Genomic DNA, 72,089 nt, shown 5'->3' with positions numbered 1-72,089 from the left:
AAGGGCAGCCACATTCATTAAAGACACTTTAGTAAAGCTCAAAGCACACATTGCACCTCACACAATAATAGTGGGAGACTTCAACACACCACTTTCATCAATGGACAAATCGTGGAAACAGAAACTTAATAGGGACACAGTGAAACTAACAGAAGTTATGAAACAAATGGATCTGACAGATATCTACACAACATTTTATCCTAAAACAAAAGGATATACCTTCTTCTCAGCACCTCACGGGACCTTCTCCAAAACTGACCATATAATTGGTCACAAAACAGGCCTCAACAGATACAAAAATATTGAAATTGTCCCATGTATCCTATCAGACCACTATGGCCTAAGGCTGATCTTCAATAACAACATAAATAATGGAAAGCCAACATTCACGTGGAAACTGAACAACACTCTTCTCAATGATACCTTGGTCAAGGAAGGAATAAAGAAAGAAATTAAAGACTTTTTAGAGTTTAATGAAAATGAAGACACAACATACCCAAACCTATGGGACACAATGAAAGCATTTCTAAGAGGGAAACTAATAGCTCTGAGTGCCTCCAAGAAGAAACGGGAGAGAGCACATACTAGCAGCTTGACAACACATCTAAAAGCTCTAGAAAAAAAGGAAGCAAATTCACCCAAGTGGAGTAGACGGCAGGAAATAATCAAACTCAGGGGTGAAATCAACCAAGTGGAAACAAGAAGAACTATTCAAAGAATTAACCAAACGAGGAGCTGGTTCTTTGAGAAAATCAACAAGATAGATAAACCCTTAGCTAGACTCACTAGAGGGCACTGGGACAACATCCTAATTAACAAAATCAGAAATGAAAAGGGAGACATAACAACAGATCCTGGAGAAATCCAAAACACCATCAGATCCTTCTACAAAAGGCTATACTCAACAAAACTGGAAAACCTGGATGAAATGGACAAATTTCTAGACAAATACCAGGTACCAAAGTTAAATCAGGATCAAGTTAACGATCTAAACAGTCCCATATCCCCTAAGGAAATAGAAGCAATCATTAATAGTCTCCCAACCAAAAAAAGCCCAGGACCAGATGGGTTTAGTGCAGAGTTCTACCAGACCTTCAAAGAAGATCTAATCCCAGTTCTGCACAAACTATTCCACAGAATAGAAGTAGAGGGAACTCTACCCAACTCATTCTATGAAGCCACAATTACTCTGATACCTAAACCACAGAAAGATCCAACAAAGAGAGAGAACTTCAGACCAATTTCCCTTATGAATAACGATGCAAAAATCCTCAATAAAATTCTTGCTACCCGAATCCAAGAACACATTAAAGCAATCATCCATCCTAACCAAGCAGGTTTTATTCCAGGGATGCAGGGATGGTTTAATATACGAAAATCCATCAATGTAATCCATTATATAAACAAACTCAAAGACAAAAACCACATGATCATCTCGTTAGATGCGGAAAAAGCATTCGACAAGATCCAACACCCATTCATGATAAAAGTCTTGGAAAGATCAGGAATTCAAGGCCCATACCTAAACATGATAAAAGCAATCTACAGCAAACCAGTAGCCAACATCAAAGTAAATGGTGAGAAGCTGGAAGCAATCCCACTAAAATCAGGGACTAGACAAGGCTGACCACTTTCTCCCTACCTCTTCAACATAGTACTTGAAGTCATAGCCAGAGTAATTAGACAACAAAAGGAGATCAAGGGGATACAAATTGGAAAAGAGGAAGTCAAAATATCACTTTTTGCAGATGATATGATAGTATATATAAGTGACCCTAAAAATTCCACCAGAGAACTCCTAAACCTGATAAACAGCTTCGGTGAAGTAGCTGGATATAAAATTAACTCAAACAAGTCAATGGCCTTTCTCTACACAAAGAATAAACAGGCTGAGAAAGAAATTAGGGAAACAACACCCTTCTCAATAGTCACAAATAATATAACATATCTTGGCGTGACTCTAACTAAGGAAGTGAAAAATCTGTATGATAAAAACTTCAAGTCCCTGAAGAAAGAAATTAAAGAAGATCTTAGAAGATGGAAAGATCTCCCATGCTCATGGATTGGCAGGATCAACGTTGTAAAAATGGCTATCTTTCCAAAAGCAATCTACAGATTCAATGCAATCCCCATCAAAATTCCAACTCAATTCTTCATCGAATTAGGAAGAGCAATCTGCAAATTCATCTGGAATAACAAAAAACCTAGGAAAGCAAAAGCTCTTCTAAAGGATAAAAGTACCTCTGGTGGAATCACCATGTCTGACCTAAAGCTTTACTACAGAGCAATTGTGATAAAAACTGCATGGTACTGGTATAGTGACAGACAAGTAGACCAATGGAATAGAATTGAAGACCCAGAAATGAACCCACACACCTATGGTCACTTGATCTTCGACAAGGGAGCTAAAACCATCCAGTGGAAAAAAGACAGCATTTTCAACAAATGGTGCTGGCACAACTGGTTGTTATGTAGAAGAATGCGAATCAACCCATTCCTCTCTCCTTGTACTAAGGTCAAATCTAAGTGGATCAAGGAACTCCACATAAAACCAGAGACACTGAAACTTAAAGAGGAGAAAGTGGGGAAAAGTCTCAAAGATATGGGCACAGGGAAAACATTCCTGAATAGAACAGCAATGGCTTGTGCTTTAAGATCGAGGATTGACAAATGGGACCTCATGAAACTGCAAAGCTTCTGCAAGGCAAAAGACACCGTCAATAAGACAAAAAGACCACCAACAGATTGGGAAAGGATCTTTACCTATCTTAAATCACATAGGGGACTAATATCCAATATATATAAAGAACCCAAGAGGGTGGACTCCAGAAAATCAAATAGCCCCCTTAAAAGATGGGGCTCAAAGCTGAACAAAGAATTCTCACCTGAGGAATACCGAAAGGCTGAGAAACACCTGAAAAAATGTTCAACATCCTTAATCATCAGAGAAATGCAAATCAAAACAACCCTGAGATTCCATCTCACACCAGTCAGAATGGCTAAGATCAAAAATTCAGGTGACAGCAGATGCTGGCGAGGATGTGGAGAAAGAGGAACACTCCTCCATTGTTGGTGGGATTGCAAGCTCGTACAACCACTCTGGAAATCAGTCTGGCGGTTCCCCCGAAAATTGGACATAGTACTACTGGAGGATCCCGCAATACCTCTCCTGGGCATATATCCAGAAGATGTCCCAACCGGTAAGGACACATGCTCCACTATGTTCATAGCAGCCTTATTTATAATAGCCAAAAGCTGGAAAGAACCCAGATGTCCCTCAACAGAGGAATAGATATAAAAAATGTGGTACATTTACACAATGGAGTACTACTCAGCTATTAAAAAGAATGAATTCACAAAATTCCTAGGCAAATGGTTCCAGGTAGCTGGAGGGCATCATCCTGAGTGAGGTAACCCAATCACAAAAGAACTCAAATGAAATGTACTCACTGATAAGTGGATATTAACCCAGAAACTTAGTATAGCGAGATATAAGGTACAATATGTAAAACATATGAAACTGAAGAAGAACGAAGACAAAAGTGTGGACACTTTGCTCATTCTTAGAATTGGAAACAATCACCCATGGAAGGAGTTACAGAGACAAAGTTTGGAGCTGAGACAAAAGGATGGTCCATTTAGAGACTGCCATATCCAGGGATCCATCCCATAATTAGCCTCCAAGCGATGACACCATTGCATACACTAGCAAGCCTTTGTTAAAAGGACAGTGATATAGCTGTCCCTTGTGAGACTAGGCCGGGGCCTAGCAAACACAGAAGTGGATGCTCACAGTCAACTATTGCATGGATCACAGGGCCCCCAATGGAGGAGCTAGAGAAAGTATCCAAGGAGCTAAAGAGATCTGCAACCCTATCGGAGGAACAATATTATGAACTAACCAGTACCCCAGAGCTCTTGAATCTAGCTGCATATGTATCAAAAGATGACCTAGTAGGCCATCCCTGGAAAGAGAGGCCCATTGGTCAGGAAAACGTTATATGCCCCAGTAAAGGGGAATGCCAGGGCCAAAAAATGGGAATGGGTGGGTAGGGGAGTGGGGGGACACTTTTGGGATAGCATTGGAAATGTAATTGAAGAAAATACGTAATTAAAAAAAGGAAAAAAATAGAGAAATTCAGACCAATTTACCTCATGAATATCAATGCAAAAATACTCCATAAAATGCTTGGTAACCGAATCCAAGAACACATCAAAAGGATCATCCATCATGACCAAGAGGGCTTCATCCCAGGGAATCAGGGATGGTTTAATATACGGAAATCCATCAACATAATCCACTATATAAACAAACTCAAAGACAAAACTCACATGATCATCTTGTTAGATGCTCAGAAAGCAGTTGACAAAATCTAACACTCATTCATGATAAAAGTCTTGGAAAGAGCAGGAATTCAAGGCCCATATCTAAACATAATAAAATCAATCTACATCAAACCAGTAGCCAACAACCAAGTAAATGGAGAGAAGCTGGAAGCAATCCCACTAAAATCAGGGACTACACAAGGCTGCCCACTTTCTCCCTTTCTATTCAATATAGTACTCAAAGTCCTAGCCAGAAGAATTAGACAACAAAAGGAGGTCAATGGGATAAAATTGGAAAGGAAGAAGTCAAAATATCACTATTTGCAAATGATATGATAGTATATATAAGTGATCCTAAAAATTCCACCAGAGAACTCCTAAACCTGATAAACAGCTTCAGTGAACTAGCTGCATATAAAATTAACTCAAACAAATCATTGGCCTTTCTCTACACAAAGGATACACAGGCTGAGAAAGAAATTAGGGAAAGAGTACCCTTCACAATAGTCACAAAAAATATAAAATACCTTGGAGTGACACTAAGGAAGTGAAAGCTCTGTATGATAAGAACCTCAAGTCTCTGAAGAAAGAAATCAAAGAAAATCTCAGAAGATGGAAAGATCTCTGATGCACATGGGTTGGCAGGATCAATATAGTGAAATTAGCTATCTTGCCAAAAGCAATCTACAGATCCAATGCAATCCCCATCAAAATTCCAACTCAATTCTTCATCGAATTAGAAAGGGCAATTTGCAAATTCATCTGTATTAACAAAAGACCTAGGATAGGAAAAATTCTTTTCAATGATAAAAGAATCTCTGGTGGAATCACCATGCCTGACCTAAAGCTGTACTACAGAGCAATTGTGATGAAAACTGCATGGTACTGGTATAGCGACAGTCAGGTAGACCAATGGAATAGAATTGAAGACCCAGAAATGAACCCACACACCTATAGTAACTTGATCTTTGACAAGGGAGCTAAAACCATTCAGTGGAAAAGAGACAGCATTTTCATCAAATGGTGTTGGCAAAATTGGCAGTTATCATGTAGAAGAATGCGAATTGATTCATTCTCATCTCCTTGTTCTAAGGTCAAACCTAAGTGGACCAAGGAACTCCACATAAAACCAGAGACACTGAAACTTATCTAGGAGAAAGTGGGGAAAAGCCTTGAAGATATGGAGAAAAGTTCCTGAATAGAACAGCCATGGCTTGTGCTGTAAGGTTGAGAATTTGCAAATGGGACCTCATAAAATTGCAAAGCTTCTGTAAGGCAAAGACACCGTAAAAAAGACAAAAAGGCCAACAACAGATTGGAAAAGAATCTTTACCAATCCTAAATCAGATAGGGGACTAATATCCAATATATATAAAGAACTCAAGAATGTAGACTTTGGTTACATTCATAGGGTTTCTCTCCTGTATTTCTTCGTTTATGTATTCGGAGATGACTGCTTATTACAAAGGCTTTACCACATTGGTTACAGTAATAGTCTTTCTCCCCATTATGTGTTCTTTCATGCCTTTGTCTAAGACTATGATATGCAAAGGCTTTACCACATTGAATAAATTCAGAGTGTTGCACTGCAATACAACTTCTTTCATGCCTGCAAATACAATTAGCACACGTGAAATCTTTCTCACATTGAGTGTACTGATGAGTCTTTTTATCTGTATGAATTCTTTTGTAATTTGGTTTCATTGAAAAGAGCTATCTAATGTTATCATAATATGACTTTTACATTCAAAGGTGTTCTCCTTCATTATGGATTGTTTTACATCTTTGAGGATACATGAAATGGGAACAGTACTGATTATCTGGCTCACATTTATAGCATACTTTTAAAAGGTTATTCACATATTTGAAAAAAACAGGAAGAACTCTGCATTCACAAATTTTTTTATAATGAGAGTAATACTACATTTGGAACATGAACAACTGCAAACAGAAGAAAATTTCTACTACCCTAATTCTTATTGTGATTTTCAGCAGTTTGAGTTGGTATTTGTCCCCAATAATGTTGGAAAACTAATTATTTATAAACTTATAGCACATTTAGAATGTCTACTCAAAGTGTGGTATACTGCATATCCTCTAATCGTTCTGGAAAAGTGAAAGGTGTGTGGCTTCTTTCAATGCCCCAATGCTCACAAGGCTTGTATCCATCCTAACCTATGACATCCATATCAAAAGAGAATAACAAGTGAATAAGTTCCATTTTATATTCACACAGCGGACTTTTTTCGCCACAGAGATGTGGTACAGAGCAAAGGCTTTACCACAAAACCATTCTTGAATCTTATAAACTGTCCATCTCACTAAATTTAGCAATGTTATTACAAGTATTTCATTAAGCTCAGATATACTATGGATTATTTGCTTATTACTAGATTTTAGACATATACGTGTCACCTAATCACTTTGTGTTCCTTTGCAATAGGTAAGTGATATGAGACTGTAGAGACACTTTTACAGCATGACTCTACTAGGCTTGATTTAAACACTAATATACATACATACATACATACATACATAGATAGATAGATAGATAGATAGATAGATAGATAGATAGATAGATAGGAGGCACTTCTTCTTCCTCCTAGAATCAAGCTGAATATCTTGCATAGCCCATCAGTCAGCTTACATTGGAGTTAACAATTTGTCCCACAAGTGGACAGTTGGCCAGGATATTAGCAATTAAAGAAATTAAAGAGCGATTTTAGGAAACAAGATTTTGTTCTGTGGCTTCCCACTGGGTTCAGGTCCACTGCATGTATGTTCCACGTGAAGGCTATGAGCAAGCTTCAGAACAGAGCAGGAAGCATATAACAGACACGGTGGCTTTGCTCGCTTTCCTTGTCTTCGTGTGTATAAGGCATGGATCGAGAACCAAAATACAGAGGCAGAATAACCATACAAATAAAATTCTTTGAGAGACAGAGAGAGGGAGAGAGAGAGAGAGAGAGAGCGGGAGGGAGGGAGAGGGAGGGAGAGGGGGGGAGGAAAAGAAGAAGGAGAATAAAGAGAGTAGAGGTAAGAGAGAAGATAAAGAGGAAAAGAAAAACAAAATGAATAATTAGATAATGAAAGCACTGAAGAATTGGGACAATACAATAATTCTTACAATCATTTCAGGTGTTTAGAATCAGTACCTTACAATCATGTTCAAAATGAATATTGCCAAGCATGGTAGTATGTGCTATCAATCCCAGAAGTTTGGAGGCAAATTCATATTCCTGAATTTCCAGCCACACTGGTTTCCATAGTCACTTCCATAATATAACCCATTTCAAAAAGGCCTAGTTTTTAAAAGGGTAGATATGTTTACACTGTCAAGAACCAGGAAGAAATGACCAAAATGATGTGAAGTAAAAATGTATTTTATTTCCAGGTCAATCTTGGATTCTCCTCTGAATTAGGAGAGATATTCAGCCTAGAGTACAAACAGAGAAACTTTTTGTAGTCAAATTCAAGGGTAAGATGCATACTAATTATCACAAACTGGAATTGCTTTGCAGTTAGTAATACAATTAAAATCTGAAGTTTTAAAAACATACCATGAACAGTCGAAGCAATTTATACTGTGTAAATCTCAAGATTATAGAGGAAAAACAAGTCAAAATGACAAGTTGGCCTTTAACTTGGGACATGATTAGAGAAAACACCATTATTAACAATATAGAATTAATCAAACTTTATCTTTAGGATTAATTTGGAACAGAAAATAAAAAATAGTTCTTTACAGGCCCTTAAAAATATAATTGTGATGTTTATCGTTGTTGTTGTTCTTGAGAGAGTGCCTTATTTAGAATGTCATCCCAACTTGATTCACTAAATATACCATAATTTACAACATTTATTGTATGTGTAATAAAGATTAGTATAATGCCCCAGTGTAAGTGAGTGCCAGGGCAGGGAGGCAGGAGTGAGTGGTTGGCGGAACACCCTCAAAGAAGCAGGGGTAGAGGTAGGGAATAGTGAATTGGGAGGAGAGAACTGAGAGAGGGGATAACATTTGAAATGTAAATAAAGAAAATATTCAATAAAAAATAAGAAACTGTCAGAAAAAGAAGGAGTAGTATGTATGTAATCCTATGCTTTTGGACCTCAATTCTTTACATGAATCTTCAACACAAGATGGAGTTGAGACGTTATTTGGTATTGGTTGAGTTATAAGTAAAGGAGAATGTCCTTAAAATGGTTGCTTTTTAAGAGAAATATATAATTGCCAATCTTGGAATCACTGATAATTTCAACGGCATGGAACAGATCATAGTGCCCTAGAGATAGTTGGAATAGTGTTCCTCCCTGTTTTCTGAAGTTAGAAGTGATTGTTTTCTGTGTTCTGATTTTCCATGCACTCTTTTGTATATTTATTTCTATTGATATCATAAAACACACCACAGAAAAAAGAAATTATAATTGAAGGCATCATTTTGGGCTTAGAGTTCCAAAGCATTAGAGTCACTAGTGGCAGCGTAAACACATGACATCCAGTAGAGCTGAGAGCTCATATTTTGAACCTGAGACAAGAGGTAGCTAGCAAAGTGAGCATGGTCAGAAGATATTAAAACCTGAATATGCACCCATATGACACATCTTTCCAAAAGGCCACACCTATGCTTCTTTGAAAACAGTCCCACCAACTAAAAAATAAGTATTGAAACATATAAGTCTATGGGAGCCATTCTCATTTAACTGTCACATGTTTTTTCAAAAGCCAAAACTACTTTTTTCTGTCCACACTGTACCATATGCTTAAGAGAGATTGTTATCTTTCATAAATCCAATGTCACAAAAGAAACAATCCTTAGCAGAAATAATCAGAACATAGGAAAAAATGAACTGACCAAATGAGACCAAAATTTAACAGTGAAAACAACAAAACTTATAACTTCCAGTTCAGCATCTTGGGATTATGGTGAAATTGCCTTAACCACAAGGTTTTAGGTACTCCCACTTCTCCAGCTCTGTCACTTGCAGCAAACATAGCTTCTTTTCAGCAAGCTCCATTAACCATTTGTAGCTTTCCTCAAAGCTGGTCCTTGAAGATCTAATATCTCGTGTTCAGTATTTTATTTTATTTTATTTTATTTTATTTTATTTTATTTTATTTTATTTTATTTTATTGAAAGTGGGTTACTTGGCACGCAGGGATCATTCAGTGGTTAAGAGCACTGTTCAAACCCATTACTTTTCCTAGGTCTCACACAGCTGATCAACATGGTCTTTAATTACACTTCCATAAGAACCATAAATCAAAATAGTTGGGTATAAGCTACTATTGGCATTGGAAAAGACCTTTAAAATCTTAGGTTCCAAATATGTAATTCCTCAAAAAACAATGATGCAAATTGAACTATGAGGGGCTTCACAAATCTAAAGGAAAGAAAGTAGGTGTGCTGTGAGCCAACTTATCAGACAGATACTAAGGAACATTTATGTTAACATAAATGAGACCTTTCCTATAAGTCCTGATATAGATTAAAAACTTAGTGGCATAAAAATATTCCTCTGTTGCCAAGTTCCAATCCTGGGCTAAAAGGAGTGTTCTGAGAGAAGGGGTATCTGGGAGCATCAAAAATAAAGGGAAGGCAGTTGAATCATCACTACAGGGTAACAACCTATGCTCTGCTGGAAACAGTCTTCTACCCTGCGTTCATTCTGTTCTGTGCTCATTTTGTCTGATCTGCCTCTCTGGAGATCTTCAAGCAGCTCTCCATGAGAATCTTCTACAAGAAATTCTCTTTTGCTATTCTAAAAAATTCTCTTAGTAGGTCATCTCTTGGAGATCAGAGTCCAGTCTTTTATTTTACATACCAATCCAGTCATTTACTCCAAGTTTCCGTTTGATTATCTTAAGAATGTGCATCCCTGAGCACACACCTGATTCTTAGCAGAAAGCAAGTACACATTTTCTTTTAATATTGCAGAAGAATTTAGAGGTCTTCATGCCTCTCTGTTAAGCACAGATACTAAACTAGTTGAGTGCAACCCAGTTCTGAAATTCCATTTCCAAAACACCTGGACTTAACCTTGATCTGTTCCAGACTGATATTGAACTCAGGAATCTATTTGGCTTTGTAAATATAAAAAACAGCTATAACAACAAAAACTTATCTTGGTTAAATCTCTTGTGATCACCACTCTCTAAGTCTCATTATCTTCTATATCCTTCCTTAGTATCTGTCTGATAAGTTGGCTCACAGCACACCTACTTTCTTTCCTTTAGATTTGTGAAGCCCCTCATAATTCAATTTGCATCATTGTTTTTTTGAGGAATTACATATTTGGAACCTAAGACTTTAAAGGTCTTTTCCACAGCCCTAAGGGCTGTCCTGAAGTTTGCAGCATTTACCATTTTACTGAGACATTAGCCACCCCTTTGCCTCCTGGTCTTGTAGCCATAATGGAATCATTAATATTAACAGGGAAGACATTCTTTAAAGCAATATTGTAATGGTCTGTATATTTTTGGACCACAGAGTGGCACCATTTGGAGGTGTGGCCTTGTTAAAATAGGTATGACCTGTTTGGAGTATGTGTGTCACGTTGGGTGTGGGCTTAATACTCTCAAGCTATGTGCCTGGAAGGCAGTCTTCCACTAGCAGCTGTTGGATGAAGACATAGAACTCTCAGCTCTGCCTGCACCATGACTGCCTGGATGCCACCATGCTCCCACCTTGATGATAATGGACTGAATCTCTTAACCCATAAGCTAGCCCCAATTAAATGTTGTTCTTTTGTTTGTTTGTTTGTTTGTTTTTTTATAAGACTTCCTTGGTCATGTTGTCTGTTCATAGCATTAAAACCCTGACTAAGACATCTTGTGTTCTCCTGAATGGAAGTATTTACAGAGACAAAGTTTGGAGCAGAGGCTGAAAGGATGACCATCCAAGACTGCCCAATCTAGGGATCCATCCCATAAACAACCACCAAAATCAGACACTGCTGTAGATGCCAACAAGAGTTTGCTGACAGGATCCTTCAGTCTCTGCTCCAAACTTTGTCTGTAAATCCTTCCACGGTTATTTTGTTCTCCCTTCTAAGAACAATTGAAGTATCCACACTTTGGTCTTCCTTCTTCTTGAGTTTTAAGTGTTTTGCAAATAGTATCTTAGGTACTCTGAGATTCTGGGCTAATATCCACTTATCATTGAGTGCATATCCTGTGTGTTCTTTTGTGATTGGGTTACCTCACTCAGGATGATATCCTCCAGACCCATCCATTTGCCTAAGAATTTCATAAAGTCACTGTTTTTAATAGCTGAGTAGTACTCAGTTGTGTAAATGCACCACATTTTCTGTATCCATTTCACTGTTGAGGAACATCTAGGTTCTTTCCAGCTCTGGTTACTATAAATAAGACTGCTATGAACATAGTGGAGTTTGTGTCCTTATTACAAATTGGAACATCTTCTGGATATATGCCCAGGAGTAGTATTATTGGATCTTATGGTAGTACTATGTCCACTTTTATGGGGAACCACCAAACTGATTTCCAGAGTGGTTGTAAATGCTTGATAGCCCACCAGCAATGGAGGAGTGTTCCTCTTTCTCAACACCCTCAAAAGCATATGCTATCTCCTGAATTTTTGATCTTAGCCATTCTGACCGGTGTGAGGTGGAATCTCAGGGTTGTTTTGATTTGCATTTCCCTGATGATTAAGGATGTTGAACACTTTTTCAGGTGCTTATCAGATATTCTGTATTCCTCAGTTGAGAATTCTTTGTTTAGCTTTGTACCCCATTTTTTAATAGGGTTATTTAGTTTTCTGGAGTCCACCTTCATGAGTTCTTTACATATACTGGATATTATTCCCCTATCTGATTTAATATTGGTAAATATCTTTTCTCAATCTGTTGTTAGCCTTTCTGTCTTATTGACAGTGTCCTTTGCCTTACAGAAGCTTTGCAATTTTATGAGGTCCCATTTGTTGATTTGCGATCTCACAGCACAAGCCATTGCTGATCTGTTCAGGAATTTTTCCCCTATGCCCATATCTTTGAGGCTCTTGCACATGTTCCTTTCTATAAGTGTCAGTGTCTCTGGTGTTATGTGGAGTTCCTTGATCCACTTACACCTGAGTTTTGTACAAGGAGATGAGAATGGATAAGTTTGCATTCTTCTACATTCTACCCACCACTTGAGGTAGCACCATTTGTTGAAAATGCTTTCCTTTTTCCACTGGATGGTTTTTGCTCCTTTGTCAAAGATCAAGTGACTTCCTCCTTTCCAGTATGAATCCCCTTAATCTCCTTTTGTTGCCTAATTGCTCTAGCTAGGATTTCACGTACTATGTTGAATAGATAGGGAGAGAGTGGGCAGCATTGTCTAGTCCCTGATTTCAGTGAGATTGCTTCAAGTTTCTCTCCATTTAGTTTGATGTTGGCTACTGGTTTGCTGTATATTGCTTTTATTATCTTTAGGTATGGGCCTTGAATTCTTGATCTTTCCAAGACTTTTATCATGAATGGATGTTGGATTTTGTCAATTGCTTTCTCAGCATCTAATGAGATGATAATGTGGTTTTTGTCTTTGAGTTTGTTTATATAGTGTATTTTGTTGATGAATTTCCATATATTAAACCATCCCTGCATCTCTGGTGTGAAGTCTACTTGATCATGAGGGATGATCATGTTGATGTTCTTGGATTCTGGCTAAGGGTTTATCTATATTGATGATTCCCTCAAAGAACCAGCTCCTGGTTTGGTTGATTCTTTGTATAGTTCTCTTCATTTCCACTTGGTTGATTTCAGCCCTGAGTTTGATTATTTCCTGCCATCTACTCCTCTTTGGTGAATTTGTTTCATTTTGTTCTAGAGCTTTTAGATGTGCAGTCAAGCTGCTAGGGTGTGCTCTCTCTAGTTTCTTTTTGTTGGCACTCAGAGCTGTGAGATTTCCTCTTAGGACTGCTTTCATTGTGCCTCATAAGTTTGGGTATGTTGTGGCTTCATTTTCATTAAACTCTAAAACGTCTTTAATTTCTTTAATTCTTCCTTGACCAAGTTATTGAGTAGAGTGTTGTTTAGGTTCCACATGAATGTTGGCTTTCTATTATTTATGTTGTTACTGAAGATCAGCCTTCATCTGTGGTGTTCTGATAGGATGCATGGAATTATTTCAATATTTTTGTTCTGTTGAGGCCTGTTTTGTGACCAGGCCAGTCAGTTTTGATAAGTTTATGGACAGTTTTGGAGAAGGTACCATGAGGTGCTGAGAAGAAGATAAATCCTTTTGTTTTAGGATGAAATGTTCTACAGACAATTGTTAAAATTGGTTCATAACGTCTGATAGTTTCACTGTTTCTCTGTTTAGTTTCCATTTCCAGGATCTGTTCATTGATGAGAGTCGGGTATTAAAGTCTCCCACTATTATTGTGTGAGGTGTGATGTGTGCTTTGAGTTTTAGCAAAGTTTCTTTAATGAATGTGGATGCTCCTGCATTTGGAGCATAGATGTTCATACTTGAGTGTTCATCTTGGTAAATTTTACCTTTGATGAGTTAGAAGTGTCCCTCCTTATCATTTTTGAGAACTATAAGTTAAAAGTCAATTTTATTCAAATGGTCCCAGCTTGTTTCTTGGGACCATTTGCTTGGAAAATTTTTTTGCAGCCTTTTACTCTAAGGTAGTGTCTGTCTTTGTCCTGGAGGTGGGTTTCCTGTATGCAGCAATACGTTGGGTCCTGTTTATGTAACCTGTCTGTTAGGTATTAAGAGATATTAAAGAAAAGTAATTGTTTTTTCCTGTTATTTTTGTTGTTAGAATTGGTATTCTGTCCTTGTGGCTATGTTCTTTTAGGTTTGTTGAAGGACTACTTTCTTGCTTTTTCTAGGGTGTAGTTTCTGTCCTTGTGTTGGAGTTTTCTCTTTATTATCCTTTGAAGGGCTGAATTTGTGGAGAGATATTGTGTGAATTTGGTTTTGTCATGGAATACTTTGATTTCTCCATCTATGGTAATTGAGAGTTTTGCTGGGTATAGTAGCCTGGGCTGGCACATGTTTTCTCTTATGGTCTGTATAACATCTGTCCAGGATCTTGTTGCTTTCATAGTCTCTGCTGAGAACTCTGGTGTAATTCTAATAGGTCTGTCTTTATGTTACTTGACACTTTTCCCTTACTGCTTTTAATATTCTGTCTCTATTTAGTGCATTTGTTCTGATTATTACGTGTAGGGAGGAATTTCTTTTCCGGTCCAGTGTATTATGAGTTCTGTAGGCTTCTTGTATGTTCATGGGCATCTCTTTCTTCAGGTTAGGGATGTTTTCTTCTATAATTTTGTTGAAGATGTTTACTGGCCCATTAAGTTGAAAATCTTCATTCGCATCTATACCTATTATCCTTAGGTTTGGTTTTTTAATTGTGTCCTGGATTTCCTGGATGTTTTGGGTTAGGATCTTTTTGCATTTTACACATCCTTTTATTTTTGTATCCATGTTTTCTAAGGAATCTTCTACACCTGAGATTCTCACTTCCATCACTTGTTTTCTGTTGGTGATGCTCAAATCTATGACTCATGATTTCTTTCCTATGATTTCTATCTCCAGAGCTGTCTCCCTTTGGGTTTTCTTTATTGTTTCTACTCCCATTTTTAGGTCTTGGATGGTTTTATTCAATTCCTTCTCCTGTTTATTTGCATTTTCCTGTATTTCCTTAAGGGATTTTTGTGTTTCTTATTTAAGTACTTCTTGCGGTTTAACTCTGTTGTCCTGTTTTTCTTTACGGGAATTATTAATGTCCTTCTTAAAATCCTTTACCAGCATCACGAGATATGTTTTTTTGGGTTATCCAGGGTTTGCTGTGGTGGGATTACAGGTTTCTGGTGATGCCAAGTGTTTTTGGTTTCTGTTGGTAAGATTCTTATGTTTGCCTTTTGCCATCTGGTAATCTCTGGTGTTAGATGTTCTAGCTGTCTCTGGCTGGAGCTTGTTCCTTCTGTGTGTCTGTTAGCCTCTGTCAGTACTCCTGGGAGACCAGCTCTCTCCTGAGTTCCTGGGTCAGAGCACTCCCTATAGGCCAACTCTCCTCTGTCAGGAAAGGTGCACAGAGGACTGAGGATCAGCTCCACCTCCTGGCTGAGGAAGAAGGACTGAAGGGATCCTGTCCAAGAATCTGTTCCTTCTGTAACCCACGTGCTCTCCTGTGTGGACCCGCCTCAAAGACACCCTGGATAGAAAATTAGCAATAGCATTTCTACAAACCAGGAGAAGATAGCCTAGTAAAAAGAGAGCCCAAAAATCAATGCAGGCATATATAGTCAACAAAATTTTGTCCCCAAAGTACTCTTTGAGTCATCTCTTTAACCACTCAGGGCCCGTTTTTTCATTTATTTTTAAAGGTTCTTAATGGTTAGACTTTCTTTTTAGTTCTTTGTACATTCTATCTATGATTCTCTTTCAGATGAGCATCTGGCAGAGAGGCCTCCCCTGTCTTGTGAGCCTCTCCTCTTCACTCACCTGACACTTCATTGTACAGCTGCATATGGTCCCCTTTGTCAGTAATTGCTCTCATCCTCGGCAGCACCAGGGTCCTGTTTAGAAATTCCTCTCTTGTACTTCTATGTTGATGCAGACTCGTTGATGTTTCTGGTGAGCCTTGGAGTACAAAGTCCTGTGTTGATGTCCTTGATCCAATTGGAATTAAGTTCTGTGCAGGATGAAAAGATTGGCTTCTTTTTCCTGAATATTGATTGTCAGATGTAGGGATACATGTAGGAATGTGTATGACTTTGGGGATGTTTTTGCATGTGTGTGGAGATGTATGTGGTCCTGTTTGTGTTTGAGCATGTAGGTAAGGTGCATGTGTATGTGTGAGCACAGGGTTTGCACATGCATATGCGTGTGTGTGTGTGTGTGTGTGTGTGTACATGTATGCATGTATGTGTGTCATCCAGTGTTCGTGGGGGTTTGTGCATGTGAGTGTGAGCAAATGTGCTTGGGTTACATGTGTGAATGTGTGTATGAGAATATGGGGCAGTGCATGTCTGAATGTCTGTCTGTAAAGTTGTTTTGGGGTTGCATTTGTGTTTGTGTGAGCATGTGGGGGAAAGAGTTTCTTGTGTGTATGTGTTTGTATGTGTGTGGAAGGGAGCATGTGTGCAAGTGAGGGTCAGGTATGTGGTGTGCATTTGTGTGTTAGCATGTTTATGTGGAAGTATGTGTGCATATGTGGGTGTGAGCTTGTGACCGAGAATGGGAGATGCAAGTGTGTATGTTTCTGCATGTGACAGGTGCATAAGCATGTGCTTGTATTTGTGTGTGTGAGCATGTGAGTGGGGTTCATGTATGGATGTGTGTGTGTGTGTTTGAGTGTGTGTGTGTCTTTGTCAGAGATAATGTGACCTTATGCAGTTATATCTGGATCTTCTATTCCAGTTGTTAAATCTGTGCCTGGTTATGTGTCAGTACCATTCTGACTTTTATTACTTCAGTTTTGTAGCATAATTTGAAATTAAGTATGGTGATGACCTGCAATATGTCCGAACACAGGGTATTTCAAACAAATAAAATCACTGGTAGATTTTCTTATTATTAAGGTAAATGAATTATTTGAAAACACAGAAACCTTTACAACAGTTTTATTTCACACCTTGTTTCTAGCTGGTACCACTTGCATGATGCAACCAAAAAACATTGAGCAATATTTGAGGTCGCCACAAGAGGGCCACCGAAACCTTCCTGACTTGTGGGATTCTCAGGGAATGGGAGAGTTGAGGGTGATGGGGGAATGGCAAGCTAGCTTTTTGAGAAGCCCCTGCTTTGTTTTTCTTTGAACAAACTCTGTCACTTTTGCCCTTGTCCTTCCTCCATCCACTTTTCATCTTAGACAGGCACATTCTTGAAGTCTGTACATTAGCACCAGCAATGATGTCCCAACACTGAGGTGGGTTCCTGGCTCCATGGCAGTGACAGTTCACAAGATGTCACAGGAGCTTCTCATGTGTCAACTACCCAAGGCACTGACCCTGGACAATGATTATAGCAAGTTCTTAATGGGGTGTTTGTTGTTAAATGTATCCTGGGGAGATGTGAAGGAACTTCCTTTCCTTCCAGATAGAGCATGTTGAGAGATAGGAGATGGCTCCACCCAAGTATTGTTTTGGAGCATCAGTGGGTTTTCTTGTTGCTGCAAATAAATACCCAACAAAAAAATTTTAGGATTATGGGAAGGAAAGGTTTATCTTGGCCCATGATTTTCCACCTTAGCTGGGCCAACATTTGGAGTCATTTCATTCTGGGTGGCTTTTTTTTTTGCTTCTCTCAAACTCCCCAAAACAACCAAAACTTTATCTCTGAAGTGATTTCAAGCCCAGTGAATGGGAGAGAAATTATTATTGAGCTTTTCGGATTATGGTTGATATAGTCAGCTAGCTGAGTCATTAACAAAGCAACCCAACATGGGTGATGCCTTGAAGGAGCTGAATCCCTGAAGTTTGCTATACTGCTTGCAGGCAGTGCTACCAGGGAGTCATCTCTCCCTCATGAACTGGTTCTTGCTTATACAACCCCATTGGGAACACTGTGAGTCCCATAACCTCCTTCTGAGTTAGTTTCAGATTGGAGGTAATATACAGCTGTAGGTCAAGCCAGGGATAGCATAGTAGGAATCTACTGTTTCCTGGCTGGAGAAATGAATGATGCCTGACAGAGAGTGAGACTGAGGGAGGCTGTCCATCAAGAGATAGACTAGTGAGATGTGTGCACTTGGCATTCTTTGGACAATGCCTTTCATGCCATATATACTTTATGTTTCATTTTTAAAAATCCTCAAAAGAGAAACAAAATGTTTAAATTTATTGGTACATCTCAATGCTATTCTTACAATAAAATACCCTAGGAAAAGCAAATGGGAAAGAAAGGGTCATTTTAGCTCATAGTTCCGTAGTATGGTTCATGGTGGTAAAATGTTGCAATGTCAAGAGCCTGCAGCAAGAGTGCACACCTATCGACAGTCAAGAGCAGGAGTCTCAGAGCATTTTTGCTAGTGCACAGTTCACTTTCTCCATTCTTTTACAACCAGGGTCCCTGCTTAGGAAATGGAGCAACTTAACCGTGCTAAGTCTCTTCATCTTAATTAATATAACTATGTCAGTATCCCACAGCTATTGTGAAAGGCTAACCTGATTCAGATGATGCCTCCTTGAGACTTTCCTACCATATGATTGAAGATTGTGCTAAATTGAGAATTGTTTTAAAGTTCCATGGGTGTGCTCCACAATACCTAGTCTTTGAGAATAATAAGGAATCCCAGTAATATGACAAATATTAAATTGTTAACAAAACATCACAAATGCCTGACTGTAATGGCCAGTAACTTTATGTCTTCCTGTCATTTTGAACATCAAGAATAGAAAAACAATGTAGGCAATGACTAGTTCCTTATTTAGTTGCTTATCCTGTTAAAGCAGTTGCAAATAGAAAGCATGAGAAGATATCAATAGTCATATGTACATTGTTTAACCTTTCTTAAATTCTGATATATAAGTAACATCCATTTGCCATACTTGATTAGGTATGTGTTCTCAAGGATTAACACCATTATGTAGTACAGGAAGAAATTGAGGACACTGAAGACAAGTTTTTATAAATTGACATGCACATTTTCTAGAAATACCAAATTGTTGTCTCAACCTATTAGTATTTTAATGATGTAAAGAATGAGAGTGTTTCTTTTAGTGCATCTGACTATGCCGGGGCCTAGCACACACAAAAGTGGATGCTCACAGTCAGCTATTAGATGGATCACAGGGCCCCCAATGGAGCAGCTAGAGAAAGCACCCAAGGAGCTAAAGGGAACTGCAACCCTATAGGTGGGACAACAATATGAATGAACCAGTACCCCGGAGCTCTTGTCTCTAGATGCATATGTATCAAAAGATGGCCTAGTCGGCCATCACTGGAAAGAGAGGTCCATTGGTCATGCAAATTTTATATGTCCCAGTACAGGGGAACGCCATGGCCAAAAAGTGGGAGTGGGTCGGTAGGGGAGTGGGGGGAGGGAATGGGGGACTTTTGGGATAGCATTGGAAATGTAAATGAGGAAAATACCCAATAAAAAATATTTTTAAAAAAGAGCACTGACTGGTCTTCCGGAGGTCCTGAGTTCAAATCCCAGCATCCACATGGTGGCTCACAACCATCTGTACTGAGATCTGATGCCCTCTTCTGGAGTGTCTGAAGACAGCTACAGTGTACTTACATACAATAAACAAACAAATAAATAAATAAATAGAATTTTAAAAATGAAAAAAACCAAACAAACAAAAAGAATGAGAGTGTGTGGCGGAACTATTCCTGTGTAATGCCTATACTCTGCCTGATATGCAAACCTGCTGTGGCATTGCCCTCATTAAGGGGTCTGGGTTCCTGTTCCCCCTAGGCCATTGTAAACACTTGTATATGGGTGTAACTCAGCTATCTATAGTTCTAAGTATCTACTCTGGTTCCTCCTTAGGTCACTAACTTCCCTCTTCCTAGATATTGGTAAATTCCTACATAGGGCAATGACTTAGCTATCCATGCCCAGGGTCGGATCAACGACTGCCTAGAATCTAACTTAGCTATATGTAAAAAAAAAAAAAATCAATACTTAGGAGCACTTATTTTTTTTTATAATTATGTGATTTAAAGATTTATTTATTATGTTTAAGTCCACTATAGCTGTCTTCAGATACACCAGAAGAGGGCATCAGATGTCATAATGGGTGGTTGTGAGCCACAATGTGGTTGCTGGGCTTTGAACTCAGGACCTTCAGAACAGCAGTCAATGTTCTTAACCACTGAGCCATCTCTCCAGCCCCCTTAGGAGGACTTATAATAAAGCAACATTAAGGGAAAGCCCAAGATCCGTTTACCAACTAAAGCAAGGACATTGGAGCATTCTTTATACGTGATGGCAAGATTCCAGGAGACTAAGTTTCCGTGAACTTCTCGCCTCAGGACAGCACACAGGTTTTCGGGGCCTGTCGCGCTTCTCACTACTGGATTGGATGTAGCACATATGTACATTGTTTAACATTTTTAAAATTCAGATATATAAGTAACGTCTATTTGCCATAACTGAGTAGGTACCAGTCCTAGAGGATTAACTCCTAGAGGATTAACACCTTTGTGTGATACAGGAAGAAATTGAGGACACTGATGAAAGTCTTTACAATTTGACATGCACATTCTCAAGAAATACCAAATTGTTGTCTCAACCTATTGTTTTTTAATGATGTAAAGAAAGTGAGTGTTTGGCTGAACTATTCCTGTGTAATGCCTATACTCTGCCTGATATGCAAACCTGCTGCAGCATTGCCCTCATTAAGGGGTCTGGGCAATCCACTATGAGCTTTTAAATGTAAGGTGTATGCCACCACTGCCAGGTTGATTATAGGTTGACTGCTCTATTTTGCCCCTGACAACCATATAAAAGCTCGCCGAACAGGCACGCGGGTCACCACCTCTCCTTAGGGTCTGGGATGACCCCAGTTTAGTGGAACAATAAATTCCTCTTGCTTTTTCCATTGATTCCAGCCCCACATGGTTCACTCACAGGTCCCCAGTAAGCTAAGGCTCCCGGGAGTCTTACAACCCAACAAGACCAACAGTCTCAAGAAACCTTGACCTTGGAAATCTCTCAGACTCTGAGCCAGCAACCAGGCAGCATACACTTGTTGGTCCAAAGTCCCCAACATATATACAGAGGAGGACTGCCTGGCCCGGACTCAGGGAGGGAAGACACACCTAATCCTTGAGAGACTTGAAGTCCCAAGGATTGGGGAGGCCTGGCAGGATGTTGTTGAATGGTTGTGGGTGTGAGGACACCCTCATGGAGATGTACAGAGGGGTCGGGATATGGGATGAGAAACTGTAAGTGGTTGGAATTGGGGGGTGATAATGACTGGAGTATAATTAAAGAATAAACATAATTAAAAAATCTCCATTCTGGTTGTTTGAAATATGTCTTAAATTCTAAGGGAAACTCTCCCTTAATCTTAACTACAGTCTTAATTGTCTATAATCCTATCCACTAAATATAATGTGACCTAGGTAACATAAAGAGAAAGTGCCAACAGAGAAGGTGCACAGAAGTCTGGAGTTCAGATCCACCTCCTGATTCCTGGGGTCAGAGCCCTCCCTGGAGGCCGACTCCCCTCTCGCAGGGAAAGTGTCTAGGGTTCTGGGTGTTAGGTCTGTCTTCTGGCTGAGGATGAAGGCCTGTAGGGACCTTGTTCAAGAAGCTTAGTTACTTCTGCTGCCCACTTACTCTCCTGCATAAACAGTTCTCAGTGATCCCAAGATTCTGGATGTGCTAGAGCCTGCCTTTGTTCTTTGACCCTGTTGCTGCTAGCACAAGACCCACTGGATTTTTTGGAAGTGATGTTGCATTCCACTCACCAGTGATCTCAAGGACCAGAGTGTGCTAGGGGGCCTTCAGCATAAAGAGTCCTCTGGGGACCTTTGGGCCCTCTGCTGAGATCTGGCCAAAGATTGCATGGGGGTGGGAGAGGGTGGCTCCAACCAGAAGTTAACCTCAGTCGCTGGTCATGCTGCTGTCCTTTGTCCCTGTTCCTACTATTACAAGACCCTCTGTATTTTTTGGAACTTATCTTGCATTCCACTTACCAGTGATCTCAAGGACCTGGGTGTGCTAGGGTGCCAGCCATGTGAAGAATCCTCTGCAGACATTAGGGCCCTTCACAGAGATTGCCTCAAACACTCTTACACAATCACCACCTGCTCATTTTTCCTTAAAAGAAGTTAAAACAAATCTCATCGATTTCTCTCTATTCTTTTTTTCTGATTATAGCTCTGGGCAGCCTCTACCATCTACCTCTGTTGTTGCTTTCTGAGCAGCCTGTCTCTTTGTACTGCACCTCCAAGCTTAAACTATTTGAGGCAGACAGAAATCTTTTAGAAGGGCTCATGGTGGAAGAGGGCTCATGGAAAATCCAGACCAACAAGGACGTCTGGATCAGCTTGGGACATTTTTCTGAGTCCCAGCTCATTCCACAAATCCAAGAATTATGCATACCATTTTAGCTCAACTTTTGTTTTAGTTGTGAACCTGCACAGCTAGTGAGGACTCAAATGGCTCAGCAAAACAAGCGAATCCACTAAGAAACCAATTTTCCTCATCCCTTAATTTCACATCTTAGCATTTGTTTTTCATTTGAGAATCCCCAATTAGTTTTTAATATTGCATTCCATCCTATAGGTGTGATGCCTTCTGTAGACTCAGTTGGTTACTCTGCTCTACTATAAAATGCCACTTGTTTAAGTTCTTAGCTCAGCATACAAGTACTTTGGAGTCTGAAATGAAAGACAAACAGCATTATGTAATATGCCAAATCAGCTCATTGGCTGGGACACTACCAAACATCCACATTGCTATTGGTTCCCCTGTGATACACCTAATTTCCTAAATCTAGAGGCCATCTTTGCTTCTCCAGAACCAATCAGAGGAGGGAACACTGGGGTCACTCTTTCCTAGCTTTTATGTGGCTGGTATTGAGTCTTTCCCAGCTCTGAAGCTGGCATCCAAATCCTTTACTGGCATGGAGATCCTCTTTGTTTCCCTTGCCATGAATCCAAAAGTTCTGCCTTTGTTGCCTGCCTAGCCATTGGCTGCTGGCACTTTTGTTACCCATTTATAATCAGCTTGGGGCAGGGAATCTCAGTGTCCCAGTACAGGATTATCATGAAATTTGGGAAGAATTTAACAGGAGTAGCATAAGAATCAATACACAATTGGGAATTAGCAGAAAAACAAATCAAATCCAAACACCAGGCCCTAAGTATTGCCTTTTTGTTATTATCCTGAATTTAATCATATGGTGAAACTAAGTTCGTTTCCAAGGATTAGGTATTGTGGAGATCCAACCTCACTTTACTCATATTTTCTTTTTAAAACATAATGACTGTCTCTAACAATGCTTTCTGCTTTTCATTGTGCCCCTCAAAACATAAGACCTGTACTTTACCACCAAAGAACAAATCCATATGATTAGTTAAGCTATAACACCCATAATATATAACAGATGACACTGTAAACTACATAAGCCCCTATCCCTAAATCCTGATTGGTGTGAAAATAAAGGTATAATTTGGAAGGAATGTTTCTGTCTGATCCTCCTTTTTTAAAAAAAAATTAATTTTATTTCTTCATTTCTTTATTGTCTAACCTTTTTTTTACAATCCATACCTTATACCCCTTGTCTTATTCATGGTTTCTATTCCTACACAAACATCATGACCAAGAAGCAAGTTGGGGAGGAAAGGGTTTATTTGGCTTACACTTTCATACTGCTTACTGTTCATCACCAAGGAAGTCGGGACTGGAACTCAAGCAGGTCAAGAAGCAGGAACTGATGCAGAGGCCACAGAAGGATGTTTCTTTACTAGCTTGCTTCACCTGGCTTGCTCAGACTGCTGTCTTAGAGAACCCAAGACTACCAGTGCAGAGAGATGGTCCCACCCACAAGGGGCCTTTCCCCTTGATCACTAATTGAGAAAATGTCTTACATCTGGATCTCATGGAGGCATTTCCCAACTGAAGCTCCTTTCTCTGTGATAACTTCAGCTTGTGTCAAGTTGACACAAAATTAGCCAGTATAATTGACACCTTGTCAATTTGACACGCAAACACATCACTAGTAATGCTCAACTCTTAGTTTCTTATTCATGCCCAAGATATACACAACTTTGAAAGCCCCACAGACTTTACATATTAAAAGTTCAATGCTTTTAAAATATCCAATATCCTTCAAAATCCAAAGCCTTTTACAATGGAATCCACTAAAATACTTGTTTCCTTCAAGAGGGAAAAACATCAGGGCACAGTCACAATCAAAAGTAAAAATTAAACTCCAACTGTCCAATGTCTGGGATCCAACTCACGATCTTTTGGACAACTCCAAAAGAACCAAGGGCTTGGGTCACTTTTCCAACCCTGTCCTTTGTAGCACACAACTTGTCCTCTATGCTCCAGATGCATGTACTTTACTGCTGCTGCTGTTCTTCGTGGTCAATCATGGACCTGTCAACTCCAACACACTGCATGATCTCTTCAGTACTGGGCCATCAATTTCACCTGAGTCTGCACCTTCACCAGTTGCCTTCCATGACCTCTCAAAGTGCTGGGCCTTAGCTGCTCTGCATTATCCCTTCATGCCTTCAAAACCAGTACCACGAGGTTAAGACTCACACACTACCAAGTCCAGCCACAGCACAAGGTACCACCTTGATTATCTCTAGAACACTTCCTCTGTGCTCTCAGAAAACACTTCACAGATGATGCCACTTCAATGATGCTGGTTTCTTCTTAATCACTGCTAATTTCTTAGCTCCTGCTAACCAGCATCAACAGTCCCAGTAATGCAAAGTTTTCACTCTAGTAGTTCTGGTATCTTGTTAATCACAGCTGATTCTTCAGCCCCAGTTAACCAGAACCACAGAATCTTCACAAAGTAACAATGGCCCTGAAAAGAGGCTTTCATTTTCCCTCTAAAATTTCACAAGCCAGGCTTCCATCTTCTGCACGGTTCTCAACATTATCTTCCAAGCTCCTACACAACATCCCACAGCGTTCTTAACACAGAATGGATCTTCTAACCCAAAGTTCCAAAGTCCTTCCACAGTCCTCCCAAAACATGGTCAGGTTGACACAGGAATACCCCACTCCAGATACCAATTTGTCTTAGTCAGGGTTTCTATTCCTGCATAAACATTATGACCAAGAAGCAGTTGGGGAGGAAAGGGCATCCACTCACAATTTCCACATTGATATTCATACCAAAGGATGTCAGGACTGTAACTCAAGCAAGACAATAAGAAACATTTCTTGTATCCCCTTGAACTTTGTATGATTATTTTCAGGATTATAAAGAATTAGAAATGTTTAAAGGCTTCCCCATATTGAATGCATTTATGGGTTTCCCATTCATAATGATGAAGATTTGGGAAATCTGAAAAGGTTTCACCATATTATATTCCTAAATTTATTTGCAGTATGAATTGTTTCATTGTGAAGACTCTAAAATATTCAAAAAGTTTCACCATATTAAACACACTCAGCCTTTTGTTACATTTTGTTTTCTTTTGTGTCTTTGAATATGACTGACAAGTGAAAGCAATACCACATGGCTTGTAGACATCGGATTTCTCACCTCTATGTCTTCTTTTATGTATTTGAAGATTTTAATGCACAAGGCTCTGTTCACTTGTTCATTTCATAGTGTTTTTCTCAACTGTGTCTCTTTTTATTTACTTAGAGACTACTGTGACTTATAAAATGTTTACCACATTGCCTATATTCATAGGGTTTATATCTAGTGTGTATACTTTTGTGTTGGGAGATGACTCTTTTGTACAATTGCTTTCCCTAATTGGTGTTATTCAGAGGATTTCTCAAAACCTCATGTTCCTTACAGATTTGAAGATGATTGTGATGTAGAAGTGTTTTAAAACATTGCCAATATTCATAGGGTTTCTCTCCTGTATGTGTTGCTTTATATATTTGGAGGCCACTGCTTTGTGAAAAAGCTATAAAAGCACCATTGCTAACATTCAAAAATCTCTCTCCTATACGTGCTCTTTCATGATTTTGTTGATGACTGCTTTTTGAAAAAGTTTAACCACATTGGTTAAAATCAAAGCATTTCTCTCAACTATATGTGCTTTTATGTGTGTAAAGACTATTGGTTTTCGAAAAAGCTTTACCACATTGGTTACGTTTAAAAGGTTCCTCTCTGGTATATGTTCATTTATGTACTTGGAGATCAATGCTTGCTGCAAAGGCTTTATAACATCAGATACCTACATAGAGTTTCTCTCCTGTATGGTCTTTTCTCTTTAAAGGTCACTCCTTCCTGCAAAGACTTTACCACATTGGTTACATTCCTGGGTTTTTCAGCTGTGTGTGTTCGATTATGATATTCAAGACCACTGCTTCCTTCAAAGGGTTTACCACCTTGGTTACATTCATATGGTGTCTCTCCTGTATTTATCTTTTATGGCATTGGAGAACACTGCTTCCTGCAAAGGCTTTACCATACTAGTTACATTCATAGGGTCTCTCTCCTGTATGTGTTTGCTTATGTATTCGGAGATGACTGCTTTGTGCAAAAGCTTTACCACATTGTTTACATTCATAGGGTTTCGCTCCTGAATGTGTTCGTTTATGTTTTTGGAGGTCACTACTGCTTGCGAAGGCTTTACCACATTGTTTACATTCATATGGTTTCTCTCCGGTATGTGTTCGCTTATGTATTTGGAGGACTCTCCTTGTTATAAAAGCTTTACCACATTGGTTACATTCATAGGGTTTCTCTCCTGTATGTGTTCGGTTATGGATTTGGAGAGTACTGCTTTCTGCAAAGGCTTTACCACATTGGTTACATTCATAGGGTTTGTCTCCTGTATGTGTTCGCTCATGTTTGTGGAGATGACTGCTATGTGCAAAGGCTTTACCACATTGTTTACATTCATAGGGTTTCTCTCCTGTATGTGTTCGTTTATGTTTTTGGAGGTCACCACTTCTTGCAAAGGCTTTTCCACATTGGTTACATTCATAGGGTTTCTCTCCTGTATGTGTTCGCTTATGTATTCGGAGATGACAGCTTCTTGTAAAGGCTTTACCACATTGTTTACATTTATAGGGTTTCTCTCCTGTATGTGTTTGCTTATGCCTTTGGAGAGTATAGATTACTGCAAAGGCTTTACCACATTGGTTACATTCATAGGGTTTGTCTCCTGTATGTGTTCGCTTATGCATTTGGAGAGTATAGATTACTGCAAAGGCTTTACCACATTGGTTACATTCATAGGGTTTGTCTCCTGTATGTGTTCGCTTATGCATTTGGAGAGTATAGATTACTGCAAAGGCTTTACCACATTGGTTACATTCATAGGGTTTGTCTCCTGTATGTGTTCGCTCATGTTTGTGGAGATGACTGCTATGTGCAAAGGCTTTACCACATTGTTTACATTCATAGGGTTTCTCTCCTGTATGTGTTCGCTTATGTATTCGGAGATGACTGCATTCTGAAAAGGCTTTACCACATTGTTTACATTCATAGGGTTTCTCTCCTGTATGTGTTCGTTTATGTTGTTGGAGGTCACCACTACTTGCAAAGGCTTTTCCACATTGGTTACATTCATAGGGTTTCTCTCCTGTATGTGTTCGCTTATGGATTTGGAGGTCACTCCTTCTTTTCAAAGCTTTACCACATTGGTTACATTCATACTGTTTCTCTCCTGCATGTGTTCGATTATGTATTTGGAGATGACAGCTTCTTGCAAAGACTTTACCACATTGTTTACAGTCATAGGGTTTCTCTCCTGTATGTGTTCGCTTATGTATTTGCAGGACATTCCATGTTCTAAAGTCCTTACCACATTGGTTACAGTCATGGTGTTTCTCTCCATTATGTTTAATTTGATGCCTTTGTCTACCACTCTCATATGCAAAGGCTTTACCACATTGAATAAACTCAGAGGGTTGCTCTGCAGAACAACTTCTTTCATGCCTGCAAATAAAATTTGCACACGTGAAATCTTTCTTACACTGATTATACTGATGAGTCTTTTTATCTGTATGAATTGTTTTAAATTTTGGTTTCATTGAACAGAGCAATCTAATGTTAACATAATATTACTTTGTTTATATTCAAAGGAGTTCTAATAAATTATGAATTGTTTTACATCTTCGAGGATATATGAAATGGGAACAGTATTGATTATCAGGCTCACATTTATAACATACTTTTTCTATAAAATGTTACTCACATATTTGAAAAAAAACAGGAAGAACTCACAGTGTTTGCACAATGATTGCATTCACAAATTTTGTTATCATGAGAGTAATACTACATTTGGAATATGAACAAATGCAAAAGAAAAAAAAATTTCTACTGCCTTAATTCTCATTACTATTTTCAGCAGTTAGAGTTGGTAAATGTCCCCAGGAATGTTCGGAAACAAATTTTTTATAAACTAATATAGCACATTTAGTATGTTGTTCAAAATATGTTATACTGCATATCCTCTAATTGTTCTGGAAAAGTGAAAGGTATGTGGCTTCTTTCAATGCCCCAGTGATCACAAGGCTTGTATCAATCGTAACCTATGACATCCACATCAAAAGAAGAATAACAAGTGAAAATTCCACATTACATTCACAGCTGACTTTTTTTTGTCACAGAGATGTGGTATAGAGATTAAGGTTTTTCCACAAAACCATTTTTGAATCTTATGAACTGTTCATCTCACTAAATTTAGCAATGTTATTACAAGTATATCATTGAGCTCAGATATACTATGGATTATTTGCTCATTACTAGGTTTTAGACATATACTTGTCACCTAATCACTGTGTGTTCCTTTTGCAATAGCTAAGTGATATGAGACTGAAGACACTCACACTTGTATAGCATGGCTGTACTAGGCTTGATTTAAACAGTAACATATGTGTTAAGCCATTATTTCTCTGTCTTTGACCTAATGGAATGTCTTGCAAACAACAGTTACATATCTGCCATAAACATATATGATTTTTATGAAAGTCAGTAAACATCCATCACTGAAAGCAGTGCTTATTGTACCCTATTGGTTTTCTTTACTACTTGTACCACAAGTTAAACTTTCTTCATAGGCATTTTCTCCTCAGCTTGCAGAGTAAAATTACCTTCCATGACTTCTAGAAGTTTGAAAATGGTCTTCAATCGTATGTTCTTCCCAAATGTAACCTAAACCCAGTACCAGAGAAAGTATGTTACATTATTGGCTATTAAACAGTATTTATTAACTCCATTGAACTTTAAAACCATGAGTGATTTATTCATCATATTCTTCCTCATTCTCAATTGAAATTATAAAAACAAATAACAATAACAAAGAAACAGTTGTGCATACATGTTATAAAGTAAATAAAAAAATCATAATATTACCTATAGCTGTGAGATTCCTATAGGTCTCTAGCATCACATCTTTGTAGAGACTCTTCTGAGAAGGATCCAGCAAAGCCCACTCATCCTGAGTGAAGTTCACCTGCACGTCATCATAGGTGACTAAATCCTAAAAGATTCGATACGTGTGTATATAAAAAAATATGATACAGACAACAGTGTAAAGGTGTACTTCAAAATGAGTATTCGCTGACTGCCCTGCCCACCCACATAGTACTTTTTATCCAGTCTTTCACAGTTGGACAACAAAAACTTAAGTAAATAAATGATCTCTGGGAACCTGATGCCTTAGTATTAAGATGTTAATACATGGAACCATGTAGAATGCTGCTAGACCTTCACCCATTTTTTGTTCCCTGAGACCCAATATGCAAGAGTGCCCTTAGGACTGCAGTTTCCTCTCACCTGTCCATGCTACCTGCAGATACAAAAGACCTTTTCCATCTCCCCTTCCTTTCTTGCCACATGTCTGTGTCTTAGCCCCCAAGTATGGGCAGACACACCCTTCTCAACCATAGCCAGTACTCCCGAAGAACAAGCAGTCTGTCTAAAGACCAAGACCACTATCTGTTATCCTAGACATAATTCTCACAGTAGCCCACAGAACTGCAACACAATATCAGGGAAAGCTTCCTCTGCCCATTTCCATGTGGCCAATTTTCAACTTTTCTTCAATAACTAATACAACTACACCAGGAACAATGTGAACTTGACCAATGTTACCTGTGCTAGTATGTGTATAGAAATAAAATCATATTTCCTGACTCCGATAAAAATAACATAAATAAGTGACCCTGAAACTGTTATAAATCTGACCCTCCAGATACTACTGATCTGTCTTCAAACAGAGAGGCCCCATGCTCTAGAGTTCTCATTGAAATTGTTGATGATGAGAAAGTTGGACTATGGCTCAATAGCTGTTTATGACCCTTAGTAATTTCATGTTAAACCAGCCCCACCGAAGTATACAAAACAATGCTGAATGATAATTTAATGTCTGCTTCCTGCCATATGCATTATGTTCCAATCTGTCCTATCCACCCACCCAGCACCATCAACACCTGAGAAACTTCTGCATGTCAGAAGCTTTTTTTGTAACCAAGAATTGAGGTTCTGTGAATCATGCCATTTTGACAATAGTTAACAGAAAGGTAAAACGAATCTAATCAAATATTTCTGAAGGATGATCGCTGACAGCTCTTTACTACTAACTTCTAAAGTATTTATAAAACTAGTCACACAAAACTGAATACAGAAGGGTCAGGAATTCTAGAAATCAAACCATTGCTTTTCCAATGTTGTCCTACTACACACCAAAGGCAATTCCTGTATATACACACTGCATAGTGACATTTAAGTTTCATACCTTGCCACTCCCAGGGCTACCGAGCCTCTGGGAGCCCTGTAAATCCACACTTAGGAAGAGTCAAAGGACGAGGAGCTCTGTTATGATCACCACATGGACCAACAGAACCACACTCTGACCCATAGTCCATTTAGAACCAGCAGATCAGACTCAAATAGCTCTGCAGACTTGCTCCTCCTGTATTCTCAGTGGAGATTACTATAATAACCAGGGGATGGCTTGTAGTCTTCCAGGCAGCTTGTAACACATGCATCTGAGGAGAATCCTGTAAAGAACCTGTAAGCTACCTTCCCCTAGTGTTCCTGATTGTTAGTCCTGCCCAAAGTCCCTCATTAGCTTGGAAAAGCCAGCGGGGCCTCAGGGCAACAGTGGCTCCTCTACTGTGGGATCACAGAGCAAAAGACTCAGACAGCTGAAACCTTCCAAGCTCAACTGTTACACCCTACAAGCAGACATAGCCCTAGTCTGGAAAATTTACATTGAAAAGAATATTCTAGTCCTGCAGACCAAGTATTTTCCATTTAAAAGGCCTAGGGTCCTTTCTTTGTATATTCAATTATGCATGCAGCCAACTCTTCTTCATAGTGGGGTGGTCCTGCAGACAACCTGGGATCAAATTCATACATTAACAATATTAAAAGTAAAAGTGGCTATGAATTTTAAAGATAGAAACTTTTAATGGGCAAAAAGAGGGAAGAAAATGAAGAAATAAAATGTAAAGACATCACTGCTTCTAGGTATGGTGGAGGAGAAAGTATATTATACACAAAAGAGTGAACACAGCCAGACCCAGTTATACCTGGGATAGTATAGAGTAGACATGACCTGGGACCTTGTGGAGAGAGGAAGGAGGGCAGAAGCAAGAGTCAGATCAGGATGATTAATGATAGATGAAAAGTCCAGTTCCTAAATGATTGAATTGCATAAGGAATGGCAGCTGGGAGATTGGCAGTCCTACTGCTGGGGTAGATGGTGAGGTATGCCAGCAATATGGTGTCACAACGAGGGCCTGTGATCTCATTTGACATTGCCCTAATCTGAAAAATGCCTGAAGATGACCAGTATGGAATTTTACTGATTGTGTAAAATTGATTACTTGACTCCTCACGGTGAATGTCAACCACTGCCAAAGCAGAAAGGCCTCACCTACCTTATTCCTCCTCCTTTTCTGTGCTGCAAGTAGACCAGCTTCAAAGTTGGTCAGTGAACTCAACCTTATACCTGTCCCTCTTTATTTGTAATCCCCTAATTTGTAACCCTGTAACCCAGGGAGGTTAGACAACACTCATTCCCTGGTGTCTTTTGTCTCACTGATCAGTCAGAACCCAGCCTGAAAGCAGTTGTAGGAATGTTTTCCAAGCCCTGGGCAGCAGAGGGAGGATTAGGAGTTCAAAGCAAGTCTTAACTGCATGGCATAAAGAAAGTAGGAGCTACAGGAGATGTTTCTCTAAACATACAGATGTGAAATCTCTTTAAAAATAGGAATGAAATTCTTAATTTGGGGAAAATATTGGAGAATAGAAACACGTAAGACGTCAAATCACCTATGCATAATGAAAATGAAATTCAGAAAAGTAATACCAAAATTTAATATTTAAAAAGATCAATATAATTGAAAAAATATATTCCTGTACTGATTTGAAAAAGATCAGGCCCTTCCTGGTAGAAGGAATGTCATTAATAAGATAGCATTTGACCTTGCCCCTATGTGCTTTGTTAACTACTGAGACCTATAATGTGACACACACAGTTACAAGTAATGGCATGTGTTTTACATTTTTGAGCTCACTTAAATATGTCACCCAAGGATTGCACATGTTTATCTAATACAGATCCTGAAATGGGAATTCATTACTAACTGGTTCTAGCTAACCTGCCCAAATTAAACACCCACCAATCAGATTTTACTAAACTATATCCATAAATTAATATAATCTGTGAAGTTATCAAATTATTCTCACTGCCCTAATCAGGTCCTTCTCCATAACAGTGACCCCTGCAGCATACTCCCCCTCTGGTCTGTGACCTAGCTCTTGTCAGCACTGTTTTATCTGACAGTGTACACAGTAAGCTGTTCCTCTGGTTCTCATCCTGCCAAGTGTATTTCCACACACAAGCCCCTGCCACAAAGGTTTTGTCCAGATGCAGGCTTATAATAAAGTTACTCAGAGGCCACAGCCTGGTCCAAAAGGAGAGACTAAGTCCACAAGGGACCTCACAGGTGGCCCCATCTGTCTGGCTGAGGCTTACCATCCTGCCTCTGGGAAGACCTATTACACAGGCATCCTTTGCTAAGATGCTTGCTCACCCCACTTCGTTGGAGATGAAGTTGCACTTACCATGTCTGAAGTTCTAAGCTTGCCTGAGCTAACCTCACAGCATTCAGTAAAAATAATAAGAACCGATTCCACAGAAAATCTGAGAGCAGCTGAGTTACACAGAGAAACTTGCAGGCTTAGTACCTGGAAGAGTCACCTCCTCTTCTGCCTGGCAACTCCATGTGGAGGTTTTGATTGGCCATTGAGTCTTGAGTGACATGAGGACCATGCTTAGGGTCAGAGTGTCTGTAGGGACACAGCACAATGGTTCGAGCCTGGGCCAATCCTTTTCCATATCTGCAGATTTCCAGTTCAGTAGCACTAGTGTGTCTCCTCCAATGGCCTACCTGTCTGATCCCCTGCCAAGCCCTTCTGAGGGGCTAAGATTCTTGATCCCTGCTGCTTACCTGCCTGCCTCTCCACCTTTCTGGTCAGTGACCCTGGGTTCACTGCTTTGAAAGGTTGGAGCTTGCCTGAGCTCCAAATCCAGCGCTCAGGAGGCATTTCCCCTTCTTCCTCCTGGAATCAAGCTGGGTAGCTTGCATACCCCATCAATCAGCTGACACTGGAGTTACCAAACTGTCCACAGGTGGTCAGTGCCAGAATATTAGCAACTGAAGAGGGATTTTAGGATATAAGATTTTGTTTTGTGGCTTCAGGCTGGGTTCAGGTAAATTGCAAGTACTTTCTACCTAATGGCTATGAGACAAGGCTCAGAGCAAAGCAGGACACATGTCACTGAGGAGCACTCAGTGCATTAATCAGAACAATTGTCCTCACTGGGTTGGTAAAACAAACATAACAACAACAAACCCACACCTATATTAGTAAAATATATCACTGTTCTGATTTGAAAAAGACCAGGCCCTTCTTGGTAGAAGGAATGGCATTAATAAGATAGTGTTTGACCTTGCCCCTAAGTGCTTTGTTAACTACTGATGTCTACAATGTGACACACACAGCTACAGATAATGTCATGTGTTTAATATTTGTGGGCTCACTTAAATATGTCACCCAAGGATTGCACATATCTCATAATACAGATCCTAAAATGGGAATTCATTACCCACTGGTTCAAGCTAACCTGCCCAAATTAAACACCCACGAATCTAGTTTTATATACGTCCATGCATAATTAATACAATCTGTGAAATTACAAAATCATTCTCACTGCCCTAATCAGGCCCTTCTACATAACAGTGGCCCCTGCAGCATACTCCCCTTTCCTTTGGTCTGTGACCTAGCTCTTGTCAGCACTGTTTTACCTGACAGTGTACACAGTAAGCTGTTCCTCTGGTTCTCACCTGCCAAGTGTATTTCCACACACAAGCCCCTGACACAAAGGTTTTTTCCAGTGCAGTCTTATAATAAAGTTACTCAGAGGCCACAGCCTGGTCCAAAAGGAGAGACTAGGTCCACAAAAGACCTCACAGGTGGCCCCATCTGTCTGGCTGATGCTTACCATCCTGGCTCTGGGAAGACCTAGTACACAGGCATCCTTTGCTAAGATGCTAGCTCCTCCTCTTTGTGGGACATGACACTGCACTTACCATGTGTGAAGTTCTGAGCTTGCTTGAGCTAAATTCACAGCATCCAGCGAAGACACTAAGAACAGATCACACAGAAACACTGAGATCAGCTGAGTTACACAGAGAAACTTGCAGGCTTGGTACCCGGAAGTCACCGCCTCTTCTAACTGGCAGCTCCATGTGGAGGTTCTGATTGGCTATTGAATCTTGAGTGACATGAGCAACACCCTTAGGGTTAGAGTTTGCTGAAGGGACACAATATAGTGTTTCCAGCCTGGGCCAATCCTTTTCCATATCTGCAGATTTCCAGTTCAGTAGCACCAATGTGTCTCCTCCAATAGCCTACCTGTCTGTTCTCCCGCCAAGCCCTTGGGAGGGGCTAAGATTCCTGATCCCTGCTGCTTACCTGCCTGCCTCTCCACCTTTCTGGTCAGTGACCCTGGGTTCACTGCTTTGGAGCTTGCCTGAGCTCCAATGACAGGACTCAGGAGGCAATTTCCCTTCTTCCTCCTGGAATCAAGCTGGATAGCTTGCATATCCCATTAATCAGCTGACACTGGAGTTACCAAACTGTCCACAGGTGGTCAGTGCCAGAATATTAGCAACTGAAGAGGGTTTTTTGGACACAAACTTTGTTTTGTGGCTTCAGGCTGGGTTCAGGTAAATTGCAAGTACTTTCCACCTAATGGCTATGAGACAAAGCTCAGAGCAAAGCAGGACACATGTCACTGAGGAGCACTCAGTGCATTAATCAGAACAATTGTCCTCACTGGGTTGGTAAAACAAACATAACAACAACAAACCCACACCTATATTGGGAAAAATATATCACTGTACTGATTTGAAAAAGATCAGGCCTTTCTTGGTAGAAGGAATGGCATTAATAAGATAGTGTTTGACCTTGTTCCTATGTGCTTTGTTAACTACTGAGATCTATAATCTGACACACACAGCTCCAGCTAATGGCATGTGTTTTACATTTCTGATACATTCTATCTATATAGTACAGATCCTAAAACAGAAATTCATTATCACTGGCTCAAGCTAACCTGCACAAACTAAGCACCCACCAATCTAATTTTATTTAATATCATGCATTATTTAATACATGCTGTTAAATTACAAAATTATTCACCCTGCCTGACTCTTATCCTTCTCTAGAATGGTGACACCTGGAGCAGATTCTCTTATGGTTTTATCTATGATCAAGCTATCTCCCGCCCTGTTTCACCTGACAGAGATAACAGTAAACCATTGCTCCCGTTCTTATCTAAAGGTGGAAGATATGGAGGGTTCATTATATGACTCAAATGAGCAATTATAAAACACTTTTTTGCTACATTCTTTTTTTTTTTTTTTTTTAAAGATTTTTTTATTTATTATATGTAAGTACACTGTAGCTGTCTTCAGACACTCCAGAAGAAGGAGTCTTGATCTTGTTTCAGATGGTTGTGAGCCACCATGTGGTTGCTGGGATTTGAACTCCGGACCTTCGGAAGAGCAGTCGGGTGCTCTTTTCCCACTGAGCCATCTCACCAGCCCGCTACATTCTTTAACTCAAGAATTTAGGAATTTATATCAAGAGGAAAGCAAGGCCATTGTCCTGGGTAGCAGCAGACCAGGATCAAGGCTACCTGAGTCAAAATAGCTTGTCTTAGAAACATCTCTATATGGGGAAGAAGAGACAGCTCTCCCAGAACTGACATGTCACCCCAGAAAAAATCTCTCCATATACAACTAAAATATTAATTAGGAAAAATGTCTTAATGACAGCATGGATTCAGCTGCGGCTAATGCTCAAAGACCAGGCAGCCAAAAACAGGTTTTGGATTCCACACATGCTCTCACCCATAAGTTTCTTTCCTGTTCAGTCCCCAGGTTATTTTGAACAATTTTAATATGGACTGGAGATTACAAATCCTACTTAAGACTGCTAGGAGATTTACACAGCAAAGACCCCCAGAATCACTGATTAAGTGTCTCAGAGCCCTGAAATAGCAAGCCATTTCTCAGAGATGGGTTCCTGAGTTGGAGGTCGCAGGAGATGAGAAAAATAGCAAAAGTAGAAGGTAGAATTTACAACAGCTGCAGTGGGGAGAGCTTACACAAGCTATGTCTTATGCCAAGTAAACTTTTTAAGAGTAGCATCACCCGGGCGTGGTGGGGCACGCCTTTAACCCCAGCACTTGGGAGGCAGAGGCAGGCGGATTTCTGAGATCGAGGCCAGCCTGGTCTACAGAGTGAGTTCCAGGACAGCCAGGGCTATACAGAGAAACCCTGTCTCAAAAATAAAATCAAAAAAAAAAAAAAAAAAGTAGCATCTTGTATCCTACTTACAGGGATAAGTGGAAAGAAATGGAGACCTCTATGAAGTTTGCAGAAGCTAGAATACACTGGGACAAATTCAGGAGAAGTCTAATAAAACAACCCTGCACAAGGGAACTGCCAAGTATCTAAAAAAAAACATTACTGACCAAGCCCCCAGTGCACTTGGGGACCCTACTCAGTGCAGGGTGGCACAGAATTACTGCATGGCACAGCAGAGACGGAGGTAGAGTTGACTGGCACTGCAGAAGTGGGTTTGCAACTTCCCCTCCCTGCCTGCATTCCTTTGTATTTGCTGGAACCCTCGCACCAAGGCTGGCAAGAGATCTCCGTGGAAAACCTTTGGTACCCAAGTCCACAAGCTACTAGGGCTACTGAGCTTCCCTCATCCCCATTAATCCACACTCAGGAAGGGTCAAAGGAAAAGGGCCTCTGCTATGATCACCACATGGACCAACAGAACCACAGTCCTTGGAAATAGCAGAACTGACTCAGATAACTCAGGAAACTTGCTCCTCCTGGCCTGGCAAAGGAGACAATTACAATCACCATGACATGGCTTTTGGCCTTCTTCACAGTTTGCAACAGATGGCTCTGAAGAGACTCCCATAAAGAACCCCAAGCTACCTTCCACTAGGGTTCCTGATAGAGAGGCATGGACAGAGTCCCTCATTAGCCTGGAAAACACAGCTGGGACTAGGACAACAGCAGCTCCTCCACTGTAAGATCACAGAGCAAATGATTCAGACAGCTGAAGCTTTCCTGGCTCAGCAATTCCGCCACAGTTGCAGACAGAGCTCTAGTCTGGGAAATTTGCATTCACTAGAATTTTCCAGACTCCACTTATTTTCCTTTTTAAAGGCACAGAGCCTTTCTTTGCAATTAAAGAGCATTATTAAATTATACAGGCAATGTCCAGTGCAGCCATCTCTGCTTCATACTTGGGAAGCCCTGCAGCCAAACTGCAATCAAATTCACACAGTAACAAAAATTAAAAAGAAAACCTCCCGCCAGAAGGCAATCCTGTACTCCAGTACTCCAGCCCCGGACCTGACCAAGGACGCTCGCTCGCGTGGGAACCATTCAGTGGCCCCTATCCCCCAACTTCTCCTCCCTTTGGCCCCGAAGCCAGTGCCACCCCTGGGACCCCATTCTGTCCTAAGCACTTCCGGGGTATCCAGCGTGGGATGCTGGAGGCTGGGAACCTGGTGCCTAGAGCTGCCCTTTTCCACCACCCACCGAGTTGGGTCCGTGCCTTCCCATGGCCAGACAGCCACCCGCGGCCATGTGGAAAGCGTCCTGCAGTCCTCCCGCTCCTGCCTGCCCAGGGCAATGGATCTCTGGCCAGAAGCGAGTTCTCTCCCACTCCCCTCTTTTCCCCACACCGACGGCACCGCAGGAGATGACCTGGCACTTACCATGTTTGGAGTTCTGAGCTTGACTAACCTTCTCTCACAACACCCAGTAGAGTCACGCAGAACACATCACACAGAAACTCCCATGACCGCTGAGTTACAGAAAGGAGCTTGCAAGCTTGACCTGGAAGAGCCGCCTCCTCTTCTGACTGGCTGGTCCATGTGGAGGCTCTGATTGGCTATTGAGTCTTGAGTGACATGAGCACCACCCTTAGGGTTAGAGTATGTTAAAGAGACAGGGCACAGAGGTTCCAGCTTTGGCCAAACCTTTTCCAGATCTGCAGATTTGAAGTTCATTAGCACAAGTGCCTCTCATCCAATTGCTTACCGGTCTGTCCTCCCATCAAGCCCCTGGGAGAATGTAAGACTTCACATCCCTGCTATTCAACTGCCTGCTTCTACCCCCTTATGGGCAGTAACTCTATGCTTCCCTGCTTTGCAAATTTGGAGCTTGCTTAAGCTCCAATCACAGCACTCAGAAGATATTTCCACTTCTTCCTCCTGGATTCAAGTTGGATGGCTCTCACAGTCAATAAATCAGATTACAATGGAGTTAAAGCTGTCCCAGATGTGGAAATGTGCCCAGAATATTAACAATTAAGAAAGATTTTAGAAAGCAATATTTGTTTGGTGCCTTCAGGCTGGGTTCAGCTACACTGCAAGGACTGTTCAACTGGTGTTTCTGAGACAAGCCTCAGAGCAAAGCAGGAAACAACAACCACAAACCCCACAGCTGTGCTATCAAAGATTCTCCTGATGAACAGAGCTGATAGAATGAATCTCTATTATATAGTTAATGCATTTATTAGAATGACTCACAGGATGCCATTCAACCAGTCCAAAAATGGCTGTCTACACATTTAAAATTTCCAATAGTGGTTCAGTTCATGTGGCTTGACGTCTCAACTAGTCTTCATTATATACCTTAATTTTCAAAATTATGCACTACTGCCAAAAATAAAACAAAAAAAACAAACAAACACACACAATAACAACAACAACAACAACAAAAAGTTGTTAGAAAGAGGTAGGGCATTAAGGCAAAGAGATAGAGCTACCATCTTCAATGTCCTTTATATATGTAGGCTGTCACCATAAACTGTTGCCTAGATCCAAGGTGGATCTTATCACCCCAAAAGACCCAGATTAAAAATACTTTTCCCAGATTGAAAACTACAATTAAGAAAAATCCCTCACAGTACCCAACTCTTTCTGTTTCAGCTAATTCCAGATGTGTTCAATTTGACTGACAAGAATACCTAGCACAGCAGACAAGACAGAACAGCTTCAAAAGATTTTTCCGGTGATGGGTAAGGAGAGCACAGGAGCCATTTCCAAAGCAACGCCTTTCTTCAAGTGTGGGAGCATTGAGATTTTACTCAGGGAATCTAGACACATTTACACATAGATCTGCCTACTCCTATGAATGTTAAGTTAAATTCTTTTCTGAAGATGATCAAATGTAAAAGCTGAGATATTGAAGGGCATTCTTACCTCATAGTCATCCAGAATCATCCATAAATTATAAAAATGTTGGACATAAATGCATCTGGAAAGTTCCTCTTGGATTACAAGGTCTTAGCTGTAAATCAAGGGAAAGGTGAGAACTCATTTTGAACTCCACCAAAGTGGGAGCTTGCAATATGGGTGTGGTCAGAAGAGATTAAAGCCTGAAAATGCACCCAAGTGTCACACCTCTTCCAAAAAGGCAGACCAGTGTTCCTTCCCAAACAGTTCCACAAACTAGGAAGTCTATGGGAGCCATATTAATTTAACCTATGAGTCTATGGGAGCCATGTTAATTTAACTACCATCTGTCTCCTCAAACTAAAAAACACCTGTTTATCTAACATCACTGTACCATATCCTAAAGAGAGCCTATTATGCTTTCCACACACAATGTCACAAAGGAAGCCTTACCAGAAAGAATCAGAGCATTATAAACAATAAACAGAACAAACAAGACCAAAATTCAACAGGGAATCCATCAAAACTTACAGTTTCTTGTTCAGCAACTTGAGATTATGATGAAATTGCCTTAGCCACAAGGTCTTAGGAATTCCCACTCTTCTAGCTCTGTCACCTGAAGCACACACAGCTTTGTTTCCTCAAAGTCACTATCTTCTTTCAGCTTTCCTCAAAGCTGGTGTTTGTATCTCAAATCTATAATGTATAGCACTCTCTCTTATTTTATTGAAAGTAGGTTAGTGGGCTACAGGGATCATTCAGTTGTTGTTAAGAGCACTGCCCAAACCCATTTCACTTCCTAGCACTCAAATGGGAGTTCGGTCATCTGTAGCTACACTTCTATGAAAATACTTGAGTATAAGCTGGTACCTGTCATTGACTTGGATGGTTACATAAGTGATACATTTGCTCTAAGTCCTGACATCTAGATGTAAGATTAATGATATCAAAGTATACCTCTGTTGCCAAGGACCAAGCCTGGGCTTGGAGACTGGTAGAGAGAGAAGGGGTGTCTGGGAGCATGAAAACAAAGGACTGGTAGTCAAGTCCTGTGTCCAAGCTGTCAGTCTATGCTCTGCAGGAGACAGCTTCCCATCCTCCTTTCGCTGTATTCTGTTTTCTTTCTGATCTGCTTGCTCTGCAGGTCTCCAGACAGCTCTCTGTCTATGTTCTGCTGGAGACTGTTCACCAAGCAGCTATCTCCTGCTATTCTAAAAAATTCACTCAATAGTTCATCTCCTGCATACCATAACCAGAATCTATTATTATATCTCTCAAACCTGCCATTTACTCCAGTTTTCCTTTTGATTGTCTTAAGAAATAGATCCTGTATCCACAGGAACTTAATTCTTATGAGACAGGAAGCATACATTTTCTTTTAACCTTACAAAAGCAGATATTTGCCTGCCTCTGTGAAGCATAAAGGCTAAGCTCAAACTGGCTGGGTGGGACCCAGGCCTGAAATTACCATTTCTAACACACATGAGACTAAATTTGCTCTTTCCCAGGCTGATCCTGAAATCAGTAAACTGTCAGCCTTTCTAAGCATCATCATCATCAACAACAACAAAAACATTAGCTGGGTGAGATCTTCTGTTATCACCACTTTCCAAATCTCTTTATCTCCTTCCTTAGTATCTTTCTGAGAAGTTGGCTTTCATTCCTTTAGATTCTTGACGTCCCTCATAATTTATATACATTATTATTTATTGAGAAATAATATATTTTTAATCGATGTTTTAGGGGTCTGTTCCACAGTCTTAAGGGCTGTCTTGAAAGTCCCAGCATTTACCATTTGGCTGAGACATGAGCCACACCTTTGCTTTTGGACTTGTGCTGTTTCTGATCATCATGCACTCATTAATGTTAACAGGGAGAACATTCCTTAAAGGAGGATTGTAAAATATGTACATTATTCTGTAAACAAGCCTTAAGCTCATGGTAGTCATTAGCACTTTCAGAGGCCCACATCCACTGGTCCTGTGGGAGGGGCAGAAACCATGCCATTCTGTAGTAACCAAGTTTTTATATGGTTTCCAGGGCAGAATAGAGCATCAGCAACTAGGCAAAATATGATTGGTGGAACAGTGCACCCTTTAAACTGGTCTTTAGGGAATGAGGTGACCAGGAACTTCCCTTGTCTGAAAGGGGGCAATGGTCCATCCTGTGGAATGTGTCCCCACCCACAGGTTGTCCTGCCCTGTGGTCTGAGAAATGTTAATTACCCTCTCCCTTATGGAGGGGCAAGTGTTTCATGACCTTCGCAAAGTTCCTGAGTTGACCTTTTCAAGAGACCTTATTGCGAAGCTGTGGATAAAGTAAGACTCTGGCAAGCATCACCTTACAGGGAAACCCCTGAGTGAACAATGCAGAGCAGAAAATCAATGCAAAAAGCAAGAGGAATTTATTGTTTGAATGTTTTGGGATTATACTACACCTGAAGGAGAGGTGGTGACCTCGTGCAGCCCATTCATTAATTTTTTTATACAGTTTTCAGAGCAGCAGCAAGTAGACACAATATGACTAGTGGAAGAGTGTACCCTTTAAAGAGTTTGGTCTTTATGAGCTGAGGTAGCAAGGGCTTTTCTTGGCTGTGGGGGCAGGGGGAGTTCAGAGGAGAGGTGGTGGGGGTATGCGACCTGTCTCTTCACCTTGAGGAGTGTGTCTATGTGCTCTGGGTTTCCCTTATCTGCATGTGGTCAGCAGTAGGTCCCCCCTATGGTCTGCAGAATTTAATTAAATTAGCTTCTCCCTTCTGGAGCACAGGGGTGCCTACATGTTCTATGACCATTGTCTTTCAGGAGGGGAGGGGTCTGGTGGAATTTCCCAAAGTTGCTGAGCTCACCTTTTCAGTAGCATGCAATGCATTTCTTCAGTCCAGGCACTCAGAACTCAGAGGAGATCCCTGAGATTTTGGATAGCCATTATTACATATCAACACAAACACACACACACACACACACACACACACACACTCACACACTCACAGGAAAAGAAAAACAAAATTAATAACATGATAAAAAGAGCATTGGGGAATTGGGACAGTACTATAACCCTTAAAGTTATTTAAGATGTTTGGATCCAATGCCATACAATCATTTTCAAAAATGAATATAGCCAAACATAATAGCATGTGCTATCAATTCCAGCAGTTTGGAGGCAAATTCACATCCATGAATTTGAGGACACAATGTTCTACATAGTCACGTCCATATTTTTAAAAAATAGTTATGGTTGCACTGTCAAGAACAAAGGAGCAATGACCTAAATGATGTGAAGTAAAAAGTTATTTTATTGCCAGACCAATCCTGCAGTCTCCTCTGAATTAGGAAAGAATAGCAGCCCTGAGTAAAAACACAGGAAATTTTCTATTTAAACTCAAGGCCAAGGTTCATAGTAGGTGATTACAAAACTAGAATTGCTTTGCAGTCAGTAATTTAGTGAAAAACCTGGCAGCTCTAAAACCATACCACGAACACTGGAAACAATTTACACCATGTAAATCTTAAGATTATTGGGGAAAAACAAGTCAAAATGAAAAGTTGTCCTTTAACATAGAACATGAGTAGAGAAAATACCGTACTAAACAATATAGAAATTACTGTATTTTTTTCTTTAGGATTAATTTGGAACAGGAAAAAGAATAGTCTTTAACTGGCCCTTAAAAATATAGTTTAGATTGTTTAATCATCCTTTTTTTTTGAGACAGGTTCTCATTTATAATGCAGCTGACCTTTACTCACTAAATAAACTACAATTTACAACACTTATTGGATCTGTAATAAGGAGTAGTGTTTATTTAATCCTGTGTTTTGGGCCACCATTACTTAAATGAGAGTCTTCAATACAAGATGGACCTGATTCATGATTTGGTATTGGTTGAGTTAGAAGTAAAGGAGAATGTTCATAAAGGGGTTGCTTCTTCAGGGAAGTATATAATTGTCAATCTTGGGATCATGCCTAACTTCAAAGACACAGGACAGATTATAACTGCTCTAGAGATAAAGTTTGAACAGTATTCCATCCTGGTTCCTATAGTTGGAAGGGGGCAAAAAAGTCAGAAGATAGGAAAGAATGAACAGACCAAACAAGACCAAAATTCTGCAGGGAAAACACCAAAACTTATAGCTTCTTGTTCAGCAATTTAAGATTATGATAAAATTGCCCTGACTCTAAGGTCTTAGGTATTCCCACTCCTCTAGCTGTGTCACCTCCTGCATACATAGCTTCCTTTCTAAAAAACATAAATAAAAAAGATTTATTTATTACTTATATGTAAGTACACTGTAGCTGTCTTCAGACACACCAGGAGAGGATGTCAGATGTCATTATAGAAGGTTCTAAGCTACCATGTGGTTGTTGAGATTTGAACTCAAGATCTTCAAAAGAAGAGTCAGTGTTCTTAACTGCTGAGCTATCTCTCCAGCCCCTACATAGCTTCTTTCCTACAAACACCACTATCTTCTTTCTGCAGCTGTCCTCAAAACTGGTCCTTGTATTGAATCTTTTGTGTATAGTATTCTCGTTTATTCTATTGAAAGTGGGTTAGTGGACTGCTCAGATCATTCAGTTCTTTTTTTTTGTCATTTTGAAAATTTTTATTTAATTATTTTATGTAAATGAGTACACGATAGTGGTCTTTGGACACAGGAAAAGAGAGCATTGGATCCCATTACAGATGGTTGGGAGCCACCATGTGGTTGCTGGGAATTGAATTCAGGATGTCTGTAAGATCAGCTAATGCTCTTAAGCACTGGGCCATCTCACGAGCCCAAAAATGCCATTTTAACATTTAAAATCTATATTAAAAAAAAAGAAACAGATTCATTAGGTCATTATCTAGGCTCATGTACCTCAAATTCCTGCTTGTTAATTTTCTGTATTTTTCTTGAGCATTGGTCATAGTACACAATAATTAGCATTTCAATCTGATGCATGCTTACCATAGAAACACCAGCTTTCTGACAGTATGAAGTCACTGGGAAACTGGGTAATGACTAAGCAAAAATGTTAAATAAAGTAATGCTCACACCTACATTAAGAACTATTTGTTGTCAGACATTATCAAATGGATATACAGAAAATACTCATAGTGAAGAAAACGAAGTCTTCTGTGTAACAACATAACATATAAAACTGAGAGACAGTCCCTAAAAACAGAAAAGCTAAACATATCCATGTAATATTAGAACTCATTTAGGCACAATTGTTTCAACAAAGAGAAAAAAACTAGACATAGAATCATTGTCATATGGCAACAAAGAACAAAAAATTAGGACGGTGCCTCCATAAGAGACAGAGAACAGCACTTGCCGTTGACAGCAAAAATTGAAGGTAAAATAGCCAACCTCTCCAATATGTTCAACAGTCAATCCATGGTGAAAGACTTTTTTTTTCTTCCAATTTTTTATTAGGTATTTACTTTATTTACATTTCAAAGGCAATCCTGGAAGTTCCCTATACATTGCCTCCTCCATGCTCCCCTACCCACCAACTCCCATGTCTTGGCCCTGGTGTTTCCCCTGTATTGGGGCATATAAAGTTTGCAAGACCAAAGGGCCTCTCTTCCCAATGATGGCCGAATAGGCAATCTTCTGCTACATGTGCAGCTAGAGATACTAGCTCAGGGGTATTGGTTAGTTCATATTGTTGTTCCACCTATAGAGTTGCAGACCCCTTCAGCTCCTTGGGTACTTTCACTAGCTCCCCACTGGGGGCCCTGTGTTCCATCCAATAGTTGACTGTGAGCATCCACTTCTGTGTTTGCCTGGCACTGGCATAGACTCACAAGAGACAGCTATATCAGAGTCCTTTCAGCAAATTCTTACTGGCATATGCAATAGTGTCTGTGTTTGGAGGCTGATTATGGGATGGACCTCAGTGTGGGGCAGTCTCTAGATGGTCCATCCTTTTGTCTCAGCTCCAAACTTTGTCTCTGTAACTCCTTCCATGGGTGTTTTGTTCCCAATTCTAAGAAGGGGTGAAGTGTCCACACTTTGGTCTTCCTTCTTCTTGAGTTTCATGTGTTTTGCAAATTGTATCTTAGGTATTCTAAGTTTCTGGGCTACTATCTAATTATCCCTGAATGCATATCATATGAGTTCTCTTGTCATTGGGTCAACTCACTCAGGATGATATTCTCCAGATCCATCCATTTGCCTAGGAATTTAATAAATTCATAGCTTTTAATAGCTGAATAGTACTCCATTGTGTAAATGTACCACATTTTTTGTATACATTCCTCTGTTGAGGGACATCTGGGTTCTCTCCAGCTTCTGGCTATTATAAATAAGACTGCTAGGAACATAGAGGAGCATGTGTTCTTATTACCAGTTGGAATATCTGGGTATATGCCCAGGAGACATATTACTGGATCCTCCAGTAGTACTATGTCCAATTTTCTGAGGAACCATCAGACTGATTTCCAGAGTGGTTGTACAAGCTTGCAATCCCACCAACAATGAAGGAGTGTCCCTCTTTCTCCACATCCTCACCAGCATCTGCTGTTACCTGAATTTTTGATCTTATTCATACTGACTGGTGTGAGATGGAATCTCAGGGTTGTTTTGATTTGAATTTCCCTGATGATTAAGGATACTGAACATTTTTTCAGGTGCTTCTCAACCATTTGGTATTCCTCAGTTGAGAATTCTTTGTTTAGCTCTGAGCTCCATTTTTTTAATGGGGTTATTTGATTTTCTGAAGTCCACATTCTTGAGTTCTTTATATATATTGGATATTAGTCCCCTATCTGATTTAGGATTGGTAAAGATTCTTTCCCAATCTGTTGGTGGCCTTTTTGTCTTATTGACAGTGTCTTTTGCCTTACAGAAGTTTTGCAATTTTATGAGGTCCCATTTGCCAATTCTCAACCTTACAGCACAAGCCATGGCTGTTCTATTCAGGAACTTTTCTCCATATCTTCAAGGCTTTTCCCCACTTTCTCCTAGACAAGTTTCAGTGTCTCTCGTTTTATGTGGAGTTCCTTGGTGCACTTAGGTTTGACCTTAGAACAAGGAGATGAGAATGAATCAATTCACGTTCTTCTACATGATAACTGCCAATTGTGCCAACACCATTTAATGAAAATGCTGTCTCTTTTCCACTGAATGGTTTTAGCTCCCTTGTCAAAGATCAAGTTACTATAGGTGTGTGGGTTCATTTCTGGGTCTTCAATTCTATTCCATTGGTCTATTTGACTGTCGCTATACCAGTACCATGCAGTTTTCATCACAATTGCTCTGTAGTACAGCTTTAGGTCAGGCATAGTGATTCCACCAGAGATTCTTTTATCATTGAGAAGAATTTTTCCTATCCTAGGTCTTTTGTTAATACAGATGAATTTGCAAATTGCCCTTTCTAATTCGATGAAGAATTGACTTGGAATTTTGATGGTGATTGCATTGGATCTGTAGATTGCTTTTGGCAAGATAGCTAATTTCACTATATTGATCCTGCCAACCCATGTGCATCAGAGATCTTTCCATCTTCTGAGATTTTCTTTGATTTCTTTCTTCAGAGACTTGAGGTTCTTATCATACAGATCTTTTACTTCCTTAGTGTCACACCAAGGTATTTTATATTTTTTGTGACTATTGTGAAGGGTACTGTTTCCCTAATTTCTTTCTCAGCCTGTTTATCCTTTGTGTAGAGAAAGGCCAATGATTTGTTTGAGCTAATTTTATATGCAGCTAGTTCACTGAAGCTGTTTATCAGGTTTAGGAGTTCTCTGCTGGAATTTTTAGGGTCACTTATATATACTATCATATCATCTGCAAATAGTGATATTTTGACTTCTTCTTTTCCAATTTGTATCCCATTGACCTCCTTTTGTTGTCTAATTGTTCTGGCTAGGACTTTGAGTACTATATTGAATAGAAAGGGAGAAAGTGGGCAGCCTTGTCTAGTCCCTGATTTTAGTGGGATTGCTTCCAGCTTCTCTCCATTTACTTGGATGTTGGCTACTGGTTTGATGTAGATTGATTTTATTATGTTTAGATATGGGCCTTGAATTCCTGCTCTTTCCAAGACTTTTATCATGAATGAGTGTTAGATTTTGTCAACTGCTTTCTGAGCATCTAACAAGATGATCATGTGAGTTTTGTCTTTGAGTTTGTTTATATAGTGGATTATGTTGATGGATTTCCGCATATTAAACCATCCCTGCTTCCCTGGGATGAAGCCCTCTTGGTCATGATGGATGATCCTTTTGATGTGTTCTTGGATTCGGTTAGCAAGAATTTTATTGAGTATTTTTGCATTGATATTCATAAGGTAAATTGGTCTGAAGTTCTCTATTTTTTTTCCTTTTTTTTATTACGTATTTTCTTCAATTACATTTCCAATGCTATCCCAAAAGTGCCCCCCCACCCACCCATTCCCATTTTTTGGCCCTGGCATTCCCCTGTACTGGGGCATATAACGTTTGCCTGACCAATGGGCCTCTCTTTCCAGTGATGGCCGACTAGGTCATCTTTTGATACATATGCAGGTAGAGTCAAGAGCTCTGGGGTACTGGTTAGTTCATAATGTTGTTCCTCTGATAGGGTTGCAGATCTCTTTAGCTCCTTGGATACTTTCTCTAGCTCCTCCATTGGGGGCCCTGTGATCCATCCAATAGTTGACTGTGAGCATCCACTTCTGTGTTTGCTAGGCCCCGGCCTAGTCTCACAAGGGACAGCTATATCACTGTCCTTTTAACAAAGGCTTGCTAGTGTATGCAATGGTGTCATCGCTTGGAGGCTAATTATGGGATGGATCCCTGGATATGGCAGTCTCTAGATGGACCATCCTTTTGTCTCAGCTCCAAACTTTGTCTCTGTAACTCCTTCCATGGGTGATTGTTTCCAATTCTAAGAATGAGCAAAGTGTCCACACTTTTGTCTTCGTTCTTCTTCAGTTTCATATGTTTTACATATTGTACCTTATATCTCGCTATACTAAGTTTCTGGGTTAATATCCACTTATCAGTGAGTACATTTCATTTGAGTTCTTTTGTGATTGGGTTGCCTCACTCACGATGATGCCCTCCAGGTCCAACCATTTGCCTAGGAATTTCGTGAATTCATTCTTTTTAATAGCTGAGTAGTACTCCATTGTGTAAATGTACCACATTTTTTATATCCATTCCTCTGTTGAGGGACATCTGGGTTCTTTCCAGCTTCTGGCTATTATAAATAAGGCTTCTATGAACATAGTGGAGCATGTGTCCTTCTTACCAGTTGGAACATCTTCTGGATATATGCCCAGGAGAGGTATTGGGGGATCCTCCAGTAATACTATGTCCAATTTTCGGGGGAACCGCCAGACTGATTTCCAGAGTGGTTGTACGAGCTTGCAATCCCACCAACAATGGAGGAGTGTTCCTCTTTCTCCACATCCTCGCCAGCATCTGCTGTCACCTGAATTTTTGATCTTAGCCATTCTGACTGGTGTGAGATGGAATCTCAGGGTTGCTTTGATTTGCATTTCTCTGATGATTAAGGATGTTGAACATTTTTTTCAGGTGTTTCTCAGCCTTTCGGTATTCCTCGGGTGAGAATTCTTTGTTCAGCTCTGAGCCCCATCTTTTAAGGGGGCTATTTGATTTTCTGGAGTCCACCCTCTTGAGTTCTTTATATATATTGGATATTAGTCCCCTATCTGATTTAAGATAGTTAAAGATCCTTTCCCAATCTGTTGGTGGTCTTTTTGTCTTATTGACAGTGTCTTTTGCCTTGCAGAATCTTTGCAGTTTCATGAGGTCCCATTTGTCAATCCTCGATCTTAAAGCACAAGCCATTGCTGTTCTATTCAAGAATTTTTTTCCCTGTGCCCATATCTTGAAGACTTTTCCCTACTTTCTCCTCTATAAGTTTCAGCATCTCTGGTTTTATGTGGAGTTCCTTGATCCACTTAGTTTAGACCTTAGTACAAGGAGAGAGGAATGGGTCGATTCACATTCTTCTACATGATAACAATCAGTTGTGCCAGCACCATTTGTTGAAAATGCTGTCTTTTTTTCCACTGGATGGTTTTAGCTCCCTTGTCGAAGATCAAGTGACCATAGGTGTGTGGGTTCATTTCTGGGTCTTCAATTCTATTCCATTGGTCTACTTGTCTGTCACTATACCAGTACCATGCAGTTTTTATCACAATTGCTCTGTAGTAAAGCTTTAGGTCAGGCATGGTGATTCCACCAGAGGTACTTTTATCCTTTAGAAGAGCTTTTGCTATCCTAGGTTTTTTGTTATTCCAGATGAATTTGCAGATTGCTCTTCCTAATTCGTTGAAGAATTGAGTTGGAATTTTGATGGGGATTGCATTGAATCTGTAGATTGCTTTTGGAAAGATAGCCATTTTTACAATGTTGATCCTGCCAATCCATGAGCATGGGAGATCTTTTCATCTTCTGAGATCTTCTTTCATTTCTTTCTTCAGGGACTTGAAGTTTTTATCATACAGATCTTTCACTTCCTTAGTTAGAGTCACGCCAAGATATGTTATATTATTTGTGACTATTGAGAAGGGTGTTGTTTCCCTAATTTCTTTCTCAGCCTGTTTATTCTTTGTGTAGAGAAAGGCCATTGACTTGTTTGAGTTAATTTTATATCCAGCTACTTCACCGAAGCTGTTTCTCAGGTTTAGGAGTTCTCTGGTGGAATTTTTAGGGTCACTTATATATACTATCATATCATCTGCAAAAAGTGATATTTTGACTTCCTCTTTTCCAATTTGTGTCACCTTGTTTTCCTTTTGTTGTCTAATTGCTCTGGCTAGGACTTCAAGTACTATGTTGAAGAGGTAGGGAGAAAGTGGTCAGCCTTGTCTAGTCCCTGATTTTAGTGGGATTGCTTCCAGCTTCTCACCATTTACTTTGATGTTGGCTACTGGTTTGCTGTAGATTGCTTTTATCATGTTTAGGTATGGGCCTTGAATTCCTGATCTTTCCAAGACTTTTATCATGAATGGGTGTTGGATCTTGTCGAATGCTTTTTCTGCATCTAACGAGATGATCATGTGGTTTTTGTCTTTGGGTTTGTTTATATAATGGATTACATTGATGGATTTTCGTATATTAAACCATCCCTACATCCCTGGAATAAAACCTGCTTGGTTAGGATGGATGATTGCTTTAATGTGTTCTTGGATTCTGTTAGCAAGAATTTTATTGAGGATTTTTGCATCGTTATTCATAAAGGAAATTGGTCTGAAGTTCTCTATCTTTGTCGGATCTTTCTGTGGTTTAGGTATCAGAGTAATAGTGGCTTCATAGAATGAGTTGGCTAGAGTTCCCTCTACTTCTATTTTGTGGAATAGTTTGTGAAGAACTGGGATTAGATCTTCTTTGAAGGTCTGGTAGAACTCTGCACTAAACCCATCTGGTCCTGGGCTTTTTTTGGTTGGGAGACTATTAATGACTGCTTCTATTTCCTTAGGGGATATGGGACTGTTTAGATCGTTAACTTGATCCTGATTTAACTTTGGTACCTGTTATCTGTCTAGAAATTTGTCCATTTCATCCAGGTTTTCCAGTTTTGTTGAGTATAGCCTTTTGTAGAAGGATCTGATGGTGTTTTGGATTTCTCCAGGATCTTTGTTATGTCTCCCTTTTCCTTTCTGATTGTGTTAATTAAGATGCTGTCCCTGTGCCCTCTAGTGAGTCTGGCTAAGGGTTTATCTATCTTGTTGATTTTTTTCAAAGAACCAGCTCCTCGTTGTTTGATTCTTTGAATAGTTCTTCTTGTTTCTACTTGGTTGATTTCACCCCTGAGTTTGATTATTTCCTGCTGTCTACTCCTCTTGGGTGAATTTGCTTCCTTTTTTTCTAGAGCTTTTAGATGTGTTGTCAAGCTGCTAGTATGTGCTCTCTCCTGTTTCTTCTTGGAGGCACTCAGAGCTATGAGTTTCCCTATTAGAAATGCTTTCATTGTGTCCCAAAGGTTTGGGTATGTTGTGGCTTCATTTTCATTAAACTCTAAAAAGTCTTTAATTTCTTTCTTTATTCCTTCCTTGACCAAGGTATCATTGAGAAGAGTGTTGTTCAGTTTCCACGTGAATGTTGGCTTTCCATTATTTATGTTGTTATTGAAGATCAGCCTTAGGCCATGGTGGTCTGATATGATACATGGGACAATTTCAATATTTTTGTATCTGTTGAGGCCTGTTTTGTGGCCAATTATATGGTCAGTTTTGGAGAAGGTCCCGTGAGGTGCTGAGAAGAAGGTATATCCTTTTGTTTTAGGATAAAATGTTCTGTAGATATCTGTCAGATCCCTTTGTTTCATAACTTCTGTTAGTTTCACTGTGTCCCTGTTTAGTTTTTGTTTCCAGGATCTGTCCATTGATGAAAGTGGTGTGTTGAAGTCTCCCACTATTATTGTGTGAGGTGCAATGTGTGCTTTGAACTTTACTAAAGTGTCTTTAATGAATGTGGCTGCCCTTGCATTTGGAGCGTATATATTCAGAATCGAGAGTTCCTCTTGGAGGATTGTATCTTTGATGAGTATGAAGTGTCCCTCCTTGTCTTTTTTGATAACTTTGGGTTGGAAGTCGATTTTATTAGATATTAGAATGGCTACTCCAGCTTGTTTCTTCAGACCATTCGCTTGGAAAATTGTTTTCTAGCCTTTCACTCTGAAGTAGTGTCTGTCTTTTTCCCTGATGAAGTTCTCTATCTTTGTTGGGTCTTTTTGTGGTTTAGGTATCAGAGTAATTGTGACTTCATAGAATGAATTGGGTAAGGTACCTTCTGTTTCTATTTTGTGGAATAGTTTGAAAAGAACTGTAGTTAGGTCTTCTTTGAAGATCTGATAGAACTCTGCACTAAACCCATCTGGTACTGGGCTTTTTTTTTTTTTTTGGTTGGGAGACTATTAATGACTGCTTCCTTTTCTTTAGGAGATATAGGACTGTTTAGGTTATTATTCTGATCCTGATTAAACTTTGGTACCTTGTATCTATCTAGAATTTGTTCGTTCCATCCAGGTTTCCAGTTTTGTAGTACGATCTGATGGTGTTTTTTATTTCCTCGGGATCTGTTGTTATGTCTCCCTTTTCATTTCTGATTTTGTTAATTAGGATGCTGTCCTTGTTCCCTCTAGTGAGTTTGACTAAGGGTTCATCTATCTTGTTGATTTCCTCAAAGAACCAGCTCTTTGATGGGTTGATTCTTTGTATAGTTCTCTTCATTTCCACTTGGTTGATTTCAGCAGTGAGTTTGATTATTTCCTGCCATCTACTCCTCATGGGTGATTTTACTTCCTTTTGTTCTGGAGGTTTTAGTTGTGCTTCAAGCTGCTAGTGTGTGCTCTCTCTGCTTTCTTTTTGGAGGCACTCAGAGCTTTGAGTTTTCCTCTTAGGACTGCTTTCATTGTGTCTCATACGTTTGGGTATGTTGTGGTTTCATTTTCATTAAACTCTAAAAAGTCTTTAATTTCTTTCTTTATTTCTCCCTTGACCAAGGTATCATTGGGGAGAGCGTTGTTCAGTTCCCAGGTGAATGTTGGCTTTCTATTATTTATGTTGTTATTGAAGACCAGCCTTATAGTCCATAGTGATCTGATAGGATGCATGGGACAATTTCAATATTTTTGTATCTGTTGAGGCCTGTTTTGTGGCCAATTACATGGTCGATTTTGGAGAAGGTACCATGAGGTGCTGAGATGTATTATCCTTTTGTTTTAGGATAAAATGTTCTGTAGATATCTGTTAAATCCATTTGTTTCATAACTTCTGTTAGTTTCACTGGGTCCCTGTTTAGTTTCTGTTTCCACGATCTGCTCATAGATGAAAGTGGGGTGTTGAAGTCTCCCACTATTATTGTGTGAGGTGCAATGTGTGCTTTAAGCTGTACTAAAGTTTCTTTAATGAATGTGGCTTCCCTTGCATTTGGAGCATAGATATTCAAAATTGAGAGTTCCTCTTGAAAGATTTTACCTTTGATGACTATAAAGTACCCCTCCTTGTCTTTTTTGATAACTTTGGGTTGGAAGTCGATTTTATTCGATATTCGAATGGCTATTCCAGCTTGTTTCTTCGGACAGTTTGCTTGGAAAATTGTTTTCCAGCCTTTCACTCTGGGGTAGTATCTTTTTCCCTGAGGTGGGTTTCCTGTAAGCAGCAAAATGTTGGGTCCTGTTTGTGTAGCCAGTCTGTTAGTCTATGTCTTTTTATTGGGGAATTGAGTCCATTGATATTAAGAGATATTAAGGAAAAGTAATTGTTGCTTCCTATTATTTTTGTTGTTAGAGTTGGCATTCTCTTCTTGTGGCTGTCTTCTTTTAGGTTTGTTGTAAGGTTACTTTCTTGCTTTTTCTAGGGCATAGATTCCATCCTTGTATTGGTTTTCTTCTGTTATTATTTTTTGAGTGCTAAATTCGTGCAAAACATTTTGTGAATCTGGTTTTGTTATGGAATACTTTGGTTTCTCCATCTATGGTAAGTGAGAGTTTGGCTGGTTATAGTAACCCGGTCTGGCAGTTGTCTTCTCTTAGTGTCTGTATAACATATGTCCAGGATCTTCTAGCTTTCATAGTCTCTGGTGAAAAGTCTGCAGTAATTCTAATGGACCTGCCTTTATATGTTACTTGATCTTTTTCCATTGCTGCTTTTAATATTTTGTCTTTATTTAGTGCATTTGTTATTTTGATTATTATGTGTCAGGAGGAATTTCTTTTCTGGTTCAGTCTATTTGGAGTTCTGTAGGCTTCTTGTATGTTCATGGGCATCTCTTTTTTAGGTATGGAAAGTTTTCTTCTATAATTTTGTTGAAGATATTTGCTCGCCTTTAAGTTGAAAATCTTCATTTTCATCTACTCCTATTATCCATAGGTTTGGTCTTCTCATTGTATCCTGCATTTCCTAGATGTTTTGAGTTAGGATCTTTTTGCATTTTGCATTTCCTTTGTTGTTTTGACCATGTTCCCTAAGGAATCTTCTGCAACTGAGATTCTCTCTTCCATATCCACTATTCTGTTGTTCTACAGTTCCTGCTTTCTTTCCTAGGGTTTCTATCTCCAGATTTGTCTCCCTTTAGGTTTCCTTTTTGTTTCTATTACCTTTTTAGATCCTGGATGGTTTTGTTCAATTCCATCTCCTGTTTGGTATTGTTTTCCTGTAACTCTCTAAGGCATTTTTGTGTTTCCTCCTTAAGGGTTTCTAGCTGTTTACCTGTGTTTTCCTGTATTTCCTAATTAAAGTCCTCCATCATCATCATAAGAAGTGACTTTAGATCCATGTCTTGCTTTTCTGGTGTGATGGTGTATCCAGGACTTGCTATGGTGGGAGAGTTTGGTTCCGATGATGCCAAGTAACCTTGGTTTCTGTTCCTTCTGTTCTTAAGCTTGCGTCCTGCCATCTGATCATCTCAAGTATTTGCTGCCCTCAATATATCTGATCGTAGCCTGTCGTTCCTACAATCCCAGTTGATTCAGGACTGGTAAGAGTCCAGCTTTCTCTGTGATCCTTTGCTTGTGGGCTCCTGTGAATCTGAGATTCTGGGTGTGTCAGACTTTTTGGCAGTCAAGCTTCCTCTGAGACCCTGAAATACTGGTGTGAACAAGCTCTTTTTATTCTAGGATCCTGTTGTCAAAGATCCTGGGCATGTTACAGTGCCTGGAGGTGGTGTTTCCTTTGAGGAGCGTGGAGCTGTCTGGTCAGTAGTCCTAAGTTAGTGTGGACAGTCCTCTAGGGACCATGGGGGTGTCCGCCAACTCTGCACACAAGGTGACCAGGTACTGGCGCCAACAGGGACTTGTAACTCTGGTCAAGCGGGTTTTCTGCGTCCCTAATGCTGTCTCAGGTTCCGTACTCGATGGATTGGAACAGAAGTTGTGTTCCACTTACCGATGGTCCTAAGATCACGAGAAGAGTCCTCTAGGGACCTTAGAGATGTCCGTCGACTCTGAGCCCAAGGTGACCCTGTGCTGGCACCGACTGGAAGGGACCATCTGGTGTAATTCTAATAGCCCTGCCTATATATGCTACTTGACCTTTGTCCCTTACTGCTTTCAATATTGTATCTTTATCTAGTGCATTTGTTGTCCTGATTATTATGTGTCAGGAGATACTTTTCTGGTCCTGTCTATTTGGAGTTCTATAAGTCCCTTGTAAGTTCATGGGCATCTCTTTTTGGTTGGGGAAATTTTCTTGTATAATTTTGTTGAAGATATTTACTAGTGCTTTGAGTTGAAATTCTCCATTCTCATCTATACCTATTATCTGTAGTTTGGTCTTCTCTTTGAGTCCTGGATTTCCTGCATGTTTTGGGTTAGGATCATTTTGCATTTTGCATTTTCTTTGATTGCCGTGTCCATGTTCTCTATGGAATCTTCTGCACCTGGGTCTCTCCCTTCCATCTCTTGTATTCTGTTCCTGATGCTTGCATCTAAGGTTCCTGATTTCTTTCCTAGGGTTTCTATCTACAGAGTTGTCTCCCTTTGGGTTTCCTTTATTATTTCTACTTCCATTTTTAGATCTTGGATGGATTTATTCAATTCTATCACCTCTTTGGTTGTGTTTCCTTGTAATTCTTTATGGGATTTTTGTCTTTCCTCTTTAAGGTCTTCTACCTGTGTAGCAGTGATTTCCTATAATTCCTTGAGGGATTATTGTGCTTCCTATTTAAGGGCTTCTACCTGTTTAGCAGTGTTCTCCTGAATTTCTTTAAGTGAGTTAATAATGCACTTCTGAACATCCTATACCAGCATCATGAGATAAGATTTGAATATTGCTTTTCAGGTGTGTTGTCGTATTCAGGACTCACTGTGAGGGGCATACTGGGTTCTGATGATGCCCAGTGGTCCTGGTTTCTGTTAGTAAGATTCTTTCGTTTGCCTTTCACCATCTGGTAGTCTCTGGTGCTAGATGTTCTAGCTGTCCTGCCTGTGTCTCCTGCCTAGCCATTGGCTGCTGGCCCTTTTGTTCCCAGTTACAATCAGCTTGGGGGGGGGAATCTCAGTGTATCAAATGCAATATTATCATGCAATTTGGGAACAATTTAACATGAGTAGCATGACAACCAATACACAATTGGGAATGAGCAGAAAAACCAAACCAAACCGAACACCAGGCCCTAAGTATTGCCGTTTTGTTATTACCCTGCATTTACTCATATGGTGAAACTAAGTTCAAGTTTCCAGGCATGGAGTATTGTGGAGATCCAACCTAATTTTACCCATATTTTGTTCTTGAAAACATAAAGACAGAAAACAATGCTTTCTGCTTTTCATCGTGTTTGTGCTCCTCAAAACATAACACATGTTCTTTACCACCAAAGAACAAATCCATATGATTGGTTAAACTATAACACCCATATTCTATAACAGGTGACACTGTAAACTACATAAGCCCCTATCCCTAAATCCTGATTGCTGTGAAAATGAAGCTATAATTTGGAAGGAATGTTTCTGTTTGTCCCTCCTTTTTTTTTAATACTTTTTTTCTTTATTTCTTTATTTTTTCCCATTTTTATTAGGTATTTAGGTCATTTACATTTCCAATGCTATACCAAAAGTCCCCCATACCCGCCCCCCCCCACTCTCCTACCCACCCACTCCCCCTTTTTGGCCCTGGCATTCCCCTGTACTGTGGCATATAAAGTTTGCAAGTCCAATGGGCCTCTCTTTCAAGTGATGGCCTATTAGGCCATCTTTTGATACATATGCAGCTAGAGACAAGAGCTCCGGGGTACTGGTTAGTTCATATTGTTGTTGCACCTATAGGGTTGCAGTTCCCTTTAGTTCCTTGGATTCTTTATTTCTTTATTGTCTAACCTATTTTTACAATCCACTCCTTATACCCATTGTCTTATTCAGGGTTTCTATTCCTGCACAAACATCATGACCAAGAAGCAAGTTTTGGAGGAAAAGGTTTATTGGGCTTATGATTACATACTGCTCTACATCTCCAAGGAAGTCAGGACTGGAATTCAAGCAGGTCAGGAAGCAGGAGCTGATGCAGAGGCCATGAATGGATGTGTCTTAACTGGCTTGCTTCCCCTGGCTTGCTCAGCCTGCTCTCTTATAGAACCCAAGTCTACCAGCCCAGAGAGATGGTCCCACCCACAAGGGGTCTTTCCTGCTTGATCACTAATTGAGAAAATGCCTTACAGCTGGATCTGGTGGAGGCATTTCTGAAGCTCTTTTCTCTGTGATAACTCCAGCTTGTGTCAAGTTGACACAAAACTTACCAGTACAATTGACACCTTGTCAACTTGACACACAAACACATCACTAGTAACCCTCAACCCTTAGTTTCTTCTTCATCCCCAAGATATACACAACTTTGAAAGTCCCACAATCTTTACATATTAAAAGTTCAATCCTTTAAAAATATCCAATAGCCTTTAAAATCCAAAGCCTTTTCCAACTAAAAGTCCCTTACCTATGGAATCCACTAAAATATTTTCTCCCTTCAAGAGGGAAAAATATTAGGGCACAGTCACAATCAAAAGCAAAAATTAAACTCTAATTGTCCAATGTCTGGAATCCAACTCACGATCTTCTGGGCAACACCAAGGGCTTGGGTCACTTTTCTAGCCCTGTCCTTTGTAGCACACAGCTTGTCCTCTAGGCTCCAGATGCCTGTACATTACTGCTGCTGCTGTTCTTGGTGGTCATTCATGGTCCTGGCATCTCCAAAACACTGCATGACTCCTTAATTTCTGGGCCATCAATTGCACCTGAGGCTGCACCTTCACCAATGGCATTGCATGGCCTCTCACAGGGCTGGGCCTCGGCTGCTCTGCATGATTCCTTCATGCCTTCAAAACCAGTACCACCTGGGTAACACTTACACATTAACAAGTTAAGCCACAGTAAAACGTCCAACCTTGCTATCTCTAGAACACTGCCTCTGTGCTCTCAGAAAACACTTCCCAGAAGATGCCACCTCAATGATGCTGGTCTCTTCTTAATCACTGCTAAATTCTTAGCTCCAGCTAACTAGCATCAATATTCCCAGCAATGCAAAGTTTTCACTCTAGTAGTTCTTGTATCTTGTTAATCACAGCTGATTCTTTAGCCCTAGATAACCAGAACCACAGAATCTTCACAATCCAAAATAGTAATGGCCCTGAAAAGAGTCTTTAATTTTCCCTGTGAAATTTCACAAGCCAGGCCTCCATCTTCTGCACTATTCTCAACATTATCTTCCAAGCTCCTACACAGCATCCCACCGAGTCATCACAGTGTTCTGAACACCGAATGGATCTTCTGGCCCAAAGTTCCAAAGTCCTTCCACAGTCCTCCCAAAACATGGTAAGGTTGTCACAGGAATACCCCACTCCCGATACCAATTTGTCTTAGTCAGGGTTTCTTTTCTTTTCTTTTCTTTTCTTTTTTTTTCTTTTTTTTTTGATTTTTCGAGAGGGTTTCTCTGTGTAGCCATGGCTGTCCTGGAACTCACTGTGTAGACCAGGCTGGTCTTGAACTCAGAAATCCACCTGCCTCTGCCTCCCAAGTGCTGGAATTAAAGGTGTGCACCACCACGCCCGGCTTAGTCGGGGCTTCTATTCCTACACAAACATCATGACCAAGAAACACTTGGGGAGGAAAGGGTTTAATCCAGTTTACACTTTCCACATTGCTGTTGATCTCCAAAGGATGTCAGGACTATAACTCAAGCAAGACAGTAAGAAACATCTCTTGTATCCCCTTGGTCTCCTTTGTATGATTATTTTCATGATGATGATTTAGAAATGCTTAAAGACTTCCCCATATTGAATGCATTCATAGGGTTTCTCTTTCATAATGATGAAGATTTGGGAAATCTGAAAAGGTTTCACCATATTATATTTCTAAATTTCTTTGCAGTATGGATTGTTTCATTGTGAAGACTCTAGAAATATTCAAAAAGCTTCACCATATTAAATACTCTCACAGGATTTTGTCTCTATTATGATTTTTGTGTGTGTCTTTGAATATGACTCATAAGTATAGGCAATGCCACATGCATTACAGACATAGGGTTTCTCACCTCTGTCTACTTTTATGTATTTGAAGATCTTTATGTACAAGGCTTTGTCCCTTTGATAACTTTCATAGGGTTTCTCTCAACTCTGTCTTCTTTTATTTACTTAGAGACTACTGTGACTTATAAAATGTTTACCACATTCTTATATTCATAGGGTTTCTATCCAGTGTGTATACTTTTGTGTTGGGAAATGACTCTTTTGTACAATGACTTTACCTAATTAGTGATATTCAGAGGATTTCTTTCCACCTCATGTTCTTTACGGATTTGAAGATGATTGTGATGTAGAAGGGCTTTAGAACATTGATGATATTCATAGGGTTTCTCTCCTGTATGTATTTCTTTATATATTTGGAGACCACTGCTTTGTGAATAAGGTGTAAAAGGACATTGCTAACATTCAAAAATCTCTCTCCTATACGTGTTCTTTTATGATTTTGTTCATGACTGCTTTTTGAAAAAGTATAACTACATTGGTTGAAGTCAAAGCATTTCTCTCAACTATATGTGCTTTTATGTGTGTAAAGACTATTGGTTTTCGAAAAAGCTTTACCACGTTGGTTACATTTACAAGGTTTCTTTCTGGTATGTGTTCATTTATATACTTGGAGAACAATGCTTGCTGCAAAGGTTTTATAACATTAGATGCCTTCATTGAGTTTCTCTCCTGTATGTGTTCTTTCATGTCTTTTGAGGTTACCACTATGTATACAAGCTTTACCACATTGGTTACATTCATAGGGTTTCTCTCCTGTATGTGTTCGCTTATGTATTCGGAGGTGACCACTTCTTATAAAAGTTTTACCACATTGGTTACATTCATAGGCTTTCTCTCCTGTATGTGTTCGCTCATGTATTTGGAGATTACTGCTTTTTGTAAAGGCTTTACCACATTGTTTACATTCATAGGGTTTCGCTCCTGTATGTATTCGCTTATGTATTTGGAGGTCCGCACTTCTTATAAAAGCTTTACCACATTGGTTACATTCATAGGGTTTATCTCCTGTATGTGTTCCCTTATGTATTCGGAGATGACAGCTTATTACAAAGGCTTTACCATAGTGTTACATTCATAGGGTTTCTCTCCTCTATGTATTCGCTTATGTATTTGGAGGTCTCCCCTTCTTATAAAAGCTTTACCACACTGTTTACAATCATAGGGTTTCTCTCCTGTATGTGTTCGCTTATGTATTTGGAGGTCACTTCTTACAGCAAAGGTTTTACCACATTGGTTACATTCATAGGGTTTCTCTCCTCTTTGTCTTCGTTTATGTTTTTGGAAGTCACCACTTCCTGCAAAGGCTTTACCACATTGGTTACATTCATAGGGTTTCTCTCCTGTATTTCTTCGTTTATGTATTTGGAGATGACTGCTTATTATAAAGTTTTTACCACATTGGTTACAGCAATAGTCTTTCTCTCCATTATGTGTTCTTTCATGCCTTTGTCTAAGACTCTGATATGCAAAGGCTTTACCACATTGAATAAACTCAGAGGGTTGCACTGCAGTACAATTTCTTTCATGCCTGCAAATACAATTGGCATACGTGAAATCTTTCTCACATTGATTGTACTGATGAGTCTTTTTATCTGTATGAATTTTTTTTATAATTTGGCTTCATTGAAAAGAGCAATCTAATGTTAACATAATATGACTTTTACATTCAAAGGTTTTCTCCTTCATTATGGATTGTTTTACATCTTTGAGGATACATGGAATGGGAACAGTACTGATTATCTGGCTCACATTGATAGCATACTTTTAAAAGGTTATTCACATATTTGAAAAAAACAGGAAGAACTCTGCATTCACAATTTTTTTAATAATGAAAGTAATACTACATTTGGAACATGAACAAATGCAAACAGAAGAAAATTTCTACTACCCTAATTCTTATTGTGATTTTTCAGCAGTTTGAGTTGGTATTTGTCCCCAATAATGTTGGAAAACTAATTATTTATAAACTTATAGCACATTTAGAATGTCTACTCAAAATGTGGTATACTGCATATCCTCTAATCATTCTGGAAAAGTGAAAGGTGTGTGGCTTCCTTCAATGCCCCAATGCTCACAAGACCTGTATCCATCCTAACCTATGACATCCATATCAAAAGAGAATAACAAATGAATAAGTTCCATTTTATATTCACACAGCTGACTTTTTTTCACCACAGAGATGTGGTACAGAGCTAAGGTTTTACCACAAAACGATTCTTGAATCTTATGAACTGTCCATCTCACTAAATTTAGCAATGTTATTACAAGTATTTCATTAAGCTCAGATATACTATGGATTATTTGCTTATTACTAGGTTTTAGACATATACTTGTCACCTAATCACTGTGTGTTCCTTTTGCAATAGCTAAGCGATATGAGACTGAAGAGACTTGCACTTGTGCAGCATGGCTCTACTAGGCTTGATTTAAACACTAATATATATATATATATATATATATATATATATATATATATATATATATATGTTAAGCCATTATTTCTCTGTCTTTGAACTAATGGAATGCCTTGCAAAGTATAATTACATACATTATAATTACATACCTGCTATAGACATATATGATTTTATTAAATTCAGTATACATCCATAAGTGAAAGGTGTGCTTATTGTACCCTAATGGTTTTCTTTACAACCTGTAGCACACGCTAAACTTTCTTTATAGGCATTTTATCATCAGCTTGAAGAGTAAAATTACCTTCCATGACTTCTAGAAGTTTGAAAATAGTCTTCACTTATATGTCCTTCCCAAATGTAACCTAAACCCAGTACTAGAGAAAGTATGTTACATTATTGGAAATTAGGCAACATTTTAAGTTACTAACTCCCTTGAACTTTAGAACCATGAGTGATTTATTCACCTTACTCTTCTTCATTCTCAATTGAAATTACAAAAACAAATAACAATAACATAGACATTTTACAAAGCAAATAAAAAAATCATAATATTACCTATAGCTGAGAGATTCCTATAGGTCTCTAGCATCACATCTTTGTAGAGATTCTTCTGAGAAGGATCCAGTAAAGCCCACTCTTCCTGAGTGAAGTTCACATGCAGGCCATCATAGGTGACTAAATCCTAAAAGATTTGAAGCGTGTGTACATAAAAAAAAATATGATACCGGCAAGAGTGTAAATGTGTACTTCTAAATGAATACTTGCTGACTGCCCTGCCCACCTACATAGTACTTTTTATCCAGTCTTTCACAGTTGGACAACAAAAACTTAAGTAAATAAATGATCTCTGGGAACCTGATGCCATAGTATTAAGATGTTAATACATGGAACCATGCAGAATGCTGCTAGACCTTCCCTCATTTTTGCTCCCTGAGACCCAATATGCAAGAGTGCCCTTAGGAATCAGTTTCCTCTCACCTGTCCATGTTACCTGCAGATACAAAAGACCTTTTCCATCTCCCCTTTCTTTCTTGCAACATGTATCTGTCTTAGCCTGCAAGTATGGGCAGACACACCCTCCTCAACCATAGTCAGTCCTCCTTAAACAGTCCATCTTAAGACCAAGCCCACTATCTCTTACCCTAGACACATTGCTCATAGTAGCCCACAGAGCAGCAAAACAATATCAGGGAAAGCTTCTTCTGTCCATTTCCATGTGACCAATTTTCAACTTTTCTTAAATAACTAAGGCAAATACATCAGGAACAATGTGATCTTGACCAATGTTACCTACACTAGTGTGTGTATAGAAATAAAATAAAATCATATTTCATGACTCCAATAAAAATAACTCAAAGTGACTCCTAAACTTTTATAATTCTGACCCTACAGATACTACTGATCTGTCTTCCAAACAGAGAGGCCCCATGCTCCAGAGCTCTCTCTGTAATTGTAGATGGTCAGAAAGTTGGGCTATGGCTCTATAGGTGCTCATGACCCTTAGTAATTTCAGGCAAAACCAGCCCCACTCCAGCCCATATACAAAACAATGCTTCCTTCCATATGCATCATGTTCCAATCTTTCCTATCCACTCACCCAGCACCATCAACACCTGAGAAACTTCTGCACGTCAGAAGCTCCTTTTGTAACCAAGAATTGAAGTTCTGTGAATCATGCCATTTTGACAAAAGGTAACAGAAAGGTAAAAGGAATCTAATCAAATATTTATGAAGGATGATCGCTGTCAGCTCCTTACTACTAACTTCTAAACTATTCATAAAAATAATCACACAAAACTGAATACAGAAGGGTCAGGAATTCTAGAAATCAAACCATTGCATTTCCAAATCTTGTCCTTCTGCACAAAAAGGCAATGTCTCTACATACACTGCATAGTGACATTTAAGTTCCATACCTTCCCACTCCCATGGCTACCGAGCCTCTGGGACCCCTGTAAAACCACACTCAGGAAGAGTCAAAGGACAAGGGTCTCTGCTATGATCACTACATGGACCAACAGAACCACACTCTGACCCACAGTCCATTTAGAACCAGCAGATCAGACTTAATTAGCTCTGCAGACTTGCTCCTCCTGTACTGTCAATGGAGATTACTATAATAACCAGGAAATGGCTTGTAGTCTTCTAGGCAGCATTTAACACATGCATCTGAGGAGAATCCTGTAAAGATCTTGCAAGATACCTTCAGCTAGTGTTTCTGATTGTTAGGCGTGACCATAGTCCCTCATTAGCTTGGAAAACCCAGCTGGGCCTCAGGACAACAGCAGCTCCTTCACCATTGGATCACAGAGCAAATGACTCAAAGAGCTGAAACCTTCCAAGCTCTGCTGTTCCATCCTACATGTGGACATAGCCCTAGTCTGAAAATTTTACATGTAAAAGAATGTTCTAGTACTGCAGACCAAGTATTTTATATTTAAAAGGTCCAGGGTCCTTTCTTTTTATATTTAATTATGCATGCAATGTCCTGTGCAGCCATCTCTATTTCTTAATAGGAAAGTCTTGCAGCTGAACTGAAATAAAATTCATACATTAACAATAATTTAAAAGTAAAAGTGGCTATGTATTTTAAAGCTAGAAACAGTTAATGGGAGAGAAAAGGGAAGACAAAGAAGAAATAAAAAGTAAAGGATAGGTTCCTTCAGGTCATTGCCAGCACAGACGCACCTTGGGCACGGAGTCTGCGGACACCCCCAAAGTCCCCAGAGGACTCCCCACAGGATCTTAAGACCTCTGGTGAATGGAACACAACTGCTGCTCCAATCCAATTGCACAGGACTTGAGACAGCATTAATTAGGGAAGCAGAAAACCAGGCTGACCAGGGTCACAAGTCCCTTACAGTTGGCACTGGCACCAGCACCAGGGCACCTTGGGTGGGGAGTCTGCCCAAGTACAGGGGAACACCAGGGCCAAAAAGTGGGAGTGGGTTGGTAGGGGAGTTAGGTGGAGGGTCTGGGGACTTTTGGGATAGCATTGGAAATATAATTGAGGAAAACACGTAATAAAAATATTTTTAAAAAAATGTATCAATGCTAAAAAAAATCATAATAGAGACAAAATCCTGTGAGAGTATTTAAAATGGTGAAGCTTTTTGAATATATCTAGAGTCTTCACAATGAAACAATCCATACTGCAAAGAAATTAAGGAATATAATATGGTAAAACCTTTTCAGATTTCCCAAATCTTCATCATTATGAAAGAGAAACTCTATGAATGCATTAAATATGGGGAAGCCTTTAATCATTTCTAAATCACCATCGTGAAAATAATCATACAAGGGAAATCAAGGGGATACAAGAAATGTTTCTTACTGTCTTGGTTGAGTTACAGTCATGACATCCTTTGGAGATCAACAGCAATGTGGACAATGTAAGCTGGATTAAACCCTTTCCTCCCCAACTGTTTCTTGGTCATGATGTTTGTGCAGGAATAGAAACCCTGACTAAGACAAAATGGTATCAGGAGTGGGGTATTCCTGTGACAACCTGACCATGTTTTGGGAGGACTGTGGAAGGACATTGGAACTTTGGGCCAGAAGATCCATTCTGTGTTAAGAACTCTATGGGATGTTCTGTAGGAGCTTGGAAGATAATGTTGAGAACAGTGCAGAAGATGGAGGCCTGGCTTGTGAAATTTCACAGCGAAAATTAAAGACTCTTTTCAGGGTCATTATAGTTTTGATTTGTGAAGTTTCTGGTTAGCTAGGGCTGAAGAATCAGCTGTGATTAACAAGATACAAGAACTACTAGAGTGAAAATTTTGCATTGCTGGGGCTATTGATGCTGGTTAACTGGAGCTAAAATATTAGCAGAGATTAAGAAGAGAACAGCATCATTGAGGTGGCATCTTCTGGGAAGTGTTTTCTGAGAGCACAGAGGCAGTGTTCTAGAGATAGCCAAGGTAGTATCTTGTGCTGTGGCTGCACTTGGTAATGTGTAAGAGTTACCCAGGTGGTACTGGTTTTGAAGGTATAAAGGGATCATGCAGAGCAGCTAAGGCCCAGCACTGTGAGAGGCCATGGAAGGCCATTGGTGAAGGTGCAGCCTCAGGTGCAATTGATGGCCCAGAAATTAAGGGGTCATGCAGTGTTTTGGAGATGCCAGAACCATGAATGACCACCAAGAACAGCAGCAGCAGTAAAGTACAAGCATCTGGAGCCTAGAGGACAAGATGTGTGCTACAAAGGACAGGGCTGGAGAAGTGACCCAAGCCTTTGGAGGAGCCCAAAAGATCGTGAGTTGGATCCCAGACACTGGACAGTTGGAGTTTAATTTTTGCTTTTGATTGTGACTATGCCATGATAGTTTTCCCTTGAAGGGAGAAAATATTTTAGTGGATTCCATAGGTAAGGGACTTTTAGTTGGAAAAGGCTTTGGTTTTTAAAGGATATTGGAAATTTTAAAAGGATTGAACTTTTAAAATGTAAAGATTGTGGGACTTTCAAAGTTGTGTATATCTTGGGGATGAAGAAGAAACTAAGGATTGAGGCTTAGTTCTGATGTGTTTGTGTGTCAAGTTGACAAGGTGTCAATTGTACTGGCTAGTTTTGTGTCAACTTGATACAAGCTGGAGTTATCACAGAGAAAAGAAGTTCAGTTGGGGAAATGCCTCCACGAGATCCAGCTATAAGTCATTTTCTCAATTAGTGATCAAGAAGGAAAGGCCCCTTGTGGGTGGGGCCATCTCTATGGGATAGTAGACTAGGGTTCTATAAGAAAGCAGCCTGAGCAAGCCAGGGTTAGCAAGCCAGTTAAGACACATCCCTCCATGGCCTCTGAATGATCTCCTGTGCCCTGACCTGCTTGAGTTCCAGTCCTGACTTCCTTGGTGATGAACAGCAGTATGTAATCATAAGCCCAATAAACCATTTCCTGTAAAACTTGCTTCTTGGTCATGATGTTTGTGCAGGAATAGAAACCCTGAATAAGACAATGGGTATAAGGTCTGGTTTGTAAAAATAGATTAGACAATGAAGATATAAAGAAAAGAAGTATTAAAAAAAAAAGGAGGAACAGACAGAAACATTCCTTCCAAATATAGCTTCATTTTCACACCAATCAGGATTTAGGGATAAGGGCTTATGTAGATTACAGTGTCTACTGTTATAGAATAAGGGTCTTATACTTTAACCAATCATATGGATTTGTTCTTTGGTGGTAAAAAACAGGTGTCATGTTTTGAGGAGCACAAACAAGATGAAAAGCAAAAAGCATTGTTAGAGACAGTCATTATGACTGTTAGAGACTGTTAGAGACAGCCACAATACCCCGTGCCTGGAAACTTGAACATATTTTCACCATATGAGTAAATGCAGGGTAATAACAAAAAGGCAATACTTAGGGCCTGGTGTTCGGTTTGGTTTGGTTTTTCTGCTCATTCCCAATTGTGTATTGGTTGTCATGCTACTCCTGTTAAATTGTTCCCAAATTGCATGATAATCCTGTATTGGGACACTGAGATTCCCTGCCCCAAGCTGATTGTAAATGGGAAACAAAAGTGCCAGCAGCTGATGGCTAAGCAGGAGACAAAGGTGGGACTTTTGGATTCATGACAAGGGGAACAAAGAGGATCTCCATGCCAGTAAAGGAATTGGATGCCAGCTTGAGAGCTGGGAAAGACAGAATACCAGCCTAATAACAGCTGGGAAACAGTGACCCCAGTATCCCCTCCTCTGATTGATTCTGGGGAAGCAAAGATGGGCTATAGATTTTAGTAATTCAGGAGTATCACAGAGAAGCCCTTAGCAATGTGGGTGTTTGGGAGTGTCCCAACCAATAAGCTGATTTGGCATATTAAATAAAGCTGTTTGTCTTTCATTTCAGACTCCAAAGCACTTGCAAGCTGAGCTAGGAATTTACACAGGTGGCATCCTATAGGAGAGCAGAGTAACCAAGTTAGTCTACAGGAGGCATCACACCTATAGGCTGGAACTTAGTATTAAAACTAATTGGAAGCCAGGCATGGTGGCATATGCCTTTAATCCCAGCACTCGGGAGGCAGAGGCAGGTGGATTTCTGAGTTCGAGGCCAGCCTGGTCTACAAAATGAGTTCCAGGACAGGCAGGGCTATACAGAGAAACCCTGTCTCAAAAAACCAAAACAAAACAAAAACAAAAAACAAAAAAACAAAAATAAAACAAAAACTAATTGGAGATTCTCAAATGAATACCAAATGTTAAGATGTGAAATTAATGGATGTGGAAAAGTGAATTCTTAGCAGATTTGCTGGTTTGGCTTAGCCATCTGGTTTGTCACCAGGCTGTGCAGGTTCACAACCAAAAGAAAAGTTGAGCTGAATTGGTAGGCATAATTCCTGGGTTCATGGAATGAGTTGGGACTCAGCAAAATCCCCAAAGCTGATCCAAACATCCTTCTTGGACTGGTTTTACCATGGGCCCTTCTCAAAGATTTCTGTCTGTCTCAGATAGTTTGAGATTAGAGGTGCAGTACACAGATACAGGCTGGTCAGAAACAGACAGAGGTAGATGGTAGAGACTGCCCAGAGCTATAATCAGAAAAAAGAATTGAGAGAAATCGATGAAATTTTTTAAATTGCTTTTAAGGATAAATGAGACAGTGGTAATTGTTTAAGAGTGTTTGAGGCAATGTCTGTGGAGGGCCCTAATGTCTCCAGAGGACTCTCCACACGGCTGGCACACCAGCACACCCAGGTTCTTGAAATCACTGGTGAGTGGAAAGCTACATCAGTTCGAAAAAATCCAGATGTGGGAAGCCACATGTGCCTTTGCAGGCCACATGTGCCATTGCAGGGTAACCGCTGGCTACCATGCATACGTAGGCAATAAAGTTTTTTTGCCAAGATGAGGTTTTGAGAATTAACCAATCAGATGAGAGAGAAGCTAACCAATCAGATGTGAGACATGCAAATGAGGTGGTAAGCATAACCCATGCATAACCAATCTGGGTGTGAGACACGCCTCTCCTAGGCCTATATAAGCAGCACCAGTTCTGGGCTTGGAGTCTCTTCACCTCTGCAATCAAGCTCTTCCAATAAAGTGTACAGAAGGATCCTGTTGCAGCATCATTCTTGCTGGCCAGTCGGGCATGCACAAGATCCAGAGGGTCTTGTGCTAGCAGGAATAGTGACAAAGGACAGCACCCGACCAGCCGCTGGGGTTACTTTTTGTTGGCGCCACCCCCCACGCCCCCCATGCCATCTTCGGCATGATCTTGGCAGAGGGCCCTAAGGTCCCCAGAGGACTCTCCATGCTCCAGGCCCCCTAGCACACCTGGGTCCTTCAGATCACTGGTGAGTGGAACACAACCTAAGTTACAAAAAAAAATCCAGAGGGTCTTCTGATAGTAACAACAGCGTCAAAGGAAAAAGGCAGGCCCTAGCACACCCAGAATCTTGGGATCACTGAGACCAGTTTATGCAGGAGAGCAGATGGAGAACAGAAGCAACCAAGCTTCTTGGACAGGGTCCCTTCAAGCCTTCATCCTCAGCAGGAAAACAAAACTGACAACCAGACCCCTGGACACCTTCCCTGACAGAAGAGAGTCGGCCTCTAGGGAGGGCTCTGACCTCCGGAATCAGGAGGTGAATCTGAGTTCCAGACTTCTGTGCACTTCCTCTGCAAGAGGAGAGCTTGGCTGCAGAGTGGTCTGACCACTGGGACACAGGAGACAGTTGGTCTCCCAGGAGTGCTGACAAGCTAAAGAATCACAGGAGGAAAAAGCTCCATTCAGGGACAGCTAGAACATCTAGCACCAGAGATTACCTGATGGCAAAAGGTAAATGAAAGAGTCTTACTAACAGAAACCAGCACCAATGGGCATCATCAGAACCCAGTTCACCCACCACAGCGAGTTCTGAATATGCCAAGACACCTGAAAAGCAAGATTCAGATCTAAAATCATATCTCATGATGCTCGTATAGGATTTGGAGAACCACATTAATAACTCACTTAAAGACATTCAGGAGAACACTGCTAAACAGGTAGAAGACATTAAAGAGGAAACACAAAAAATCCCTTAAAGAATTACAGGAAAACACAACCAAAGAGGTGATGGAATTGAACAAAACCACCCAAGATCTAAAAGTGGAAGTAGAAACAATAAAGAAAACTCAAAAGGAGACAACTCTGTAGATAGAAACCCTAGGAAATAGATCAGGAACCTTAGATGCAAGCCTCAGCAACAGAATACAAGAGATGGAAGGGAGAATCTTAGGTGCAGAAGATTCCATAGAGAACATGGACACAACAATCAAAGGAAATGCAAAATGCAAAAAGATCCTAACTCAAAACATGCAGGAAATCCAGGACGCAACAAAAAGACCAAATCTACTAATAATATGTAGATGAGAATGGAGAATTTCAAATCAAAGGACCAATAAATATCTTCAACAAAATTATAGAAGAAAACTTCCCTAACCTAAAGAAAGAGATGCCCATGAACATACAAGGGACCTACAGAACTCCAAATAGACTGGACCAGAAAATAAATTCCTCCCAACGCTTAATAAGCAGAACAAAAATGCACTAAATAAAGATAGAATATTGAAAGAAGTAAGGGGAAAAGGTCAAGTAACATATAGAGGCAGGCCTATTAGAATTATACCATACTTCTCTCCAGAGACTATGAAAGTCAGAAGATCCTGGACAGATGTTATACAGACCCTAAGAGAACACAAATGCCAGCCCAGGCTACTAAACACAGCAAAACTCTCAATTACCATAGACGGAGAACCCTAAGTATTCCATGACAAAATAATAATGGGAAAATACCAACGGAAGGACAGAAAATACACCCTAGAAAAAGAAAGAAAGCCTTCAACAAACCTAAAGGAAGACAGCCACAAGAACAGAATCCAACTCTAACAACAAATATAACAGGAAGCAACAAGTACTTTTCCTTAATATCTCTTAATATCAATAGACTCAACTCCCCAATAAAATGACATAGACTAACAGACTAGCTACAGAAACAGGACCCAACTTTTTGCTGCTAACAGGAAACCCATCTCAGGGAAAAAGACAGACACTACCTCAGGGTAAAAGGCTGGAAAACGATTTTCCAAGAAAATGGTCCAAAGGAACAAGCTGGAGTAGCCATTGTAATATAGAAAAAAATCGACTTACAACCCAAAGTTATCAAAAAAGACAAGGAGGGGTACTTCATTCACATCAAAGATAAAATCTTTCAAGATGAACTCTCAATTCTAAATACCTATGCTCCAAATGCAAGAGCATCCACATCTATTAAATTAACTACAGTAACGGTCAAAGCAAATATTGCACCTCACACAATAATAGTGGGAGACTTCAACACAACTCTCATCAAGGAACAAATCCTGGAAACAGAAACTAAACAGAGACACATTGAAACTAACAGAAGTTATGAAAAGAATGGATTTAACAGATGTCTACAAAATATTTTATCTCCGCACCTCATGGCACATTTTCCCAAATCAACCATATAATCGGTCACAAAACAGGCCTCAGCCGATACAAAATTCTGAAATTATCTCACACATCCTATCAGATCACCACGGACTGAGGCTGACCGTTAATAACAACATATATAATAGAAAGCCAATGTTCACGTGGAACCTGAAGAACACACTACTCAAGGAGGAAATAAATTAAGAAATTAAAGACTTTTAGAGTTTAATGAAAATGAAGCCACATCATACCCAAATTGATGGGACACAATGAAAGCAGTTCTAAGAGGAAAACTCATAGCGTTAAGTGCCTCCAAAAAGAAACTAGAGAGAACACACACTAGTAGCTTGACAACACACCTAAAAAGTTCTAGAAAAGAAGGAAACAAATTCACCCAAGAGGAGTAGATGGTAAGAAATAATCAAACTCAGGGCTGAAATCAACCAAGTGGAAACAAAGAGAACTATATAAAGAATCAACCAATTTAGGTGCTGGTTCTTTGAGAAAATCAACAAGATAGATGAACCCTTAGCCAAACTCACTAGAGGACACAGGGACAGTGTCCTACTTAACAAAATCAAAAATGAAAAGGGA

General features: G+C 39.8%; 1 protein-coding gene, 1 long non-coding RNA gene and 1 pseudogene across 5 annotated transcripts; all 3 read right to left on the bottom strand.

The window, feature by feature from the left end:
- Positions 1-16,327: 16,327 nt before the first annotated feature.
- Gm42247 lies at positions 16,328-19,452 on the bottom strand. Its single transcript, XR_880946.2, has 2 exons — positions 19,413-19,452; positions 16,328-17,456 (listed from the first exon to the last, which is right to left on the bottom strand). It is a non-coding gene; the product is annotated as a predicted gene, 42247 (long non-coding RNA).
- Positions 19,453-22,107: 2,655 nt separating this feature from the next.
- Gm6710 (predicted gene 6710) lies at positions 22,108-38,403 on the bottom strand. 4 transcript variants are annotated; one of them, XM_030251929.1, is made up of 7 exons: positions 38,237-38,398; positions 34,515-34,569; positions 33,109-33,210; positions 29,263-29,389; positions 29,001-29,061; positions 27,242-27,843; positions 22,108-27,073 (listed from the first exon to the last, which is right to left on the bottom strand). In XM_030251929.1, the coding sequence occupies exons 4-7, from the start codon at positions 29,294-29,296 to the stop codon at positions 26,370-26,372; spliced, it is 1,401 nt and encodes a 466-aa protein (XP_030107789.1). In that variant the 5' UTR covers positions 29,297-29,389; positions 33,109-33,210; positions 34,515-34,569; positions 38,237-38,398; the 3' UTR covers positions 22,108-26,369. The 4 variants fall into 4 exon arrangements, with proteins under 4 accessions (XP_030107789.1, XP_030107787.1, XP_030107788.1 ...); XM_030251927.1 differs by lacking the exon at positions 33,109-33,210; XM_030251928.1 differs by lacking the exons at positions 33,109-33,210; positions 34,515-34,569 and having other exon boundaries at positions 38,237-38,403.
- On the bottom strand, positions 59,627-60,905 carry Gm2020 (predicted gene 2020; annotated as a pseudogene).

This window comes from Mus musculus, chromosome 2 (assembly GCF_000001635.26).
Source record: "Mus musculus strain C57BL/6J chromosome 2, GRCm38.p6 C57BL/6J".
NCBI classification, from domain to species: Eukaryota; Metazoa; Chordata; class Mammalia; order Rodentia; family Muridae; genus Mus; species Mus musculus.
Note: the sequence above shows the minus strand (reverse complement) of the source record. Positions and strands in the feature narration are given on the sequence as shown.

Coding starts and splice junctions, on each gene's coding strand:
- Gm6710 (NM_001164689.1), bottom strand. Junction 29,062..29,262: donor TAGGAATCTCACAGCTATAG/GTAATATTATGA, acceptor TACTGGGTTTAG/GTTACATTTGGGAAGAACAT. Junction 27,844..29,000: donor ACTTCTAGAAGTCATGGAAG/GTAATTTTACTC, acceptor TTTTATTTGCAG/GCATGAAAGAAGTTGTTCTG.